Source organism: Glycine soja, chromosome 14, assembly GCF_004193775.1.
Source record: "Glycine soja cultivar W05 chromosome 14, ASM419377v2, whole genome shotgun sequence".
Taxonomy (NCBI): Eukaryota; Viridiplantae; Streptophyta; class Magnoliopsida; order Fabales; family Fabaceae; genus Glycine; species Glycine soja.
This window is the reverse complement of record NC_041015.1, coordinates 30,331,382-30,403,470: the sequence shown is the minus strand read 5'-3', so window position 1 is coordinate 30,403,470 and position 72,089 is coordinate 30,331,382. Positions and strand designations below refer to the sequence as shown.

Sequence of the window (72,089 nt, the reverse complement as noted above, 5' to 3'; positions counted from 1 at the left end):
TGAATCTTTTCTGCATGCTTTGGATGTTCTCATTAGTGTTCATCCTAAATAATTCATATTCGTGTGTAAGGGTGTTGACTCTAGATCTTTTCACATCAGTGGTGCCTTCATGTGTAAGTTGGAGAGTATCCCACATCTCCTTTGCATGTTGTACTTGTGCTTGCATCTATTATGGTGGGTACATAAGGTCCTATTTCTATTGCTTCCCAAATGTTTAAATCTATGGCTTCAATAAAGATTTGCATTTGAGTTTTCCAATAGTGGTAACCCTCACCATTAAAGATAGGTGACCAATGAATGGAGTTTCTCTCGGGAAACAGAGAATTTGAGGAGGCCATGAATCTTGAAGTTGTGAAACTTTTCTCAAGATACCTGCTCTGATACCACTTGTTGGATCAAGTGGCCTCGGAATAATTAAGAAGGGGGATTGAATTAATTATTAATATGCCTTGACTAATTAAAATTTATCCTTTTTAATGTTACTAGATTCAATTAGGATTTACTACTAAGTTATAAGAAAGTAAAGAACAAAAAACAATAACTTAGACAAAAGTAAAGCGGAAATAAAAAATACACAGTGGAAATTAAAAAGTGTAGGGAAGAAGAAGACAGACACAAGCAGCCACCGGTTCTTGAGATTTCCAATAACCTTGTAAAATCCTTTACAAGCAAAGATCCACAAGGGATGTACCCTCCCTTGTTCTCTTTGAACAACCAAGTGGATGTACGCTCCACTTGAACTGATCCACAAGAGATGTACCCTCTCTTGTTCTCAGTATCACAACCCAAGTAGATGTACGCTCTACATGTACCACAAAGGATGTACGCTCCAATGTGTTAAGACAAAGAATTCTTAGGCGGTTAGTCCCTTGAATCTTTGTAAGGGGAAACAAAAGATATCTCAGGCGGTTAGTCCTTTGAAATCTTTTGTAAGAAATAGAAGATATCTCAGGTGGTTAGTCCTTTGAAATCTTTTTTCAAGAGGGAGAAGGGAAGAAACAAGAAGAATTCTCAGGCGGTTAGTCCTTTGAATCTTTTGACAATAGAGAAGGAATGAAGAAAAAAATAGCACAAGTTTTCGGTCAATGAACCACTACTAAAAAAAGAGTTCTCTACATCGCCCTATTAACAGCGGTTATAGCTAAAACCGATGTTAACGAAAGCGCGGTGACATTTTTGTAATTAAATGGAGTTACTTAACACCGGTTTTAGCAAAACCGATGTTAACTAATTCATGTTAACATCGTTTATTTAAAAAACCGATGTTAACATGATGTTAAGATGAATATGGTAACATCGGTTTGGGCAAAACCGATGTTAACTTCATAGAGTTAACATCGGTTTTGAGGAAGCCGGTGTTAAGGAGTTGATTTTAACATCGGTTTGTTAAAAAACCGATGTAATGTATTTGATGTTAACATCGGTTTTTACAAAATCGATGTTAACTATATTCAGTTAACATCGGTTATCCATAAAAAAATTGATGTTGTTATGTTTATAAGTTAAAAAAAATTGAGATTTCAAAAGCCGCGCGTGCTCGAAAACCTTGCCCTCCCTCTTCTCCTTGTCATCCTCCTGCCTGAAATCGCTCTTCTCTTTCTCCTCCCGCCTGAAATCTGCCAGAAACCGCTCCCTCGACACCCACATTGTCGTCGGTCGAACCCACAGAACCCCCTACACTGCCGAAAAACCCACATTGTCCTCGCTGGAACCCACTACACTGCCGGAAAACCCATATTGTCGTCGCTCGAACCCCATAGAACCCATATTGTCCTGGCTCGAAGAAAACCCTACATACACTGTTGCTACTAGGGTGCTAAAACACTCGTCGGTGCTCAAAGGTCAAAATCTTTCTCTGCGAGGTACGTCGGTCAAATTCGTGTATGCTATGTTTCCTTGTGAGTGGTTTGACCCGAATTGAGAGTGGCATCGGATAATAAAGAAAAGGTTTTTTTTTGTGATTCTGCAGGCTCTGCTCACGTGCGTGTGTTGCTGGGTTCTCTTGATCAAGGTAACACTAACTTCTATACTTCATTTGACCTATTTTATTTTTTCTGGGTAGTAATAAGTAATGTTGCATGATTTTTAGTAACGTGTTATTCTGTTTGTACTATAACAGAGAATCAACCATGATTTCTGTAGATGGATCCACAGGGGTCTTGAAATTGCCTGCAATTGCTTTAACATTTTACTATCCAACAGAGGGGGCTTGACTGTTGTTGTTTTAACATATTTTTTGTTTCTTGAGCAAGTAATGCTTAAGTATAGATAAAGCTCCCTCTAGTTTGCCTTTAAAATGCACACGGGTGTATCTTGTATACTTACCCTTCAATTTTAGTTGTGGGTTTAGATCACTGGTTTGCGATGTACTCTTAAATTAATGGAGCGTGGATATACATACCCTTAGGAGCTTTTTAGGGTGAATATAGTTGTTTCTTTGCGTGTAATTACTGTTTTCAATTGTGGGTTTTGCAAATTCTTGACTAGGCCACATTTGATTCCACTTTATTTTCATTGCTGCATGGGAATTTTGTGTAACTAAATGCATGTTTTTACCCAATTGGATTTAAGGAACTGGGTTGCTTGCTTCTTTTCTATTTTATTCGCTTAATTGTTGAATGCTTCCAAACTGTTTATAAACTATTCACTTACCTCGTATTGGCAGTTTCTAAAAGTTCTCATATGTAAGTGTGCTTTCAAATAAACTATGCTTGTAACTATTTTACAATAACATATCCTGAAGTGAACTGCTTATGTGTTTGCGAATTGTTTTTTTAGCTTATCTTCATAATCTACACTTGAGCTTACAAAAACAAATGCAAACATCTCATCATTCATAAGATGATCTAGAATCTAGATACAGTTTTGGACTTAGAAATTTCAATTCTTTAAAGTTTAGAAAATTATATAACGCACATTGATTTTGCTGACTTAAAAGTTGAAACCTGACTAGCTGTAAACATGATGATTTCTAATTATCCTCTCATTATACTGAGTACTAATCTAAGACTATCACAACAGTCCTCTTGAAACCTAGACAATCTTCTGAATTGTAGAAACCTGTAACAATTATTCTCCTAAGTTTTTGCTGCTGTCATGATAAATATACAAGATGATAGTGCTTTGTTGATCACTGCCTATGAGAATCTCTTCTTGTTCAATGCCTTGAACCAACCCCGCCAAATCCTCCCGAAACATTTATTTCAAAAGTGCTTCTTATCCTACTTGTGGACTTGTGGTGCATAAAAAAACACTTGCTCTTGAGGGTATTTTCAGACTCCATAAGATCTTGGATGCCTTGTCCTCATTAACATTATTATCAGCTTCCTGCAACACTTTATAGGCAGATTTTGTAGAATAAAGACCATTAGGGTCAGCCTTCCAAAATAGAAAATCCCTGCTGGATTGAAGGATGTGGGCAATCTCAATCTCAGCCAAGAAAGCTGCTACCATGTCAATTTCATGGTAAAAAAATTCCTCCTCCATATTAGCTTCCACTCCCATCTATCCTCTACGAAATCCCCCATGGAATTGGTTGTAAAGTTCTGCTGATTACTTATTTGGTACAGAGTAGGATATTTGGCTTGGAGAGTTAAATTATCCCCCAGCCACTTATCCTTCCAAAATCTGATTTTGGTACCACAGCCCACCCTCCACTTGAGGCTGCTGCTGAAAGACAACCTTTAGGTCTTGCCACCTATGAGAGGAAAATTTGCTCTTTCCACCAGAGATCAACTCCTTCCAGCCACCATATTTGGAGATTAAGATTCTTGCCCAAAGTTGGTTCTAATTATTAGCCAGCTCCCACCCCCATTTGTCAAGTAAAGCCTCATTAAATTTAGACAAATCTTTAATCCCAAGGCCCCCTTTATTTTTAGAAAGGCAAACTGTGTCCCACTTCACCCAAGGAATCTTGTTGGCCTCATGATGACCTCCCCAAAGGAAATTTCTCTGAATGGATACAATCTTTTGCACCACTTTTTTAGGGATCTTAAAAAAAGATAGTAAAAAGATAGGTAAAGCTTATAAAACTGAATTAATGAGAGTGATTCTGCCCCCCCCCCCCCATAGATAGACTTCTTTGCTTCCATTTTGCAAGTTTGGCTTCAAACTTCCTTATAATAGGCTGCCAAACACTCCAGCTCTTAGAAGACACCCCTACCTTGCAAGTATTTTGTTAAATAATGTGATTGAAGTAAATTTTTATTAGATTTAATTAAATAAATGTTTAGTATTTTGTTCTTTCCTGTTAGTCTGTTGATAGCTAACTGGAATAAAAGAAAAGCTAAGGTCGGACCAGTTGATAGTTAACTGGAATAAAAGAAAAGCTAAATTGCAAGGAATAATTCTCATATCTTTTTATTTCATCATTACCCCTTTTATAGCCATTTCATACAAGATATTTTGCTAAGATGTTATAACAGAATTTTGAAATTGCATAACCACACAGGTATCAAGTAAAACGTGGAAAAAGCTTTAAGTGCGAAGTAGAAGGAATTCTAGAATCTGCTATCAGGCTTGCAGCTCCCCTGGCCCTTATACGAAGTCACTGAGGTACTTGGGCCTGTGTGTGTTGCGTTTTGGTCTGTTATTGCCTCTGCTATTTGTAGTCATGATTTCCTCTTGGTTGGAATTATTGTCTGATGCTGTTATCTGTGTGATATCTGGTACTGCTGTTAGTGTGTTGCTATCATCTGCATGGTTTTTTTATCGGCAAAAATATATAAATATTTCATTATGTAAATAGTGATGAAGTACCAGAGGTACTTTGTATATAGATAGGATCCCATAGATATGGTTCCTTAGAAAAAACTAATATAGTTTAATTAGGAACCATATTATGGCTAATACATCTGCTAAAGCCCCAATAAAAATCTACCCTCTAGTGATACAAAAAGCCTTGTTCGTGTAGCATTCGAGCTGCTATGATGCATGAAGTGGTCTTCCGGTTCTTTTGGGAAAGCACCCACTAATTTGACCCATGAGACTGTCTCCCACCACAAGGGAAGTACCTTGCTGCAGTTGAAGAAAAGGTGCATTGCATCTTCATCCAAATTGTTACAGAACGGGCACAATGGATCAGCTATCTCCACTTGTCTTCCTCTTAAATTCATCTTCGGTGGTAAATGGTCTTTGATGAGCCTCCATGTAAATACCTTTGCCTTAGGTGGTATTTTAAGTTTCCACAGAAGCGAGAAACTCCCATCCTCTGATTCCCCCCTTATTTCCCCCAGTAGAAACTTATATGCAAATCTGGTCGAATAGATTCCACTCGAGTCTTGCTTCCAAACCCATGAGTCTGCTCCTTGTTGCTGTACTGCTAGCCCTACTGTTTCCTCTAGGAATTCAGCAGCCATTGTAGCATCATTATCAAATAAGTTTCTCCTCCATTTAAAGTTCCATTCCCACCCTTCCTCCTTATGACTTCCCAAGAGGCTGATAGGTTTTTGTTGTTGGTTAGAGATTTGATACAGCGTAGGGAATTTTTCCTTTAAAGATCTGTTCTCTCCAAGCCATTTGTCCTCCCAAAATCTGATCATGTCTCCACTCCGCACCTTCCACTTTCAAAGAGCTGCATGGTTAATATTAGTTAGAACAGTTTCATCTGCTTTTAGGCTTTGATTTTTTTTTGCTCAGCCAAAATAATATATTATATTATAGATGAGTACCAGAGGTACTAGATAATACAAATTTAGACCCATATTACAAGTAGCTCGGGACAAACAATGATACAGTAGCTAAAATAGCTCAAACTACTCAAATAAGACCTAGAGCAGAATCTATTCCTAAGTTGTTGTCCTAAGAAAAACATCTTTGAGATTTGAGGACCATTGATTGAAATGTAAAGAGAAATTTTTTTCCAAACATCTGAGCCATGACCATAAAATAAACACTGCATCTTCCATTAATTTCTGGCCGTCAAAAACAGCATTGGAGAAAATAATGTTGTTCCTATGCTTCCAAATCGAGTAAGTGAGAGCAAACCACCACCACTGCCATCTTTTTCCCTGCAACCCTGCAGAAGCTCCACAAATATGCTGAATAAAGTGCTGATCCGGATTATAAGGGAAAACGCCCATCATATTTACCCAAGACTGTGACTCCCACCATAGGGGACTAATTTTACTGCAGTGGAAGAATAAGTGACCTGCAGTCTCTTCCACTAATATGCAGAAAGGACACAAGTACTCTTGTAACTCATCCCGCTTCTTTTTCAAATTAACTTTAGTTGGCAATTTGTCTTGAATCAGCCTCCACGCGAAGATAGCCACTTTCCATGGGACCCTAAGCTTCCAAAGTTCCTTGAACTTTCCATCCTGTCCATCTCCCACTGTGACATGATGAATTGCCTTATATGCACTCTTAGTCGAATAACAGCCACTAGGCTCTACCGCCCACTTCCATTGATCATTTAATTTCGGCCTGATTGTGAACCCTTCCAGCTGTTGGAGGAAAGCTACCACCATACCTATCTCATTATCAAACAAAAGTCTCCTCCACTTGAAATTCCGCTCCCACCCACCTTCTTTCACAGCACCTGCTTTTAGGCTTTGATATTGTAACAGTATGGTTGTGATCCACTCATTTTCTCTTCCTATACCTTTTTGTACTGGCTTATCATAAATTAAAATACACTTTCAAATTTCTCTGAAGTCTGAACTATAGTTTTCGTATGGTATCAAGAATCTGGACCAAATGATCTTGAGAAAATGAATCTGGGTTGCATCTGCGAGAGTGAATCCACAATCATTTTCACAATTGAACAACTTTACACTGAGATAAAAAGAACTAAACTTGGAAATCTCTCACTCAAAATTTCTCCTTCGGATCAAAGCCATCATTGATTCCCTGTTTGCTGTTGATCTTATCTCAACTAAAGTAATTAGATGTCATTGTTGAGGGCCTACCAGATGAATATGATGCCATAGTAACCTTTATCGGTAGCAAGTTCAAACCATTTCCACATGGAGGAGATTGAAGCACTGTTACTGGCTCGAGGTTTATAAGGCACAGGCAGCAGACGACTCAGGACACTATCTTTATTAATGTTACTTAACATTAAGGTTACCAAAATCTAGAGAGGCTATCAAACTTGTGAAATTTCCATAAACTCGACTTGTAAACTCAACTTACAAATGCGGTATATAAAAGTATTTAAAAAAACTATGATAATACTCATAGGTAAAATCCTATAACCAAAATAGGTTTTTTGGCAAACCAGATTTTAACTTGGTTTAGAACCCAAACTAATTTTTAAAATGGTTTCCAATCCAAAACCACTTTCAATACTAGTTTTAAAATTGATTTTAGGTTAAAAACCACTTGTAAATCCAAAACCAGTTCTAACATTGGTTTAACCCATTTTCTTAAAATATGTTTTTAAATCCATTTCTCAAATCCAAAAAGAAATATGAAACAATACCAGTTCTAGTTTTCTTTCTACGTTTTTGCTATACCTGTTATTTTATTAAATTTAATCATGCAGTTGGACCCTTGTTGACAAGTTCAAAATAAACTGCAAGTGACAATATTAGAAATACTATTAATAATTATAGCAATCATTGTTACTGCACAGTATTTTGGTCTACTTTGATGATATTATTTTTACAGGGAACTCTCCTATTTTAATTCAACAATTGATTACTCGATTGAAATCAGTCTTGGCCCTAAAACAGTTTGACCATCTTGATTACTTTTTAGGCATTGAAGTAAAGCATGTTTCTGATGGTTCTCTACTTGTCACTTAGAGCCAATATATTTACAATCTTCTTGTTAAATCCAATACGACTAATTCTAATGGCATCTCATCTCCCATGATTGGAGACAAAAAAAACTCCCAAGACAGGGTGCATAATATGTTTCTGATCCTACTCTGTATTGTTCAGCTATCAGCACCTTAGAATATTCAACCATCTTTCTGATTGTTTTGTTGTTTGTCTCCCCCCTTTTCCAATTCTATTTTGCCTCCCTCAGTTACTCACATTCTTTGCCTTGCCTTGCTTACTTGTCCTATCCAGGCATTGGGGCTAAATAATAATAAAGATCAATCGAGGAGGAAAACTAAAACTGCAGAGAAAGGCTTATCCAAATGGTGAAGGGAAGTCGAAGTAATTTCTTTTCTTCTACATCAAAATTATCCACTTCTTTTCCTGAATGGATAATTTGCAATCATGTAAAAGGTACAATACATAGTGTAGGGGTTTCACAAATCCCTATGGGTAATTACAGAAATAAGACAAGAAAAAAATAGCAGAAAAATTAAGAAATCCCAATCTAATAAAAACAACAAATGATATACAAATATTTTTTAAGAAGTGTTACCATCACCCTCTTTGATCCACTTGCTTCTAGATTTCTGTCTCACTATTGATTCATGAAGAAAAGACTGCTCCCATAGGTCAGACTGTATTTTCTTGAGCTGTTGGACTTGCTGATCAGAGGGGTGAGCTGTGAGAGAATTCTCCAGGTCATTCAGCTTTTTCTGAGTTTGCTTCACCTTGTTGCCCAGGTCTCCACAATTATCTCTGCTCCAGGTTTTTAGCCTATGTTTGAGGTTATGAAGTTTGCATTTTAATGCATAACCCCCCCCCCCCAACCCATAGGCTGATTTGCAGACCAGCAGTCCCTTACCACCTTAGTGTAATCCTTGTTAGACAGCCAAGCATCAAAGACCCTAAAAGGCTTAGGGCCCCAATCAGTGTGTTTAGAGTTCATGAGGATGGGGCAATGATCTGAATAGCTATCAGACCACTTAGATAGCCAATCATCATAGACTAGCACTCTATCTAGCTTGCTCTTGCAAGAGCCATTAGGCCTAACCCAAGTAAAAGGCTTCCCCACACATGGAATATCATCTACCTCCATTTCAGCAAGCCAATCATTAAATTCAGCTATAAGATTGGCTTCTGAATTGGAATGGGTACTTCCCAATCTTTCAACTGGGTGTCTAATGCAGTTAAAGTCTCCTACAAGGCACCAAGACTGAACCTGGGACTGGTTCTTCCTTGAGTACAGCATCTGGCACAGCTGTCTTTTGCTTTCTTTCTCACAAGGAGCATAAATATTGGCTAGTTAAGGCAATCCACCACCCACACCTTGTACTATGATTCACAACTGCCCCAAAAGTGCCTGGAATAAAAATGCATTTGAAGGCAATCCACCACACACACCCCCATCAATAAAAATGCCTGGAATAGCATTGAATGCTCTCCTAAAATTTATTATTTTGTGGAAATAACCAGTGTTGCAGTCCCCTTCCTTCAACCATTTGGCCCTAGATTTTTGTCTCAATAGAGATTCAAATGCATTTGAAGCATTCCATAATTCCTGCTGTAGGGAATTTCTGTCCTTGAGCTCTTGATCAGACAGAATTCGATGAGAGGGTAGATCCTCCACCTCATTTACTTTCTGCTGAATGCTGAAGATCTTCTTGACATCAATATTCCCATCTACCTTACTCCACTGTTTTATAGCAGCTTTTAAGTTTTTCAGCTTATCTAGACAACATAGAAACATACTCATAGACTGAAAGCAAAGCAATTGCAATAAAATACAAGAAGAACCAAACATAAGCTCAATGCTGTAGCTGAATTTCTATTTGGTTTCAACACCTCTATACTGCATTCAATTTTGCTATCACACACACACACACACACACACACACATACACACACACACACACACACACACACACACACACACAAACCCACAGACCCACACACACACACACGCGCGCGCACATACACACACAGCCACACAGACCCACACCCACACACACACACACACACACACACATACACACACACACCCACAGACCCCCCCCCCCCCCACACACACACACAGCCACACACACACAGCTCCAACTTTGGACTTTTGTTTCATCAGACTCGACGGGGCTCTCACCCTCGTCCTTGAAAAAAGAAGAAACCTGAAGGAACCTTGACACAAGAGTTTGTGCAGTGTCAAACCTGAAGGAACCACAGACACACCCACACAGACATATACTCAATGACAATAATAAAGCATAAGCACCCTTCAAACCCAGCATTTTAAATTAGATACATAAAGAACTGCTGATGTCTATATTTGCCTGTAATTGAATTTTACCTTTTGTATGTTCTTGTATGTGATTAGTGTAATTTGCTATATAAACAACTGTTGTTCATGCTGAGTGAACCTTAGATTCCCGTTTGAGACTAAATGCAATGACTCTTGCGGACAGTTTGCATTAGTCATTGTATTTAGTCTTGAATTGTCCATTTGGACAGTTTGGGGACACAGGTATTTTTATGTTAGATTCATTCGTGAAGGTTATTATTATTTTCATTAATTTGATTAAATTTCGGTTCAATGCATTTCAAATTGTTCTCTGAGTGCATACTTGATTATCGGGAAATTCATTTCACCGATGTCATGTCGTGTACTTGGAGACCAATGCGAAATGTTGCCGAAATTTAGTCAACTTTTAGTAAATAATGGTAACCCTGACGTTTGAAGCTAACATAAAAGACAGTTTTCCTAAATGGGATAGGGCCACACCTATAAATAAAAAAGTGAGATTTTCATGCATGGAATTGCTTAGATGGATTGAAGTTGGATGAATGAAATTCGTATGAGCCCAGAATATGAGGATGGCGTCGAACAGTTCTTGCAATTTGCTTCAGAAAGAGGTCGACCGAATGAAGAAGGAAAATATTATTGTCCTTGCATCAACTGTTTGAATGGAAGACGACAAGTACTGGATGACCTACGGGACCATCTATTGTGTGATGGGATTAAGAAGAATTACACGACATGGATATGGCATGGTGAAGTCACAGACATGCAGAGTGGGTCCCGATCTGAACCGTTTGATGTAGAAATGGGAGATCGGTTGGAGGACATGATTCGTGACCTTGGACAAGAGTCTTTCTAGCAAGCACACGCCCTTGTGTATGAAGGATTGTAGAGTGATTCAAAGAAGCCTTTGTATGTAGGGTGCAAGAATTCCTTAACCCTGTTGTCTGTTGTGTTAAGTCTGGTTAATGTGAAGGCCAGGTATGGGTGGAGTGACAAAAGTTTCACCTCACTGCTTGAGGTAGTGCACAATCTGCTTCCAGAGGACAGCACGTTGCCTAAAAGTTACTATAAGGCAAAAAAGATATTGTGTTCGATGGGTATGGAGTATCAGAAGATTCATGCTTGCCCCAATGATTGCATACTGTACAGGCATGAATTCCAAGAAATGTCGAAATGCCCTATCTGTGGGACTTCACGGTACAAAGTGAAGGATGAAGAGGAAAGCAGTTCTGATGAAAACTCCAACAAGGGCCCCCCAGTGAAGGTTTTGTAGTATCTTCCAATCATTCCTAGGTTTAAGCGTCTTTTTTCTAATGAGGATGACGCAAAAGACCTTGCATGGCATGCAAATGGAAGGATTTCTGATGGAATGGTCCGTCATCCGGCTGATTGCTCGCAGTGGAAGAAGATTGATGGTTTGTATCCGGATTTTGGGAAAGACCCAAGAAATCTTCGACTTGGACTAGCCAGTGATGAAATAAATCCATATGGCACCTTAAGCACTCAACACAGTTCATGGCCAGTTTTGCTAGTAATTTACAATTTGCCTCCTTGGTTGTGCATGAAGCGAAAATACATGATGTTGTCTATGATGATATTGGGCCCAAGACAGCCAGGAAATGACATTGGTGTTTATCTAAGTCCTTTGGTTGAAGATTTGAGAAAGTTGTATGACGAGGGGGTTGTAGTGTTGATGCGTTTCGCAAGGAGACGTTTGAAATACGTGCAATGCTTTTTTGTACCATTAATGACTTTCCAGCATATGGGAATCTCAGTGGTTACAGTGTTAAGGGTCATCATGCATGCCCCATCTGTGAAGAAAACACAAGTTACATACAACTTAAACATGGGAGAAAAACAGTCTACAGTAGGCATCGCCGCTTTCTAACACCCAATCATCCTTACAGACGACTGAAAAAAGCTTTTAATGGAAGTCAAGAGCATGATATTGCGTCGATACCGTTGACTAGTGAGCAGGTATATCAGCGGGTTCAACACCTGAATACTGTATTTGGGAAGACCCAAAAGAAGGATAAAAGTCAGAGTTGCATATGGAAGAAGAGATCCATTTTCTTTGATCTTCCGTACTGGTGTGATCTTGACATTAGACATTGTATTGATGTTATGCATGTGGAGAAAAATGTTTGTGACAGTGTGGTTGGGATGCTCCTTAACATTTAAGGCTAGACGAAGGATGGCTTGAATACCCGTCAAGATCTAACTGATATGGGTATACGATCACAGTTGCATCCAAGGTCTGATGGGAAGAAAATTTACTTGCCCCCAACCTGCCATACTTTGTCCAAGAAGGAGAAGATAAGTTTTTGTCAGTGTCTTCGTCGGGTGAAGGTTCCACAAGGATACTCTTCAAATATTAAGAGCCTTGTGCAGTTGAAGGAGCTTAAGCTTGTAGGGTTAAAGTCTCACGATTGTCACGTGCTGATGCAACAATTGTTAGTCGTGGCTATACGAGACATCTTGCCAAACAAAGTCAGGTTAGCAATAACTCGCCTGTGCTTTTTCTTCCATGCTTTATGTAGCAAAGTCATTGATCCAGTCAAGTTTGATGAGTTGGAAAATGAGGCCGCAATTATACTGTGCCAGTTGGAGATATATTTTCCCCCTGCTTTCTTTGACATCATGATTCACTTGATTGTGCATCTGGTCAGAGAAATCAAATGCTTTGGTCCTGTTTATCTGCGACGGATGTACTTGGTTGAGCGATACATGAAGATCTTAAAAGGGTATACAAAGAATCTATATCATCCAGAAGCATCTATTGTAGAGAGGTACAATGCAAAAGAAGTCATTGAATTTTGTTCAGAATACTTAGAGAAGGCTAAACCTGTTGGGCTTCCTGAGTCTCGGCATGATGACAGAGTAGGTGGTAAGGGTTCAAGAGGACTGCATGTGATCACTCTAAGTGTAAAAGATTTGTTACAAGCTCACTTGTATGTCTTGAACAACAGTAATGAAGTTTTGCCATACATAGTTAAACATGAAGCTTTAGTCAAATAGAATAATCTGAAAATGTCAAAGAATTGGGTGTTGAAAAAGCATAACAAGACTTTCTGTGATTGGTTTACAGATACAATCTTTGCAGATGAGAATGCTTCAGAAACATTAAGAAAGCTAGCAGATGGGCCTAAAAGAAATGTTATAACCTGGCAAGGATACGACATAAACAGGTATTCATTTTACACAAAAGCACAAGATGACAAAAGTACAATGCAGAACAGCAGGGTCACCCTAAGGGATGAATCTCAACACTTTGCAAGTGTCAATGACGTCAATCCCTGTGTAGCTTCCATCCCTTACTTTGGGTTCATTGATGAAATTTGGGAGCTTAACTATGTGAAATTTACGGTATGTGTTTTCAAATGTAAATGGGTTGACAACAACACCGATGTGTGCACCGATGATATAGGATTTACATTGGTAGACCTAAAGAAACTTGGTTACCACAATGACCCTTTCATCATGGCAGAACAAGCTAGACAAGTATTTTACGTGCAAGACCCTTGTGATGAAAGGTGGTGCGTGGTTCTGCAGGGCAAGACCCTTGATGTTTGTCGCCAGTTTCATCATCCACCACCCTTTTCTTCTTTGTCTTCTCACAACTTTACCCGAATTTCCTAACTTCAACACAGTTGAATCTCCTGTCTTATTCTCCAATGACACACTTTGATGGCCTGTATCTCTTTTCTTCGTATGTTCTAGTGCTTCAGCTTCAGAATGCATAAAGCAATCTGAATTTTCCAGTGATCACCAAAGGCTTCTGTATCAGCATTGACATTCTCCACCCTCTTTGGTTTATGCTTTTGTGCTGCATTCCGTGCTTCCTCCATATAAATCTCAGATTTATTAGAGGTTGCACTAGCACGATCAGCACCAATCTGTGCTTCTTCCTCGTCTACCAGCTCAATATCTTTCCTTTTAACTTTTGTTTTGTAAATTACAGTGTAGTTTACAAAAGCAAAGGTGAAACAAAAGATATTGAGCTGGTAGAGGAGGAACAGGTACGGATTGGTGTTGATCCTTCTAGTGAGACCTCCAATAAATCTGAGAATTATAAGGAGGAAGCACGGAATGCAACATAGAAGCATAAGCCAAAGAAAGTAGAGAGTGTTAATGCTGATGCAGAAGCCTTTGGTGATCACTGGAAAATTCTGATTGCTTTATGCATTCTGAAGCTGAACCACTAGAACATAAGAAGAAAAGAGATACAGCCATCAAAGTGTGTCATTGGAGAATAAGACAAGAGATTCAATTGTGTTGAAGTTAGGAAATTCGGGTAAAGTTGTGAGAAGACAAAGAAGAAAAGGGTGGTGGATGATGAAACTGGCGACAAACATCAACTGTATGAAGTCCTAAGGATACCATCTAAAAGAAAATACCGATGCCTTAATCATAGAAAAATGTAGTTGTCACTTACTTGCTTTGGTGACCTCTGTCTCTGCAGAAAATTACATTACACGATGTTAATCAATTCTCCTTCATCATGATCATTTCGATTAATCAATTCTCTTTCAACTAACCATTACAATTAACTTTGTTTCATGAACAGGTAGTTGTGTCTCCGGCAAAACCACCTCCGAAGCCCGATCCGGAGGTCGATGATCCGCTTTATCTGATGACATTGACCATCCCAGAGCTTTTCTTGAGGCCTTATCAGGTTAGATGGGATGCCACCATGTTCGGGGTCTTTAATCCAGATTTCCCCCTCTACATAAAGCACGAAGACCTCTCCGAAATCATACACGGTGGTCAATGTCTCAGCATATCAGTGTTACAATTGTGGATTCTGTAAGTCATTATATATTACTTTTAATTACATAAGTTATTGCTTTCAATTCATAAATATTTAACTTTGACTTAACATAAACAGGCATCTCACTGAAACATGTATGCGAGTGGGGAATTCTGATATTTATGGATTCCTCAAGCCACAGTCCATTCAGAGGTCTGGGCAATTGCAGTTTGAGTCTGAAAGTTACATAAAGAGTTGGATACAGAGTTCACAACGCGATGTCTATCTTGGAGCCTACCTAAATGGGTAAGTCACTAAATAACTAAATTTAATTAATGTTTACTAATGTAGTAACCAATTTTAGGTTCCACTGCAGCGGACATTGGCAGATGGTGGTCATCCTGCCCAAGGAACACCTAGTTGTCTGGTTTTGTTCATTGCATAACAGGCCAGACAACTACCTTAAGGGGATTATTAATAGGTTAGTGTTCTTTTCAATACATTTGCATTGTAATACCTCAACGTACAACACCAGTTTTTAATTGTTACTCATCTGGAACAGTGCTTTAAAAGGTCTTGATGATGCTACACAGCCTAAATCAAAGGCTTTTGCTAGGTGGATTGTCGTCAAGGTACGTCATTTACATCAAACTTCCACTTATATATATTTCTTTATGTGTCTGTACATTAGTTGTTTAATTAATATCCAAATTTCATTATGTATTTAGTGTAATAGACAAAAAGGAAGTACTGAGTGCGGCTACTATGTGATGCACTGGATGTCCACCATCATTTTAGGAACTTTTAGGAATAATTGGGAAGCGGTAAGTTTATTTCAAACAAAATCGATTTATTTAGAATTTCTATTACATTATTAATTTATTATGATTTATTTCATCATTCAGTATTTTAACGATCCTAGACCATTGGAGCCAGAGAGATTAAAGGTATTGTGGATCCAGTGGGCACAGTTTTATCTTCGAGTTAGAGATCAGGCCTAGGATTTAGGGACAATGGTTTTTTCCTTAGTTTACTTTGGTTTAACATTTTTTACATTTTCTATGTAATATGAACATTAAATTCATTTGATGATTGTTCTTTATGATAAATCAATTATTTGATGTTTATTATCATTAAAACTGCTTGAAAGCAGAATAAAATGTTTATTTGCTGTGAATTGGGCCTGAAATTGCATTTGACAGGTACAATTTTGGGTTTACTGTAAAAACAGAAAGTAAATATAAAAAAAATAGTTGAAAACAACATCGGTTATTACCAAAAACTGATGTTAATATCATAAACAACATCGATTATTTACAAAAACCGATGTCGACATGAACCTTAACATCGGTTGTAATAGAAAACCGATGTTAACGTTTGTATATTAACATCGGTGTTAGTGCTTAGCTTTACTAAGCTTTAAAAGATTGGCTAAGATTTTGTTAAAACATAAGCACTTAGACAATGAAGGAAAGCTGGAGTTGCTGCACATGATGTCCAACGTTATGTCAAAGAATAAGATCGGGCTGCACAATGCACAAGGCAAGATAAAGTGTCAAATGAAGAATTGAAGCTGCAGGATTCACGATGTCGGATACAATGTCCAGGACATCCTGCCTGAAAATACTGGAATTGCTAAAAGCATTGAAGCTGCAGGATCCACGATGTCGGATACAATGTCCAGGACATCCTGCCCGAAAATACTGGAGTTGCTAAAAACATTGAAGTTGCAGGATCCACGATGTCGGATACGATGTCCAGGACATCTTGCCCGAAAATACTGGACATATAAATCTGTTATATCTTTAACAGATTATTGTGCAGTTAGCAAGAGATTAGATGATCTATCTTTAGGAACGAATTAAAAGATAATTAAAGTTCGAATTACAAACTAGAAGAGTTCGTTCAGGGATTAAAGATTAAAGATAAAAACTAAAAGATCAAACGTTATCTTTTAGTTCTTTAAGTGCAGATTTTCAGGAAGAATGATAGATCTCATCCAGCACAAGCTGTTGCAGCCCAGACACACACACTGCTATAAAAACATGGAGGCTGCACGAGTTTTGTACCAAGTCCGGGATTGAAGAGTTATTTTGTGAGTTTTGGGACTTGAGTCTTTTGTGAGCCACCTTGATGTTATCCTAACATCGAGTGTTGGACCTGAGTGTGTAGAGTTGATCTCTAGTTTGTGTAGAGTTGATCTCTGTAGTTTGTGTAGAGTTGATCTCTGTAGTTTGTGTAGAGTTGATCTCTATTGTTCAGAGAGCAATCTCTGGTGTGTCTTTGATTTGTTTGTAAACACGGGAGTGTGATTGAGAGGGAGTGAGCGGGGTTTCTCATATCTAAGAGTGGCTCTTAGGTAGAGATTGCACGGGTAGTGGTTAGGTGAGAAGGTTGTAAACAGTGGCTGTTAGATCTTCGAACTAACACTATTTTAGTGGATTTCCTCCCTGGCTTGGTAGCCCCCAGATGTAGGTGAGGTTGCACCGAACTGGGTTAACAATTCTCTTGTGTTATTTACTTGCTTAAACTGTTCATACTGTCAAAAACAATCTGCATGTTCTGAAGCATGATGTCGTGACATCCTGTACGACATCTGTCCCCAGTATCAGAATTTCAATTGGTATCAGAGCAGGCACTCGAAATCACTGAGTGAGATCTAGGGAGATAAATTCTGATGAACATGGAGAAAGAAGGAGGACCAGTGAACAGACCACCAATCCTGGATGGAACCAACTATGAATACTGGAAAGCAAGGATGGTGGCCTTCCTCAAATCACTGGATAGCAGAACCTGGAAAGCTGTTATCAAAGGCTGGGAACATCCCAAGATGCTGGACACAGAAGGCAAGCCCACTGATGGATTGAAGCCAGAAGAAGACTGGACAAAAGAAGAAGACGAATTGGCACTTGGAAACTCCAAAGCCTTGAATGCTCTATTCAATGGAGTTGACAAGAATATCTTCAGACTAATCAACACATGCACAGTGGCCAAGGATGCATGGGAGATCCTGAAAACCACTCATGAAGGAACCTCCAAAGTGAAGATGTCCAGATTGCAACTATTGGCTACAAAATTCGAAAATCTGAAGATGAAGGAGGAAGAGTGTATTCATGACTTCCACATGAACATTCTTGAAATTGCCAATGCTTGCACTGCCTTGGGAGAAAGGATGACAGACGAAAAGCTGGTGAGAAAGATCCTCAGATCCTTGCCTAAGAGATTTGACATGAAAGTCACTGCAATAGAGGAGGCCCAAGACATTTGCAACATGAGAGTAGATGAACTCATTGGTTCCCTTCAAACCTTTGAGCTAGGACTCTCGGATAGGGCTGAAAAGAAGAGCAAGAACTTGGCGTTCGTGTCCAATGATGAAGGAGAAGAAGATGAGTATGACCTGGATACTGATGAAGGACTGACTAATGCAGTTGTGCTCCTTGGAAAGCAGTTCAACAAAGTGCTGAACAGAATGGACAGGAGGCAGAAACCACATGTCCAGAACATCCCTTTCGACATCAGGAAAGGTAGTAAAGACCAGAAAAGATCAGATGAAAAGCCCAGTTACAGCAAAGGAATTCAATGCCATGGGTGTAAAGGCTATGGACACATCATAGCTGAATGTCCCACTCATCTCAAGAAGCAGAGGAAAGGACTTTCTGTATGTCGGTCTGGTGATACAGAGAGTGAACAAGAAAGTGATTCTGACAGAGATGTGAATGCACTCACTGGGAGATTTGAATCTGCTGAAGATTCAAGTGATACAGATAGTGAAATCACTTTTGATGAGCTTGCTATATCCTATAGAGAACTATGCATCAAAAGTGAGAAGATTCTTCAGCAAGAAGCACAACTAAAGAAGGTCATTGCAAATCTGGAGGCTGAGAAGGAGGCACATGAAGAGGAGATCTCTGAGCTTAAAGGAGAAGTCGGTTTTCTGAACTCTAAACTGGAAAACATGACCAAATCAATAAAGATGCTGAATAAAGGCTCAGATATGCTTGATGAGGTGCTACAGCTTGGGAAGAATGTTGGAAACCAGAGAGGACTTGGGTTTAAATCTGCTGGCAGAATAACCATGACAGGATTTGTTCCTGCCAAAAACAGCACTGGAGCCACGATGTCACAACATCGGTCTCGACATCATGGAACGCAGCAGAAAAAGAGCAAAAGAAAGAAGTGGAGGTGTCACTACTGTGGCAAGTATGGTCACATAAAGCCCTTTTGCTATCATCTACATGGCCATCCACATCATGGAACTCAAAGCAGCAACAGCGGAAGGAAGATGATGTGGGTTCCAAAACACAAGACTGTTAGTCTTGTTGTTCATACTTCACTTAGAGCATCAGCTAAGGAAGATTGGTACCTAGATAGCGGTTGTTCCAGACACATGACAGGAGTCAAAGAATTCCTGGTGAACATTGAACCTTGCTCCACTAGCTATGTGACATTTGGAGATGGTTCTAAAGGAAAGATCACTGGAATGGGAAAGCTAGTCCATGATGGACTTCCTAGTCTGGACAAAGTACTGCTGGTGAAGGGACTGACTGCAAACTTGATCAGCATCAGTCAGCTGTGTGATGAAGGATTCAATGTAAACTTCACAAAGTCAGAATGCTTGGTGACAAATGAGAAGAGTGAAGTTCTAATGAAGGGCAGCAGATCAAAGGACAACTGTTACCTATGGACACCTCAAGAAACCAGTTACTCATCCACATGTCTATTCTCCAAAGAAGATGAAGTCAGAATATGGCATCAAAGATTTGGACATCTGCACTTAAGAGGCATGAAGAAAATCATTGACAAAGGTGCTATTAGAGGCATTCCCAATCTGAAAATAGAAGAAGGCAGAATCTGTGGTGAATGTCAGATTGGAAAGCAAGTCAAGATGTCCCACCAGAAGCTTCAACATCAGACCACTTCCAGGGTGCTGGAACTACTTCACATGGACTTGATGGGGCCTATGCAAGTTGAAAGCCTTGGAGGAAAGAGGTATGCCTATGTTGTTGTGGATGATTTCTCCAGATTTACCTGGGTCAACTTTATCAGAGAGAAATCAGACACCTTTGAAGTATTCAAGGAGTTGAGTCTAAGACTTCAAAGAGAAAAAGACTGTGTCATCAAGAGAATCAGGAGTGACCATGGCAGAGAGTTTGAAAACAGCAGGTTCACTGAATTCTGCACATCTGAAGGCATCACTCATGAGTTCTCTGCAGCCATTACACCACAACAAAATGGCATAGTTGAAAGGAAAAACAGGACTTTGCAAGAAGCTGCTAGGGTCATGCTTCATGCCAAAGAACTTCCCTATAATCTCTGGGCTGAAGCCATGAACACAGCATGCTACATCCACAACAGAGTCACACTTAGAAGAGGGACTCCAACCACACTGTATGAAATCTGGAAAGGGAGGAAGCCAACTGTCAAGCACTTCCACATCTTTGGAAGTCCATGTTACATTTTGGCTGATAGAGAGCAAAGGAGAAAGATGGATCCCAAGAGTGATGCAGGAATATTCCTGGGATACTCTACAAATAGCAGAGCATATAGAGTATTCAATTCCAGAACCAGAACTGTGATGGAATCCATCAATGTGGTTGTTGATGATCTAACTCCAGCAAGAAAGAAGGATGTCGAAGAAGATGTCAGAACATCGGGAGACAATGTAGCAGATACAGCTAAAAGTGCAGAAAATGCAGAAAACTCTGATTCTGCTACAGATGAACCAAACATCAACCAACCTGACAAGAAACCCTCCATTAGAATCCAGAAGATGCACCCCAAGGAGCTGATTATAGGAGATCCAAACCGAGGGGTCACTACAAGATCAAGGGAGATTGAGATTGTCTCAAATTCATGCTTTGTCTCCAAAATTGAGCCCAAGAATGTGAAAGAGGCACTGACTGATGAGTTCTGGATCAATGCTATGCAAGAAGAATTGGAGCAATTCAAAAGGAATGAAGTCTGGGAGCTAGTTCCGAGACCCGAGGGAACTAATGTGATTGGCACCAAGTGGATCTTCAAGAACAAAACCAATGAAGAAGGTGTTATAACCAGAAACAAGGCCAGACTTGTTGCTCAAGGCTACACTCAGATTGAAGGTGTAGACTTTGATGAAACTTTCGCTCCTGTTGCTAGACTTGAATCCATCAGATTGTTACTTGGCGTAGCTTGCATCCTAAAATTCAAGCTGTACCAGATGGATGTGAAAAGCGCGTTTCTGAATGGATACCTTAATGAAGAAGCCTATGTGGAGCAGCCAAAGGGATTTGTAGATCCAACTCATCCAGATCATGTATACAGGCTCAAGAAGGCTCTCTATGGATTGAAGCAAGCTCCAAGAGCTTGGTATGAAAGGCTAACAGAGTTCCTTACTCAGCAAGGGTATAGGAAGGGAGGAATTGACAAGACTCTCTTTGTCAAACAAGATGCTGAAAACTTGATGATAGCACAGATATATGTTGATGACATTGTGTTTGGAGGGATGTCGAATGAGATGCTTCGACATTTTGTCCAACAGATGCAATCTGAATTTGAGATGAGTCTTGTTGGAGAGCTGACTTATTTTCTGGGACTCCAAGTGAAGCAGATGGAAGACTCCATATTCCTCTCACAAAGCAAGTATGCAAAGAACATTGTCAAGAAGTTTGGGATGGAAAATGCCAGCCATAAAAGAACACCTGCACCTACTCACTTGAAGCTGTCAAAAGATGAAGCTGGCACCAGTGTTGATCAAAGCCTGTACAGGAGCATGATTGGGAGCTTACTATATTTAACAGCTAGCAGACCTGACATCACCTATGCAGTAGGTGTTTGTGCAAGATATCAAGCCAATCCCAAGATAAGTCACTTGAATCAAGTAAAGAGAATTCTGAAATATGTAAATGGCACCAGTGACTATGGGATTATGTACTGTCATTGTTCAGATTCAATGTTGGTTGGGTATTGTGATGCTGATTGGGCTGGAAGTGCAGATGACAGAAAAAGCACTTCTGGTGGATGCTTCTATCTGGGCAACAATCTTATTTCATGGTTCAGCAAGAAGCAGAACTGTGTGTCCCTATCTACTGCAGAAGCAGAGTATATTGCAGCAGGAAGCAGCTGTTCACAACTAGTTTGGATGAAGCAGATGCTCAAGGAGTACAATGTCGAACAAGATGTCATGACATTGTACTGTGATAACTTGAGTGCTATTAATATTTCTAAAAATCCTGGTCAACACAGCAGAACCAAGCACATTGACATTAGACATCACTATATTAGAGAGCTTGTTGATGATAAAGTTATCACACTGGAGCATGTTGACACTGAGGAACAAATAGCAGATATTTTCACAAAGGCATTGGATGCAAATCAGTTTGAAAAACTGAGGGGCAAGCTGGGCATTTGTCTGCTAGAGGATTTATAGCAATTACTGTTATCTGAACGTGCTCAAACGTTAATAGCGCGTTCTCTACTGGGCCAAGACAAATTCGACCGTTGCTTCACACGTCCCTCTACATTCTTCATTCAAATTTATATTTTCGTGGCATTCTTGTTTTCATCAGCATTCCCCAACACCTCTCGGAATTTCACGAAACCATTTCAAAAGCTCTGCTTCTCCATGGCTACCTCACCAAAAGATACTTCAGCTCCTGGTTCACCTTCTGTACCATCATCTCCATCATCCACCAAAGCACCATCACACCAGGAACGACCTGAATTCACTATCCAACCCATACAAATGATTCCTGGTTCAGCCCCTGTTCCTGAAAAACTGGTTCCCAAAAGACAACAGGGAGTGAAGATTTCTGAAAACCCTAGCCTTGCAACAAGTCCTAGGGAAGTAGACACGGAAATGGATAAGAAGATCCGCAGTATTGTGAGTAACATTCTGAAAAATGCCTCTGTTCCTGATGCTGATGAAGATGTTCCAACATCTTCCACCCCAAATGCTTCTGTGCCTGATGTTGAGAAAGATGTTCCAACATCTTCCGCCCCAAATGCTGAAATCCTCTCTTCCTCCAGCAAAGAGAGATCAACAGAGGAAGATGATCAAGCCGCAGAGGAGACTCCTGCACCACGGGCACCAGAACCTGCTCCAGGTGACCTCATTGACCTAGAAGAGGTAGAATCTGATGAAGAACCCATTGCCAACAAATTGGCACCTGGCATTGCAGAACGATTACAAAGCCGAAAAGGAAAAACCCCCATTAAGAGGTCAGGACGAATCAAGACTATGGCACAGAAGAAGAGCACTCCGATCACTCCTACCACATCCAGACGGAGCAAAGTTGCAATCCCTTCCAAGAAGAGGAAAGAAATTTCCTCATCTGACTCTGATGATGATGTCGAACTAGATGTTCCCGACATCAAGAGGACCAAGACATCAGGGAAGAAGGTGCCTGGTAATGTCCCTGATGCACCATTGGACAACATCTCATTCCACTCCATTGGCAATGCAGAAAGGTGGAAATTCGTGTATCAACGCAGGCTTGCTGTAGAAAGAGAACTGGGAAGAGATGCCTTGGCTTGCAAGGAGATCATGGACCTCATCAAGACTGCTGGACTACTGAAGACAGTCACCAAGTTGGGAGATTGCTATGAAAGTCTAGTCAGGGAATTCATTGTCAACATTCCCTCTGACATAACAAACAGAAAGAGTGATGAGTATCAAAAGGTATTTGTCAGAGGAAAGTGTGTTAGATTCTCCCCTGCTGTAATCAACAAATACCTGGGCAGACCAACAGATGGAGTGGTGGATATTACTGTCTCTGAGCATCAAATTGCCAAGGAAATCACTGCCAAACAAGTCCAGCATTGGCCAAAGAAAGGGAAGCTGTTTGCAGGGAAGCTAAGTGTGAAATATGCAATCCTGCACAGGATTGGAGCTGCAAACTGGGTACCCACCAATCATACTTCCACTGTTGCCACAGGTTTGGGTAAATTTCTGTATGCTGTTGGAACCAAGTCCAAATTTAATTTTGGAAACTATATTTTTGATCAAACTGTTAAGCATTCAGAATCCTTTGCTGTCAAATTACCCATTGCCTTCCCAACTGTATTGTGTGGCATTATGTTGAGTCAACATCCCAATATTTTAAACTACACTGACTCTGTGATGAAGAGAGAATCTCCTCTATCCCTGCATTACAAATTGTTCGAGGGGACACATGTCCCAGACATTGTCTCGACATCAGGGAAAGCTGCTGCTTCAGGTGCTGTGTCAAAGGATGCCTTGATTGCTGAACTCAAGGACACATGCAAGGTGCTGGAAGCAACCATCAAAGCCAACACAGAGAAGAAAATGGAGCTGGAACGGATGATCAGAAGACTCTCAGAAAGTGGCATTGATGATGGTGAAGCAGCTGAGGAAGAAGAAGAAGCAGCTGAGGAAGAAGAAGAAGCAGCTGAGGCAGAGGAAGATGCAGCAGAGGATACAGATTCAGATGATGATGATGATTCTGAAGCCACCCCATGATCATCAGACCTTTATGTTTTTGCTTTTACTTTTATTAGCTAAAGGGGCATGTCCCTTTGAACAATGGTTACTATTGGTCTGTAATATTTGCACCTTAAGTTCATGCATTCTACTTTTGTCAAATTCTGTCTAAAAAGGGGGAGTAATAGTATTATATGCATGATTTTGTGTATGCAGTAGTAGTATTATGCATGACTTATGATTTAGAGAAGTAGGATACGATGTATGCATGATTCATGATTTTGAGGGGGAGTTGTATGTACATGATTTTGAGGGGGAGACTGCTGCTGCTGATGATGACTGATGTAAGCTACTAGTAGCTGATAGAAGATGCTGCAGTAAGAGCATGGAGACAAGGGAAAGCTGATGTCACATGAGATGTCTTGACATCCTGGAAAAGACTAGTAGCTGATAGAAGATGCTGCAGTAAGAGCATGGAGACAGGGGGAGCAGAAGCAGAAAGCTGATGTCATGTGAGATGTCTTGACATCCTGGAAACGACTTGCAACTTGCAGAATTTTGCTGTCGCCATTACCAATTCCGCTGTGCTTGATTACTCTGATAATGAAAGTTGCTGATCCCACTTGCATAACTGCTCGTACCTGCTCAGGAAGTGTCTAAGTATGTTTTAGACAAAATTTGCCAAAGCGGGAGATTGTTAGTGCTTAGCTTTACTAAGCTTTAAAAGATTGGCTAAGATTTTGTTAAAACATAAGCACTTAGACAATGAAGGAAAGCTGGAGTTGCTGCACATGATGTCCAACGTTATGTCAAAGAATAAGATCGGGCTGCACAATGCATAAGGCAAGATAAAGTGTCAAATGAAGAATTGAAGCTGCAGGATTCACGATGTCGGATACAATGTCCAGGACATCCTGCCTGAAAATACTGGAATTGCTAAAAGCATTGAAGCTGCAGGATCCACGATGTCGGATACAATGTCCAGGACATCCTGCCCGAAAATACTGGAGTTGCTAAAAGCATTGAAGTTGCAGGATCCACGATGTCGGATACGATGTCCAGGACATCTTGCCCGAAAATACTGGACATATAAATCTGTTATATCTTTAACAGATTATTGTGCAGTTAGCAAGAGATTAGATGATCTATCTTTAGGAACGAATTAAAAGATAATTAAAGTTCGAATTACAAACTAGAAGAGTTCGTTCAGGGATTAAAGATTAAAGATAAAAACTAAAAGATCAAACGTTATCTTTTAGTTCTTTAAGTGCAGATTTTCAGGAAGAATGATAGATCTCATCCAGCACAAGCTGTTGCAGCCCAGACACACACACTGCTATAAAAACATGGAGGCTGCACGAGTTTTGTACCAAGTCCGGGATTGAAGAGTTATTTTGTGAGTTTTGGGACTTGAGTCTTTTGTGAGCCACCTTGATGTTATCCTAACATCGAGTGTTGGACCTGAGTGTGTAGAGTTGATCTCTAGTTTGTGTAGAGTTGATCTCTGTAGTTTGTGTAGAGTTGATCTCTGTAGTTTGTGTAGAGTTGATCTCTGTAGTTTGTGTAGAGTTGATCTCTATTGTTCAGAGAGCAATCTCTGGTGTGTCTTTGATTTGTTTGTAAACACGAGAGTGTGATTGAGAGGGAGTGAGCGGGGTTTCTCATATCTAAGAGTGGCTCTTAGGTAGAGATTGCACGGGTAGTGGTTAGGTGAGAAGGTTGTAAACAGTGGCTGTTAGATCTTCGAACTAACACTATTTTAGTGGATTTCCTCCCTGGCTTGGTAGCCCCCAGATGTAGGTGAGGTTGCACCGAACTGGGTTAACAATTCTCTTGTGTTATTTACTTGCTTAAACTGTTCATACTGTCAAAAACAATCTGCATGTTCTGAAGCATGATGTCGTGACATCCTGTACGACATTTGTCCCCAGTATCAGAATTTCAATCGGTTATTTGTGTATAAGTGATGTCAGCGTTTGTATTTTAACATCGGTCATCTGTAGATAATCGATGTCAACTCTTGTACATTAACATCAGTTAGTTATAAATAACCGATGCGAACATTTGAATATTAACATCGGTTATCTAAACATAACCGATGTTATACACAAAGAACTACACCCAATAAGTGAATGAATCATCAATGTTGACATCGGTTTTCTACCAAAACCGATGTTAATGGAATATATTAACATCGGTTATCGTAGGAAACCGATGTTAATATATTAAATTAACATCGGTTTTTCTAGAAAACCGATGTTAATATAACATATTAACATCGGTTTTATTGCAAAACCGATGTCAACGTTCATCATGCGTACACTTTTTTTGTTGTTGTTCATTGTGTTTAACATCGGGTATTTAGAGAACCGATGTTGTCATATATATGTTAACATCGGTTTTACAAAACCAATGTTAACATTGATACATTCAACATCGGCACTTTCAACATCGGTTTTAGAATCGATGTAGAATGTTCTAAATAACCGATGTTGAAAGTGTATTTTCTAATAGTGAACTTTTCTTGAAAGAGAAAGTATTGAACAAAAACTTTTAAAAAGATAAAGAGAAATGAATGAAAGAAATCTTTAGAAACAAGTCACTTTAAGAATTATGACTTTTGGAAATTTATTTTTCGAAATCAGCCACTGGTAATCGATTACCATCAAGGTGTAATCGATTACACATCAACAGATGTGACTCTTCATGTTTAAATTTGAAAATCAAAACGTTTAGAAACACTGGTAATTGATTACAAGTATTGTGTTATCGATTATACAAGTTTGAAATGATTTGAAAATGTTTTATCACAAGTTGTGACTCTTGAAATTTAAAATCTAACGTTTTAAAACATTGGTAATCGATTACATGATTGTGGTAATCGATTACAACTTTGTAAATCAGTTTGAAAAGAATGTTGGCTACTGGTAATCGATTACTGCCTTCTGGTAATCGATTACCAAAGAGTAAAACTCTTGGTAAAAGATTTTTCTTTGAAAAATTCCTGTACTATTCAATGTTTTTGAAAAAACATTTTAGTACTTATCTTGATTGAGACTTCTCTTGATTCTTGAATCTTGAGTCTTGATTCTTTACTTGAATCTTGAATCTTGATCTTGATTATTCTTAATTCTTGAAACTTGTTTGACTCTTGATTCTTTGACATCATCGAAATAATCTTGGAATGCATTTCTTCCACAATGTTGCTAGGAATAGATCATAGCATATTGATTGCAATCTTAAACTTGTTCTTAATGCTGGAATAATTATTGAATATGCGAGGAATCTGTATTTGATAATTGCTCATAGAATTTCCGTATGCGAGGAATTGATATAGTATGATTTAGCATGTGCATCAACAATGGTAGAGAATGATTCATATGTGTAAATTTTATTTGGATACTAAAGAGTCAATGATGAAATTCAATCTTATGTTTTATCTTGATTGAGTTTAAAATCTTTCTCATCACTTTTCTTAGAATTATAGGCTTGCAACTTTTACACTTTACTTTTATTGCAACAAACCAATGAATTTTTTTATCAAACATGATGTATAAAACTATTGAACTGTTTAGTATTATTCAAGGAACTGAGTAACTCAAGTCCTTGAGAAAACAATCTTAATAATAACAAATTGTTGGATCGAGTGGCCTCAGAATAATTAAGAAGGGGGGGTTGAATTAATTATTCCTAAAACTTTACCAATTAAAAATTACTCTTTTAAGGCTTTTTCTTTTGTTTTTAAGAGAATATGGAATAGAAGAGAAACTTAACAGAAAGTAAAAGCGAAAATTAAATGCACAACGGAAAGTAAAAGAGTAGGGAAGAAGGAAACAAACACACAAGAGTTTTTATACTGGTTCGGCAACAACCCGTGCCTACCTCCAGTCCCCAAGCGACCTGCGGTCCTTGAGATTTCTTTCAACCTTGTAAAAATCCTTTTACAAACAAAGATCCACAAGGGATGTACCCTCCCTTGTTCTCTTTGAAACCCTAGTGGATGTACCCTCCACTAGAACTGATCCACAAGAGATGTACCCTCTCTTGTTCTCAGTCAAACCCAAGTAGATGTACCCTCTACTTGTACCACAAAGGATGTACCCTCCAATGTGTTAAGACAAAGATCTCAGGCTGTTAAACCTTTGATACTTTGTGAATGGGGATACAAAAGAATTCTCAGGCGGTTAAACCTTTGAACGCTTTTGTATTAGGGAATGGGAAGAATCAAAAGAATTCTCAGACTGTGTCGTTTTGAATTCTTTGACAAGGGAGAAAGGAGACACAAAAGAATTCAAGCGGTTAGTCCTTTGTTCTTTTGGAAAAGGGAGAAGAGAGACACAAAAAGAATTCAGGCGGTTAGTCCTTGGCAAATTCTTTTTGGAAAAGGGAGAAGAGAATGAAAAAGATGAATAGCACAAGTTTTCAAGGTTTAGAAAACCAAAAAACTTCAGAAAAATTTTGGTACAAAGAAGAAGAAGAAGTTCAAAGAGATTCAAGGCTTGTAAAGGATTGTAATGAAATGATTGGAAAAGTATTCAAGATTGTTGTTAGAAAGATTGATTTTTAAAATGCAAAACAAAGTGTTGCTTTTATAGACTCTTCATGTCTGGTCAAGAAGGTCATTCAGAAGAGTTATAACTTTTAGAAAAGCTTAAAACCCATTTGAAAAAGTCAAAACCTTTTTGAAGAGTTACATCTTTTGATTTTTCAGAAACAGTCACTGGTAATCGATTACACTATTATGGTAATCGATTATACAAAGTTTTTGAGTGAAAGGATGTGACTCTTCACATTTAAATTTGAATTTCAACGTTCAAGGGCACTGGTAATCGATTACCAAAACATTGTAATCGATTACAGCCTTTTGAAAATATTTGGAACATTGTAAATTCAGTTTGAAAACTTTTTCAAACTCATTTTGCTACTAGTAATCGATTACAACAATATGGTAATCGATTACCAGAGAGTAAAAACTCTTTGGTAAAGGTTTTGTCAAAAACTTCATGTGTTATTCAAAGTTTTGAAAAAACTTTTTAATACTTATCTTGATTGAGTCTTTTCTTTATTCTTGAATCTTGAGTCTTGAATCTTGATCTTGATTCTTGAGATCTTGAGTCTTGATTCTTGATTCTTGATTGTAGGCTTTCTTCTTGAGTCTTGAATTCTTCTTGATTTTTGAACTCTTGACTTGTTCTTGATTCACTTGAGTTGTTCTTTGATCTTTCTAGCTTTTTGTTCATCACCTTTGTCATCATCTTTTGTTGTCATCATTGTTATCATCAAAACACCTTTGAATCATTGTTGATTCATCATGAAGCTTTGCTTCCACACAAATTTTGTAAACTATGACGACAATTGATACACTTGTCAATAGTATAACAACCATGATTTCCTGTATCCCAATATCTTCATAGAGTTAATAGACTCTTTTGTTGGGTTAACAGCGTACAAAATATGAAGATGCTTATAATTGGGTGCACTTTTGGTGGACTCAATCAAAAGGACCAACTTTTTCCTTGGTGAACTTCAGACTTTTTAGCTTTTGAGCCATAAGAAACTGCCGAGGAAAGAGCATTGTCCTCATGTTTGCATGATTGAAATTTGTGATGAATAATACTAGAGACAGGCTTTGGCCTAGTTAACCTATAATTAAACGGCTTCGATGATGAAACTTTAATTAATGGCAAAAATGTGTTTTTAAAGTTACCTAGCATCAATGCATCATTATTCATTAGTGTACGAACAATTATTTAATAACTTAAGAAATTTTGAAGGTCACGAAGTGCAGTTTTGGTTTTTTAAAACTTCTATAATTATTGTGCTAATATAACATATTGTTCAATGAACACAAAATTTACGTGTAAGATAATTCTTGAGATCCAATAGGCAGATATGATTATCTATCAAGGGTTGCACAAATTTCTAACTAACTTGGATTGCAAATCAATGAAAAATTGGTGAGAAACTCTTTTGCACATGCCACAGTTGCCAGTTGCTAGCTACGGCCCTACAGTAAGTGACACTGCTAATTATACACTTAGATATGCTAACAGAAGCATAAAGAATTAAATATTAGTATCCAACTCGTAAAGGGTAAGAGTGAATATTTTATTATTCTTCATATTCCACACACATGCGCACTCGGATTCTATTATTGTATTAGACAATGAGATCAACAACATGGGCTGCTTAACAACTTTGCATTATCAAAAACCTCATTGTCTGCCATTTACACATCCTTTCCCAAACAAACAAGTTGGCAAGCTCCCTACATTACTGAACATGTCTGGTACCAGAAACTCTCTAAAAAAGCTGCTATTTTGAAAGCCAAAGGGGAGGGCTCAGTGCACTTGTTCAGTGAGAGCAACACTTCATACAATCATGCTGAAAGGTTCTTGGAGGAAACAGTGCTTGCTTTTAACTCTTCTTGCTTTTGTTGTTCTATCAGAAGGATCAAGATTACCTAAGGAGTACTGGGAACAGATGATGCCAAAGAAGCTACCTTCTCCTTCCTCTTCTCCCTCCAAAGGCACGAATTCAGTGTCGCCTTCATCTTCCTTGACCACGAAAAATGATGGTCTTCCTATGTCAGATGGAAAGGTCTAATGTTGACTCAAACTAGAGTAGCTAGCAACCTCTTTCTCTAACTGTACATTTCAGTGCTGTCATTCTCATTACACGGAGCTGATGATTTGAAGAAAGCATCATTGTTTAGAAATTCTGTTACAAAGGTTCATCTCACGTGCTGCTTGTAAAGCAGAATCACACTCTTGTAGATTCATTGATCTTGGTCCGAAGGCAGTGCTGTCAATTGTAAAGATGTTAGAGTAACAATTCCTCATTGGACCAGATAAATTTATTAATAACAATTCTTGATGTAAAATCAATTGGGAGACATCAACGGCATATGCTATATTTCTTTCTTGTAACATGCTTGATCATCATCTGTTAGTTATATTTTCCTAATTAAATAATATTTTCTGTAAATTTTAATTGTTACCATAACATTGTCGCTTAACTTGGTAGATTGAAATTATATATTGATGTAATTCTGGTAGAAAAATGGATTCCACGAAAGGAACAAACGCACCTTTTCGTCCTCATATGAATCCATACTTTATCTCTTCTCATATTGACTTGAAACGATAAATGTCATTATGCTTGTGATATTTACATTAATAGAATTAGTTTTTTTTTCTCCAAGAAGTGATATTTACAAATTACATTTTGCTTTTTTATCATTCTTGACTATCAAACACATTAGTCTTGTTGCAAATCTTAACTCACTTTCAGAATAGAAAATGAAAGTGTTCTTGAATCTGCTTCATAGTTACGGAACCGAGTACAATCCCCAAGTATTCTTCCCTCATCTTGTTTTTCACTGACAGGTGTCCACGAAGAATTCTGTCTTGGGAAATTCATATAGAATAACATAGCAAAATAATGGGAAGAGAATGAATGATTATTGCTTTTGTTTTCCTAGATTTGACAAAGTGAAATGATGGTTTTCACACATGATTTGTATTTGCATGTACATCAGAGACATGAATGTAACTGTGTAGAACTCGATAATTTTTCTACAAAATCATGTTCTTTATGCCATGAATATTGGTAAGAATGCCGTGTATTAGAAGCCTAGACATACCGTCAGTCGATCCATCATGATTGAAGTTTGACTCCGTAGGCTTTTTTTTGTTTGCTTTGTGCTCTAAGAGATTATTAAGGCTACATTTTCCTAACCAATCCGCATAACATACTAGAATACAAAGATACACACACACACGTACATGCATACACTTGAGAAGAGCAAAGACGATTTCAGAAACATTACAAATGTTGTAGCAGAACTTTGATAAAAATACGAAATAGAGGGTATGCTGCCTTGCCATAATCATCTTCCATTATCCAATGCAATTAATACATGATCCCTGATGCTGTCATACCCAGTAGTATATTGGTGGCTGCTGCTATCACCATCTGCATAAATGCTAGATGATGCATCATGAAGCAAGAATTGGGTCTCCTCGATATTTTGGTCTCCACTGATCCATGGGTGCTTCTCCTTTTGCCGTATTGCATCCAACTCCATTGCGACTTCCTTCATGCTAGGCCTTTCCTCTCCATTGAGTCTCAAGCACTTTGCAGCAAGAATAGCAACCTCCACGATCTCCTTTTTATTTTCTTCATTCACAATGCCAACTTGAAAAACATCAAACAGGCGATCCTCTTTCAAGCAAGATAGAAAGTGGTTGGCAAGACTTCTTTTCTCTTCTGGCTTGCCAAAAGAATGAGGTTTCTCCCCTGTTAGCAGCTCTACAAGCACCACCCCAAAGCTGTAGACATCACTTTTCTCCGTTAGTTGGCTTGTAAGCATGTACTCCGGATCCAGGTAGCCAAAAGTTCCTTGCACCATTGTGGCTATTTCAGTTTGATCAAGTGGAACCAACCTTGAAGCTCCAAAATCGGACACTTTGGCAGTGTATGTGTTATCCAAGAGGATGTTAGCAGTCTTCACATCTCTGTGGATAACTGGTATTGAGGCTTCTGAGTGCAGATATGATAGTGCTCCAGCTGACTCTGCTGCTATCCTCAGACGGGTTTTCCAAGTTTCATTATTTACCTTTCTTTCAGTATGTAGAAAATCATAAAGGGTACCATTATTAACAAATTCATAAACAAGTAAAGGAACTTCTCTCTCTAAACAGCAACCCAAGAGTTTGACCACATTCCTGTGATTGATTTGGGATAAAACAATAATCTCGTTAATGAATTGTTCCTTTTGGCTCTCATCAACTATTTTTGACTTCTTGATAGCTACAGTTCTGTTGTTATCTGCTAGAAATCCTTTGAAAACTGTACCATAACCTCCACTTCCAATGATCAAGCTCTCGTCGAAGTTGTTGGTGGCCTTCTTTAGTTGTTCTTCTGTGAAAATTTGAGTAACCTGGGATGAATTTTCTCTTCTAGAGAGCTGCTGTAGCAAAATGGAACCGCCATTCTGCTGAAAGTATTTCTCTCTAAGTTTGATGAGTTTCTTTTTCTGGTATATCAAGTACAATAAAGTAGTCCCCATAAATAGAATAAAAATTCCTGCTCCTACTCCTGCATTCAGAATAGAATATGTCAAACACAACTCTTGAATTCTTCTCTGAACTAGTATCATTAGCATACATACTGAATGAACAGAGATAAATGAAAAAGATTTCTAGTTGAAAGCAAAAAAATAGAATAAACAAAAAAATTGGATGTGCTAGTAGTTTCTTACCCATGACAACCTTGGTAACTAAATCTTTTTGGTGGCACCCTACTCCTTTTGTTCCATTTCCGGATTGCCCCTTTGGACAGAAACATCGGTGGGATCCATTGGAGTTGAGACAATTTTTTTCACTTATGCATGTATGATTGCCTGTCTTACATTCGTCAATGTCTGCAAATCCCAAATAGAAACAAGGAACTTAGTAAAGTGAAATATTATTATGGAAGGTTACTAAATTTCTAGAGGCAATAAAAGGGGTGTAGCTGAGTCCAATGAGACAAGCAGCTAACTAGAACATTCTAATATATGATTTGACTTGGTTTTGTCAAAAAATAAATGTTTTATTTTCCTTTTTTTATTTTTTACTTTTTACCCCAATCTTTTGTCTACCTCTCACTATTTTTTGCTAAATGCATGGTAAGGAATATTAACGAATCAATCAGACTATAAAAATAAAAAACATGTAAAGCAGCACATGATTAGAAAAAGTCTGTCAAATTGTGAAGGATGGGAGATATATAGGTAAATTTTTGAGACAGGATACATATACAATAATTTATATAACATCATTGTTTGTTATTTCTATCAATCATTATGACATATAATAAATGATGTACATGTAAGAGATTGATACTAAGAAATACTGTTGTAGTACAATATATTCTATGAATTGTCATACAAATAATATTTATTAATTAATATTTCGCATAATAAATTAAATTACCTGTGCAGCCAAGATATGGGTTTCCTTCATAGCCATCCTTACATCTGCATCGGTAACCATAGTCAATGTCAGAGTCTGTGTCATCGCAATAGCTATTGCTCCTGCATGCGTAGTCGTCTCTACTCTCGGATGCTTTACACTTTTGGTGTCCTACGGTCCAATCAAGAACCAAGGGGAAGCTCGTCTGTGGAAACCCTCGCAAATGAGAGGTTGAAAAGTTGTACGAGTCTTGTTTTGCAACAAAGGAATAGCTGCAGTTTTCCCACTCTGGCATCGAATTGGAGAAGATAGATGCTCTTATCTCGATATCCCTCATTCGAGGAGGAATATCCATCCGGCAACACCCTATTCCGGAACACGTTCCATCGTCAATCTTCAACTCGTTGCCATAGCATCTTGTTAGACACCCAGTTGAATATGTGCTATTGTCGGAAAAACTGTTGAGTACGCCAAAACTGTCGCAGCCAACGGTCATGAACTTGTTTTCCTTCCTTGAAATGCTGAAGTTGAATGTTTGCATCCAGGGGAAGTTGTCATTTGTGTCATTGCAAAACTGTGAGACCCAAAACAATACGTCCATTTGCTGCGCTGGGAGGCTTATGCTTAAAATCTCGACATTACCCCATATTAATGTGGAGTTTTCGCAAGTGAGACTAAACTTGGGCTCAAAGAAACAGGGTCGTTGATCGGGTGTAGATGAGTAGCCTATACCGAATGGATATGGAATTTCAATATTTCCACAAGTGGAATTGCAGCCAGGGAGGTTTTGGTTTAGTATTGCAGAAAGGGTTTGATGAGGTGCAACAGCTACTACTACGAGGGCCAATGCAAACATTAACGTCTGGCTCAGTTGCAAGTGTTCCATTGCCTACAATCACAAATTAGAAAATATGCCTTTGGAAGGGACGATTGAGAAATTGCGTGCGCTGCCTTGTGGTCTCTGAGTTTCATTTATTTATAAACTTCAAATTTTGGTTTTTCTTTGTGTAGTTTGTTGAATAGTTTCTGCCAAAAAAAAGGTTGTTGAATAGTTATTAATTAATATGTCAAACTAATGAATAATTCTACGACCCGAAAATGCAGAGTGTTCAAAGAAAGAATACAATAAGAAATAGATGGTTGTACGTAAGAGCGTGAGAAAATTAGGCGGCATTGACAGGAGGAAGAAAGTCATGGGAGACGGAAAAAGAAATTAAAAAATGTATGACACGTGAAATTACTTGTGAAATCAAGTCATTTTATATTCTCAAATTTAGGCTGAACACACAAAATAGGGAGAGTAATAGGTAAACTTTTGGTAAGATATTGTAATATTAGTCTCCATATCCCAATTTGAAAAGAAATGCAAGTGACTTGGCACAATTAGTAGTTCACCACTTAAGTCTCTTAATAAATGTCTGAAATTCGATCACCAAGTTATACATGAGTCTCCAACTGAAAATATAACTTTATCCCAAACAAATACACACATCTGTAGCTCATATTATGTGGATAACAACTTCAATTTCATTCTTATATTTGTAAGATTATTATATACTTATATCCACTTAATTAAGTGTAACTCAAAAAATTAATTATTACAAATGAATTGAAAATTCACTCTTAATTTATCTAAATAGAAACTTAAATCATCTAAATATAAATCATATATACCCTTAAATCAGTTTTATTTAACGAATAAAAGAAAAATTAATATACTTATAATTAATAACTAATAAAAGTAAAACTAAATATGAGCGCTCACAAACATACACATTACGATTTTACATATGTAAATATACAATAAAAAAAATTTATTTGTTATATAAAATATTAAATTTATGAAATAATTAAAGAGTTTTTCTTTTTAAATAAGTGTTTAAAATTTTAAGTTCACCAAGTTAAAATGTTTTAAGTAAATGAGATTATAAATATATACATATTGTAATATTCAGCTAAATACTCAGTGAATATTAAAAACCATGATTAGTAGTGTAACATTCCAAAAATTTTAACATTAGTATTAAATAATAATACAGTGACATCTTTTAGGGAAATAGATTTTATAATTAATAGTTAAAGGATACCCGTAGTCATTAATAATAATAGTTACAGTTACCTTATATTAGGAGTAGACAAGAAGAATAAGATAGAGAGAGAAAAAGAAAAGGAAGAGAAGGAAGCTAGCGAGAAGGAGGAGAAGAAGAGAACGAAGGAGAAGGAGCAAAGATCTAAAAACTCAGGGCCTGAAGCTCATCTCTATGTGTTCTCGTAGGTGGGTGCTTTCCCCTTTGTCCATCCTTATTCCTTTGATTTGTTGCCTTCTCATTTTCTCTCTTTTGAACTTTAGGCTTGCAATGTTGGGATTTTAATGATTATGCAAGATTAAGAATGTTTTGGGTATATTAATCACTTAGAAAGTATAATGGACCATTATTGATGTAATTATTGTTAGTTTGGATGTTAGATATTAATTAGAAAAATAATAACAACAAGTTTTATGAGCCTTAAATTGTGGAAGATGAAAGTTGTAAGGTTTGCAAGTTACAAAGTCTTGAATAAGCAATTATGTGAGCATTTAGTATTCTTGAATAAGCAAATTATGTGAGTGGTCACTCTATTTTAGTATAAATAGGGGATCATACTCTTGTATTTTGTGTGCCAAATGAAATAAAATCTTCTTCTTCTTCCAACAAAGTGGCATCAGAGCTTGAGTTTTAGAGTGTTGAGAGAGAAACACTTTGTGAGTTGAGAGATGACAAGCAATGGCTTGAGTATGTTTCAATTCCCTCGTCTTACCAAAGAGAATTATGATAATTGGTGTCGTCGCATGAAAGCCTTGTTAGGTTCTCAAGATGCACGGGAGATTGTAGAGAAAGGTTATACCCAACCTCAAAATGAGGTTATTTTGTCACCAAATGAGAAGGAGACTTTGTTGAAGTCGAAGAAGAAGGATCAACAAGCACTTACTTTCATTCATCAAGGTTTGGATGAAGCTATGTTCGAGTTGGTGTCAAATGCAACCACATCCAAAGAAGCATGGGAGATTTTGAAAACCTCCCTTGAAGGTGTTGATAAGGTAAAAAAGGTGCGCCTACAAACTCTACGTAGAGAGTTTGAATCATTGCATATGAAGGAATCCGAATCTATCTCAAATTTTGGTAACAAGGTGTTGGCTATTGTGAACCAAATGAAGCGTTATGGAGAAAATATGGAAGATGTTCGTGTGGTGGAAAAGATCCTTCGCTCCTTAATCGCTAAATTTGATTATGTGGTTTGTGCTATTGAAGAGTCTAAGGATTTAGACTCAATGACCGTAGATCAATTGATGGGTTCTCTTCAAGCCTATGAAGAAAGGTTCAATAGAAGACATGATGAGCCATTGGAGCAAGTCCTCAAAGCCAAAGCTTCTTTGAAAGAAAATGGAGGAGAAAGTAGTCAAGAAGCACGTGGACATGGAAGAGGACGTGGTCGTGGACGTGGTCGTGGCCAAGGAAGAGGATGAAGAGGAGATCGTGATAGTTTTGACAATAATGAATGGAGGAGCCATCAATCCACTAGAAGTCGTGGAAGAGGAAGAGGAAGAGGTAGAAACAATTATGAAAAAGCATATGAAAGGAAGTATGATAAATCTAATGTTGAATGTTTTAATTGTCATAAATATGGCCATTACTCTTGGGAGTGTTGAACAAATGTTGAAGAGAAGGTCAATCTTGTTGATGATAAAGAAGATAAAGAAGTTGAAGAGTCAACACTACTACTATCACTTAATAATGGTGAGAAGGAAGACAAATGCTTATGGTATCTTGACAATGGAGCAAGCAATCACATGTGTGGATGCAAAGAGAAATTTGTGGAACTTGATGAGAAGGTGAAACGAAATGTTTCTTTTGGAGATTCTTCCAAGGTGCAAATCCAAGGAAAAGGTACCATTTTAATTTCTTTAAAAGATGGTGCTCATAAATTAATCACGGATGTTTACTATGTTCCTAAACTAAAAAGCAATATTTTGAGTTTGGGTCAACTTGTTGAAAAGGGGTATGAAATTCATATGAAAGATTGTTGTTTATGGCTTCGAGATCAAAATTCTAATTTGATTGCCAAGGCGTTTATGTCAAGAAATAGAATGTTCACTTTGAACATTAAAACCAATGAAGCAAAATGTTTGAAGGCTAGCATAAAAGATGAATCATGGTGCTGGCATATGAGATTTGGGCACTTGAATTTTGGAGCACTAAAATCCTTAGGATAGGAGAAGATGGTGAAAGGGATGCCTCACATCAACCATCCTAATCAATTGTGTGAAGCATGTCTCCTTGGAAAGCATGCAAGAAGGAGTTTTCCAAAAGAAGCTAATTCAAGAGCAAAGGAGCCTCTCCAACTTGTTTACACCGATGTGTGTGGCCCAATCAATCCTCCTTCATGTGCTAACAATAAATATTTCTTGCTTTTTATTGATGATTATAGTAGAAAGACTTGGGTTTATTTTCTAAAGCAAAAATCTGAGGCATTTGTAGCTTTTAAAAATTTTAAAGCTCTTGTGAAAAAGGAGAGTGGTTATGTAATCAAAGCTCTAAGATCCGATAGAGGTGGCAAATTCACATCAAAAGAATTTAATGAATTTAGTGAAAAATATGGGATTCGTCGCCCTCTAACGGTTCCTAGATCTCCACAACAAAATGGGTAGCGGAGAGAAAAAATAGAACTATTCTTAATATGACTAGATGTATGTTGAAGGCTAAAAATATGCCAAAGGAATTTTGGGCTGAAGCTGTTGCATGTGCCGTTTATTTGTCCAATCGCTCCCCAACAAAGAATGTCAAAGATCAAACACCACAAGAAGCATGGAGTGGAGTGAAGCCAAGAGTTGATCACTTGAGAGTATTTGGGAGCATTGCATATGCTCATGTACCCGACCAAGGAAGATCCAAGCTTGATGATCGGAGTGAGAAACATGTGTTCATTGGCTATGATGCAAGCTCAAAAGGCTACAAATTGTACAATCCAAACAATGGAAAGACAATTGTGAACCGAGATGTCGAGTTCTATGAAGAAGGCACATGGAATTGGGAGGAGAAAGAAGACACTTATGATTTTTTCCCGTATTTTGAAGAAATAGATGAAGAAGCCTTGACTCCAAATGATTCAACTCCAGCACTTTCACCAACCCCTTCAACCAATGAAGCCTCATCATCTTCCGAAAGGAGTTCAAGTGAAAGGCCAAGAAGAATGAGAAATATTCAAGAATTATATGATGAAACTGAAGTTATAAATGATTTGTTTTGTCTTTTTGTTGATAGTGAACCCTTAAACTTTGATGAAGCAATAAAAGACAAAAGGTGGAGACAAGCCATTGAGAAGAACAACACTTGGGAGTTATCAAGCCTTCCCAAAGGTCATGAAGCAATTGGAGTCAAATGGGTGTTCAAAATCAAGAAGAATGCAAAAGGAGAGGTTGAGAGACACAAAGCAAGACTTGTAGCTAAAGGCTACAAGCAACAATATGGAGTTGATTATGATGAAGTGTTTGCACCGGTTGCCCGCATGGAAATCATCCATCTTCTTATTTCCTTGGCAGCTCAAATGAAGTGGAGAATTTTTCAGCTTGATGTAAAATCGGCATTTCTAAATGGCTATCTTGAAGAAGATGTCTATGTTGAACAACCAATAGGTTTTGTCATCGAAGGTCAAGAAGGAAAATTCTTGAAATTGAACAAGGCGTTGTATGGTCTAAAGCAAGCACTAAGGGCATGGAATACTCGCATTGACAAGTACTTCCAAGACAATGGGTTTGTTCGTTGTCAAAATGAGTATGCTCTTTATGTTAAAACTTTTAATAATGATGATGTCTTATTTATTTGTCTTTATGTGGATGACCTTATCTTTACCGGCAATAACCCAAAATTTGTTTGAAGACTTCAAGGAGTCCATGTCTCGTGAATTTGATATGACAGATATGGGACTCATGTCATATTACTTGGGAATGGAAGTGAAGCAAACGGAGAATGGTATCTTTGTCTCACAAGAAAGCTACACAAAAGAAGTGTTGAAGAAATTTAATATGCTTGATTGCAATCCCGTGAACACACCTATGGAAGGTGGCTTGAAGTTATCAAAGTTTGATGAAGGAGAGAAGGTAGACTCCACGGTCTTCAAGAGTCTTGTGGGGAGTTTAAGGTATCTAACCAATACAAGGCCCAATATTCTATATTCGGTGGGAGTTGTGTGTCGCTTTACGGAGGCTCCTACCTCTCCTCATCTAAAAGCCGCAAAAAGAATTCTTCGTTACTTGAAAGGTACAATTGATTTTGAATTGTTTTATTCTCCCTCCAATAACTATAAGCTTGTGGGATTTTGTGATAGTGATTTTGCCGGAGATGTTGATGATAGAAAAAGTACTACCGGATTTGTATTTTTTATGGGTGATTGTGTTTTTACATGGAGTTCTAAGAAGCAAGGCATTGTGACACTTTCTACTTGTGAAGCCGAGTATGTAGTTACAACTTGTTGCACATGTCATGCCATTTGGCTAAGAAGATTGTTGGAGGAACTTCAGTTGTTGCAAAAGGAAAGCACAAAGATCTATGTTGATAATAGATCTGCACAAGAGCTTGCCAAGAATCCGGTGTTCCATGAACGAAGTAAGCATATAGATACAAGGTACCATTTCATTAGAGTGTGCATTACAAAGAAAGAAGTAGAATTGACTCATGTGAAAACTCAAGATCAAGTTGCGGATATTTTCACCAAGCCTCTCAAATTTGAAGATTTTCGAAGATTGCGAGCAAGACTTGGTGTGCAAAAGAATTTTCCAATTAAGGGAGGATGTTAGATATTAATTAGAAAACTAATAATAACAAGTTTTATGAGCCTTAAATTGTGGAAGATGAAAGTTGTAAGGTTGTAAGTTACAAAGTCTTGAATAAGCAATTATGTGAGCATTTAGTATTCTTGAATAAGCAAATTATGTGAGTGGTCACTCTATTTTAGTATAAATAGGGGATCATACTCTTGTATTTTGTGTGCCAAATGAAATAAAATCTTCTTCTTCTTCCAACATTGGATGCTCGGGTAGCCATTAATGTTAGTGGGAGCTTGGTTTTTGCAAAATCTACAAGGTGTAGAATCGCACCAGCTAGCATACCTCTAGAATACTTTTTGAACCATCTAGCTAAGCTAACAAATGATAGCATTGTATCTGCGTCTTATGGATCAGACAGTAGTAGATAAGTGCTAGTTCTATGAAGCACCAAAGTTTCTTGTCTCTTAAAAAATTTGTAAAAAACTTTGTTTTCGATTCTTTCTATCACTGGATAATAACTTTCTTCTTCGAAAAAGCTTACAAAAAAAAATTGTCACGGTTTGAACTCCTTCTTTTGATTTTTACCTTTACAGTTTGGTAGCAAAGCTCAACCTCTAAAGGGTTGAGCACCTGATATTGACAAGAGAAAAAGATCTTGATGGAAAGCCATAACAGCCGGTTAATTCTAGAAGGAGATTCCCTTACAAGGCCTCCAACCTTTCTAGGAGATGATTATCCATACTAGAAAGATGGAGATGTATATCAAATCCACACAATACTAGTTATGGAATATCATCACATTTGGAGACATCCCCATCACCGGACCTGAGGAAAAATGTTCCTTAACAAATAATAAGTACAACAAAATCTGCAAGGTAAAAATAGCCAAAGAAATTTGGGACTCACTCTTTGTCAACCAGAAGGGAACAAAATATGTCAAACTGAGAAAAGTTTTCACTCTGATGAGACATTATGAAAATCTCTCCATGAAGGAAGGAGAAACAATTAATGATATGTTTGGGAGACTCCAAGTTCTCCTAAATGGTCTTGAAGCTCAAGAACATGTGTTTACAAATGCATAGATCAATCTAAAGGTCCTAGATATCTTTCCCAAGGTGTGGGAACCAAAGACACTAGCCATTCAAGAAGTAAGGGACATGACAATCTTATCTTGGGATGAACTGTTGGGAGTTCTTTGAGATTTGAGATCACAAGGTTCATCTTCAAAACAAAGATCATTTGCCACAAAAAGATTTTGGTGCACTACAAGAAAAATGACCTATACCTACAGACAAAAATTGTCACTATAAATAAAAAATCCGTAGGTAAATGTATGATAGACTTTGTCCTACAGACGTTTCTTCCGTCAACTTTGAGGGGGTGTATAATGACAGCTGATTGTCTGTCACTATAGGTTTTACCTATTATGTATAGTGTGTAGGTAAAAGTCATTAACTTCTACTTACATCTCCTAACTGTAGGTAAAAGTCTTTAATATGTATCTATCATCTTCAATTGTAAGTAAATGTTTAGATCTTAGAGAGAGCTTAGAACATACATAATTGAATGTGGGCAGTGCAGCAACCCAACGATCCTTCTAGCTCCAACTCCAACTAGCTTTGCCAAGTAGTTCATAATTACCTAGGCCTTGGCTAGAGCAGGCCCTCCACTATTTTTCATAAGATATTCATATGATTTTAATTAGAACCAAGGTGAAACATGGTAATGTGACTACTACTCATGATTAACATTAACCTACCTGATGAGAGAAGGCATATGCCATGGTTCTTTCCCTCTTGACTGTTGCTTCTACTACTCATGAGGTTTGCCAATTGGATAGCACCATATTACTAAAGACACCAATAGCAATCACCTTTGCAAGCATCAAATGGAACTCAGCTCATCCACAAAAATTAGACACAAATTTAAATTCTTACTATAAAAATCACTGTCTATCTCTTTGTTGCTTGATATGTAAAATACTTAATTGTAATTTGTAAGTAATAACATACTGAAAGACAACAGTTATTGTGTGTACAAACTTACTTGTGCTCTGATTCATCTTGTATGAATGCATGAAGTGCCTCAACTGCTAGGGAGAATGACATAATTAAAATAAATAGTTGTCTACACAAGCAACAGAACAAGAAAATTCAAGATGTTAGTGCATATGATGTAATGTACCAAACAGGAGAAAATATTGAATTAAGTTTGCCATACTTAATTCAAAACAATGTCATACATAATTCTTTTACCCTCATACAAGCAGTCATTTAAAGACTCAACATTGTAAAATTCAAACCAGAATGTCATGTATTATCCCTTCTTTAACAAACTAAATTGCCTTGGTAAAATATATATATCTTTGGGCAACTCAATATAGTTAAACATGCCAATTCAGAATTTTTTTTTACCATTTATTATGCAATATCATTTAGCATTTTACAAGATTTTTATGAAAAATAGTTCTACATAAATATAAAAATTTTGTTTTGTGGATATTTACATTCGGGATAAAAATTACATGTCAAGTTGTCAAAAACCTCTCAAAAGGAATCAGACCTGATTTGTAATCAACTGTAACACTATAATCTCTACAACTTACTTTTACTTTGGTTCCAGCCAACATATATATCAGCCAATAGACTAGCATATATATCAGCCAATATATATATCTGCCAATAGACCAACATCAATAGAGCATAATAGGTTGGACTTAAGTGCCTAATATTTTAGTGAAGTTAAAATGTTTAGATTATCAAAAATGTAAAGTTGATAAGTTTTTATTTTAAAAAGTATTTGCTAATTATATAAACAAATTGAAACAGAACTTGAATATTTTAATAAGAAAGATTTCAAATTTGAGATGGAAAAGAATGTGACTAAAATAGGAGACATTGAAGATAGCAATTATAGATGCTTCACAACAGTAACAAAGGTGCCTAAAAAAATACCAATACCAGGAGAGAGAAAAAACAAACATAAAGAAAGAAATAGTAATTAGCTCTACTCAGCAAGCAAATATCATAAAAGAATGAAATAGTTGTTTTCCATCATCAGTGAAAAAACCGCACTTGCTCCGACAATTTTTTTGTTCTGTACATTGTATCCATGCACGATAATATAATTGATTAATAACAATGGATTTTCTTCCCAAAATTGGAATGACAAACATATATACATTGAATCGTGTTTCATTTGGCATTATATTATTTGACAATTTTCAAATAAAATGGCACTGCAACTTGTAGGCTCCTGCAGCCATATTTGCTAGAAAATTTGAGTGGAATAAAGATAACAATAACATTTTTTTTAGGGAAAGAGAACAAGAACATAAAATCATTTAATTGTAACTACATAATAAGCATAAGGTGAGAATAATTGGTAAACGGGTTAGTTCATGCTGTTTAAGATTTGTTACAAGTGATCCGTATTTTAATTGGTCCACATTGTAACGGATTAGGCTAGAATACGAAATAAATTATTTTTATTTTCTTAATTTATGCCTGCTAGTATTCTTTATATTGATTATTACAAATATTTACTTATTTATTAACTCATATAAACTATTTTAATTTCGTTCTATCATTTTTTTTATTTAATCTGTCATATCCTCCTCATTTTCACATCTTTTTGTAAATATAAATTTTTAATATATAATAAAAAATAAAAATGTGGACAGACATGTGCTTGTCTCTCCACTAGTTTAATAGGAAAAAAATCATTAGAGCAACAAAACTAATTAAATATAAAAATTAGACACCAATTTTAACAAACATAATAAGATTGCAATACAAGCTGATTGTAATTTCAGATGTTTGGTTTTGTTTTTCTTTCGTCCAACTAAAAAAAACACAAGCGGATTGTAGCCAGCCCGGCCCACTAGTCTCCTATCAAAGTTTCAGTTGTTTTAAAACGACGACGCATATTTTAGAATTCTACCTTTCGTATTGATTCAAACTGTATACTATATTTTAGACAAATGCTTATTACTTTGACGTTTAGCTCTCATTGAAGGTTTTACTTTTAAATCTTAATTTACAATTCAAACATTTATTAGTTAACATAGAAAATATGAGATTCGAATACATGCATGTTAATTACTTGAAAATCCTAACATTCAAATAATCCCAAATTTCCAAAGAAGGATACAGGTTTGACAACATCTCTAAATAATTATTTTAAAAGTGTCTAGTCGTAAAACATAGTTTAGTTTGACACTAGTTTTAATTTAGCTTAAATTTAGTTCGGCAAAAAATTAAACCAATTTAAATTGAAAAAAATATGTATAATTAAATGAATGATTTCTTTAAGTATATTTTCCCCAATATCAATGAATGTTTCGCTCTTTATTATTAGAAGATATTTATTAGTTCAACAAATAATGTGAGCAACACCCCAAGATTCACTCATTTCATTCTTCTCTATTTTCGCCACCAATAATTCCAATTGCAAAAAGGCAACTTGGCATGCACAGACTCACACAAACATACATATTTGAAAACAGCAAGGTGACAGTTTTGTAAATTAAAAGTGAAAATTGAAAAGGAAAAAAAAGTAAACAAAATGAACTCAATAGCCTTTGGTTTGAAATATCTAAAGAAAAAAAAGAAACAAAATAACATCTGATTACCAATATTTGTTGGATTAAGTAAGGAGTCTAACCGGTATAGTTTTGAGTTTCTGTACACATTGGTGAAGTTGACCTTAAGAGATGCTTCTATGCCTGCTGATGTAACTTCCAACATGCAGGTTGCAGGATTATAACCTTCTTTGATCTTAGGAACTCCTTGAATAGCCTACATCAATCATGCACTATAGTGAATATGCTAAGTTCCCAATGCTACAGAAGCATCATATGTTATATGTGTTAATCTTGTTTACACTAAATTCGCCTCATAGTACAGAATCAGATCAGAACAGTGGTGGCCTAATGGACCAGCATATATTTGCTCCCCTGCCAACTTCAAAAGTAACATCCATTAATGTAGTCTTACCGGCACCACTTACACCCATCAGAGCTGTTAGTACTCTTGGCCTAAAGACACCACTAACACCCTTCAAAAGTTCTCGACGTTCCTCAAAAACTCCTTGCTTTTTCATTTCCTACAATCAAATAAACACTCAAATATATTTTAAATATAATCAATACCATACAAATAGAAAGATTACATTTTTTAAAAAAATGTGTAAAGTACCTGTGGCATGTCTAAAGAATATTTGATCTCATCAAATGTGAGAGATAGAGGTTGAAAAGGAAGAACCATACCCTTCCTTCCACTTCTGTTAGCTTTATCATCACTAACTCTTCCAGAAAAAGATTTGGATGATAAGTTTGCTTCTTCTACAATCTTTGTTTCAAAATCTCAAGGACTCACCAAAAGAGATTTTTCCATTTGGTAACTGAATCAACTCTTCAGCTGTTGAAGCATTTCTCTCAATCAATTTCTCAATTAATGAAGGATATTATAAGATAAAAATAATTAATGCATCAGACTTTTAGAAAAGAATCTTATAAAAAAAAGGACAAACAATTGAGTAAAAATAATCTTATACATAAGAAAGGAGGTAGTATATTAAGATCTCAACTAGAAATAAAGTTAATATAATCCTTATAAAACTAAGCCAACCTAGAAGCCAGTTTTTTTGAGATTGATTAATCCATAAACTCATTCTAAGAGCATAATCCATTTTTGTCTTTGTGAACATAAAATAAATCAAGAGTATCATGCAAGCGATAGATATTTTAACCATAAAAAGTTGCTACCCAAGAAGCTTGGCCAATTAGAAATCAATGTCAATATTATTGACAAAGTAAAACATCAACAATACAATTATTATAACTCCGCAAATGTTGATCTACAAATAATGTCTCACCAGTCACCATGTTTTACCATTTGTCATTCTGTTTATAATCTCACATGGTACACTAGTCATGATGCAGGGATTATTTCTCCTGAACACGATCCTGCATCTCTACTTTTACAGTTTAGTTACCAACTCGTTTATCTCTTTAAATCAAAATAAATTGCACTAAGTCAAAACACTATAAAAAAATTGCAACATGAAATACAGAAATACCCGATAAACTCATGCATATTGAAGAACATGCTAAATAAGTTCTAGGATTAGCAAGTTAATGAAGATTCAAAATTTTATGTAATATATTGAAAAACAACTCTTATTGTACAAAAGGAATCCCGCATTTTGGACCGCATTGAATGGTCGGAAAAAATATAACCACAGAAATACATTTTCCCAGGAAATCCAATTTTCCTGCATTCTGCTGCAAATTATCTGCAGTCGGCAACAAAATAGATGAACACTATTGGGCTAAACTTCTAAGCTTGCAGGGATATTAGCTTAAAATGCTTACAATTAGTAGACCAAGGAATTATGATTTAGGCTTTTTTGGGGTATCCGAGCTTGATGGTTCAGCTTTCCTCTTAATTCCCAGAAAATGCTCTACCTGAATCAATTAAAAAAAAATATTTTAACAGAAAAATGCAAAGCTATTCCACAAAAGCACTTTTTCTAAAGCTTAAACACGTCCTAAATTACCTTTCGATCACCAAGTTAAACATTATTAACATTAAACATTTAACATAGTTACTTACTTCTTAGCATGCCAAAATCACTTTTTGCCATAATCAATTTAAATTTTTTTTAAATAGGTTCTGAATGCTGCCATAAATCAACTCTCTTACATCATCTTTGGTCAATTTCCTTCTCTCAAATTCAAACTCAAGTTTTGAAATGGGTTGAGTGGATGGTTCACAGTCATGTTCGCCAAGCCAGTGAAGTAAGGATCAGATAATGCCTGATATCACAAACATGACAGAAATAATGAAATATACTCTTAGGTAATTATCAATGAAATTATATATAGGTGATAGGAGATCAACCTCTTCAGCTGATGGAAGGTCTTTAGGATCATTAGGTAACTTTCCTTCTCCAACATAAGTATAACATGCAAGAGTTTCAAAATACTCCAACTGTATGCTTTGAACATTGTCGTTGTTTCCACATATGAAAACTCCTCAAAAACACTAATAAATTGAATTCTTTTTTCAACGAATAAAGAAACGCAATGACATCGATTCAGAATAATGACTTACACAAAAACTTCGGTAAAAGCACGTGAGAAGACACAAATTGAAATTCGTGTAATTTGAAAATCGAAAGGAGGCGCTCTTGCTCGTCGATTTCCTCGAAATGTCGACGCCAGTGATCCTAATCCCAATCCTCGTCAGCGACGGCGTTCCCAAGGGACTTCCAGTAGGAATCGACTCGGTTGGCGACCTCGAAGAACTGGTGCAGCACGGAGTCCTAGCCGCTGCGTTTGGCACTGGCACTGCGGTCGTCGGAGGAGGAAGAGGCGAGGCAGCGATAGGGGGGTTACGATGGGAACGAGAGGAGAAAGGGCGTCCGTTGTGCAGGGAACGGAACGACAAGCTTCTGCGTCGGGAAGGTGAGCGTTGGTGCAGAAATGGAAGAAGAAGCCATGAGAGAGAGAATGAAAGAATGGATATGCGTGTTGTTGAAGAAGAAAGAGATTGGGAATATACTGTGTGTGTTGAAAATGTGAAGTGAAGGCGATGGAACATGAGGCTGGGAACTTGGCTGTGAAAATTTGAGGGATGGATCTTCTTAGTGCCTCAATAGATTTTTTATTTTTTCTAGACACGAGGGGATAAGGATGAAATGAAAATTTTTATTCTTACCTTATCTTTCCTTCTCTTTATGAATCAATGTCATGTAACTTCCTTTTATTTTTATTGATCGGTTTGGGTTGCCATTCAAAAAGGTGAAATAGGTGGCACTAAACAAATTATTTTTTATCAATGTCATGTAACTTTCCTTTTATTTTTAGTCTTAAATGGATTATGTCAAAGAACATACATAAATAATTTGAAGTGTAGTTCTATTAGTCTTTCTTTAGTATATTAATAATTATTTTAATATGATAAAATAATTATTTTAATATGAGAAAAATAGTGAAAATATTGTATATTATTGAGTTTCTGATTAACTTTCTTAAAATAATTATTTTAATATGTATTTGTTTTATTGTATTTTACTTACACTATTGTTTGTAGGTAGAAACTTTTTAAATTTTATCTACACCAATGGACTGTAGGTACAAGTTTTATAGGATTTTACCAACACCAAGTAACCGTAGGTATAAGTTTTTTTAAATTTTACCAATACTAAGCATTTGTAAGTAGAAGTTATTTTGAGTTTTACCTACACTAAATAATAGTAAGTACAAATTTTTTAATTTTACCTATGACAAATAAGTGTAGGTATAAGTATTTTTTGACTTTTACCTACACTAATTTATGTGTGTAGGCAAAAACCTCCATAGGTATATGTCATTTTTCTTATAGTGGTGCCTTCAAATATGGGGAAACAAGCACCAAAGAGAAGAAAAGAAGAGTTGCACTACAACCCTAAAGGTTATAGTGGTTGAGTGCACATCAGACAATAGCTCCACAAAAGATGAGGTAGATCTTATGTCAAGGAAATTCAAGTAGATACTGAGAAAGAAAGGAAAGTATAAACATTTCTCAAGAAAGAAAGACACCAAATTCAAAAATAAGTACAAGGAGAAAAGTACCAAGATCATCTTCTTTGAGTGCAAAAAGCCAGGACACATGAAAGCTAAATGTCCTAGGCTCAACAAAAAGAAGTAATTTGGTGAAAAGAAAAAGAAAAGTCTATGCTACATGAGATGATTTAGACAATGGACGCAACAACAACTCAAACAAGTAACAATCCAACATCTATCTCATGATAAAAGTAGACAATAAAGAAGAGATGTCATATGATGCAGTTCTTCAAAACTGTCAATGATTTCTTTACAGAGTGAAAAGTACAAAGAAAAATTTAAACATATTGTTTGCGAAAACAATATGTTAAATAAATCAGGAAAAAGTAGAGGAAAAGGTCAAGATTCTAGAAGAAACTCTAAAGCAAAGCCAAATCATCTGGGTGGTGTTAGGGTCATAGTAAGCCACGGTGCAAGGGGTGAGAAAGATGAGAGATAGATCTGAATTGGGTTGGGTTTTGGAAATGTAATACATAAAAGGGAATGGTGAAGAAAGTTGTAAATATGAGGAAATGTGAAAGGGTGGATGGGGATTGGAATGAAGTTCGAGACGTGAGTGGGTGGATTGCGATTTCTACATCGATTCAAAATTTCTAATGTAAAAACTACTCTTTACATTGGTTAATTTTGTAATTAACTAATGTAAAATGTTATATTTATTTATGAAAAAATCACCGCATCCATACTTTGAAGGATATTCATACTAACTTAGTACAATTGTAAAACCTTTCAATTGAGTTTTTGCTGTTAAATTTAAATTTTAGGAATTAAAGTAATTCTAGATGGTTTATGAAAGCTGGATTTTTTTTTTAAGCAATGAAAGCTAAGATAAGGATTATTGTGAAAATATGAAAGCATGCAATAGTTGTTGCAGGGAACGAAATGTTTAGAAATAATTAAACCATGCCATAAAGTGTGTAAAAAAACCGTGCTATAAATATAAATTCATAAATAAGTCTAATATATGGTTCATTGTCTTAAAAGAAACAGCTAATGATTTTTTAAAACAAATATAAATAATTATACATATTTTTTTATTTTGTAAAGTTTAGGTAGCAGTTAGATCTCAGATCAAGATTAGAAATCAAATTATTCATCAATAAGATTCTCAAATGAATACTACTAATCAAACTCATATCCTTTTAACATATAAGTTTGTTCTTTATCAACAAAAATAACTTTTGTTGGTAAAATTATCCATACTTTAAAAGATAATCCAATAGATAACGTTTACTGATTCGCTTAATTAAATTTTTGTGTAATTAATAAAAAAATCGAAAAAGTATATATATTGACTAGTTGACAACTTTGTTTTATCATTGAATTAAAAAAGGGTCTTAAAATATTGTCAAGTCGTCGCCAACAAGGAGCCAGATTCTCTCCGCGTTTGTTTTCTCCGTTTGTTTATATCAATCTGGCTCAAGACCGATTCACCTGGTAAATATTACATATGTGAAATGGACCAAATACTCATGCTAGGACTAAACAGTACAGTCCATAATGTCATTAGATTAATAGAAATATATATTGGTATTGGTATTTTTTTAATAGGCAAATGGTTTTATTAAAAAAATACTTAAACTTAGCACGTGCCAAAAAGTTAGCCACGATAATAAGGAGATAAAAATTATCAAAACCCGTATACAGCCACCAGAGACTGCTTCCACCTTTACAATACATATATAAGATATGCTTCATCCAAATCCAAAGTCCTAACAAGTATGATTTTATTAAACACATAGCAAAACTTAGAACGTGCAAAAAGTTAGCCACAAAACTCGCATGGTGCCAGCAGACTGCTTCCACTTATGTAATCCTCTCTAGGAAAAGATCAGTCACCGGAGCCATGAGCAAGAGACTCTAGGAGAATTGGGCTAGAGCTATTAAAGAAAGTCCTAAGATTCTCATGAACATCAGGATAGATTTTTGAGTTCATGGACCAAGGTTGGGTCCACTTATCTTTGCACATATTAGATTAAGATTTCATTATTTTTAGGTTTTGTGTTTAGGGCTCCATAATGTAGGTAGGGTACCCTAGAAATGTAGGATTTTTCAACCCTTGTATTTTAAGGCATCTAGACTAGTTTTTGTATTAGGGGTAGTTTTCTAATTTCACATGCATTAAGTGAATATTTGATGTATGTGTTGGGAAATAAATTTAATTGAATTGGGAGAAGTCCAATCCAATTAAATTTTAGAGGGGGGGTGAGTATTTGTTTGCTACACCTCATTGTCACATCATATAGTCACACTTTTTGCATGTCTTTCATGTTTTGCATGCCTCATGACACATAAGTACAATCAGTGAAGAATTTCTGACTTGATCTTGGATTAGTGGGCTGAACCATAGCTAAAATTCACTAATCATAATAGTGAAATTTTGGCTCCAAAATTTGACTCCACAAATTCATGTGAAATTTGAATAGAAATTCAAATTTCCCTCCAATTTTGTGTGACACTTTGATCATTTTTGAAACTTTGATCATTTGAGAATTACACTTCAAAGTTTAGACCTCATTTGAAGCATAAAATTTCGTGTTCCTTCTCTCCTTCTCCTTCCACTCATCTTCTCCTATGTTTAAGCTTTTATCCATGGCTTCCTAAGGTGGTGAACTTGTTCTTGACTCATCTTCTCCTTGAAGTGGCGTCTCCAATCATCTTCCTTCATTCTCCATTCCGCTGCCATTCATCTTCAAGAAGCAAATGACTTCATTGGTGAAGAAAATTCAAGGCCTACAAGCTCCACATGGAGCTACATCATCCACCCTTACAATACATATGGAATATGCCTCATCCTAATAAGTGTGTATACATAATACATCGTCTAAGGCATAACTTACCAATTTAAATAGGTTCTTTTCTTGGGTTTGATTTGTTCCCCTCAGGTGTTATTTTTCTCTCTTTTTGTCAATAAATTCTTTGGTATGCTTGTGGCGACATAGGATCACGGGTAGGAGTGCAAAAATAATTGTGTTGCCTTTTCCTACTATGATGTCACAAGCATTCTTCTCTTTGTTAAACAAAAAAGGCCTAAATTATAGTGACTTCAAATAATAGGTAACCTTTCACACTAAACATGTACAACATTGGGCTGTCGGTTCAAAGCTATGACATTAGTATTCAAAAAAAAAAATCCATAACATTAGTATAAGGGTCTTAATTCTTGCACCCCACAAACTTTTTGTGCCACCACCATTAAGTTTTTCGGAAAGAATAATTTTAAATTTCAGATTTTTCTTTAGAGTATATTGATAAACCAATAGACAATATGCATCAGAACAAAGGTAGTAACTAGTTAGGGGTATTTTAGTATAAAATTGTTTTAGGATAAATATCAACTTTGCACATCGTGGACATTTTATGGCATGCGACTACGCATATTGGTTCACCTAAGGATAATTTGTTGGCGACAAGCTCAACAATGATGCAAGTCGAAGATACCTTAGCGAGAACCAACTTGTGATAGGTTTATGGTGAGTTTATGACTACCTTCAAAATAGGGCCCAATGCAAACACTTGTAATAAGCCACGTGGCTATCAAAGTCACAATTGCAACACTATAAATAGGCATCTTTTAATACATACCAGGCATATTCAGAATTCACACTTAACCGTACTGAATCTCTAAAATCTCTCTATCTCTCTCTCTTAATCCTTTTTTCTCTTTCGCCATATCTTGCACTCCATGAGACAAATCATATCTCATGTCCTACACTGTAACAGCAACACCGTCTATGGGAATCATCGAATCTCTAGGATGAAATGGTTTGCATTGCTCATGGATTTTTTTTATGGTGAGCACACGAAGCCAAAAAAACTTCAGCAGCAACAACACATTATTCACCTGTAACAAAAGCATACTTGATTGATATCATAGAAATGCTTAAGCAGAAAAAAATTATGCTTGAGGAACACCAAAAGCATATCATGGATCTATGAACGAAGAAAGATGATGTTCAAAATGAGAATTTGAACATAGTAGAAGGGGAAGGAAACTCTTTAACAAGAAAAAAGCGAACAAAAAATGAATTGGAGAAATAGAAATCAAGTTTTCCATTGAAGTCAATAAAGAAAGAATCTCCAATCACTATTGCCACTGAAATGGATGAAGAAGTTGATTCTAATGAAGTCATTCCTTTCAACATGTCATTTTCCAAGCGTTTGGTGGAACTTTAAGTCCCAAAATAGCTAACAACCTTCAGAGATGGAATTGTATGACAACTCTTCTAATTCGAACGATCATTTGTCAATGTTATCCTACAAAGGAGCTTATGCTTCGATAGTGTGTCATGCATTCCCACTGTCATTGAAATCTCTCTTATCGAAATCTATCAATTTGTGGTTGGATTTGAGGAGAAAATTTAGGTTTGCCTTCGCAACCAGCAAGGAGGGGCTAAAGACAGAGGTCAATCTAAGGTTGATCCGACAAGAACCTAAAGAATCACATAGAGGATATATTCTGCGATTCAACAAAGAATCAAGAGATGTCGACAATCTACAACTAGGAGTCGTGTAGACAGTCTATAGAGAGGGTTGTTGGCTAGAGACAGTGTGAAGGAAGGATCTTTTTTCTTCATATCCATCTTGAAAATGCCGCCTAACACTTTGGAAGAATTTTTTAAAAAGGCAGAGAAGTACATTAACTATGAAAATGTATTGGAAGCCAGAAAAATGAAAATGGTAGAAAATCAAAACATACAAAAGAACACTACATAAATAAAAAGTGACAAACTGCCTTACTCAGATGAAAGGATGACTTATAAAGTTAGGCTAAAGTATGATGAATATACTCTCTTATATCTATCTCAAGGAAGAATATTAAATGAAATCATGATGTGGAGTTGGCGGATGTCAGTCTGGATGTCCCTAAACTATTAAGAATGGGAAATGGTGGAAAAGATCAGTCAAAATATTGTCTTTACCATCGCGCAACAGGACACAACACTGACAACTGCATCCAATAATAAAATGCCATTGAAATCCTTATACATTGAGGAAAGCTAGGCATATATGTGCAAGGTTGGACAGATAACTACAAACCTTAGTATGATAGACCAACTTGCAATAAACAATAGGAAAGGTCAAGAAGTCTTGACTGATACCAAAGAAAGGGATGTTCTAGGAGTGTTCTCCGAGGTACCAACATAGAACTCCAAAAAGAGAGGTAGAAATCATGTACAAATCGTATGCCATGATGGATCTAAGCTGAAACATAAGTCAAGTTCTCTTGAGAGACAAAAAAACTCCCCTTCATGAGAGCACAAGGTGATCTATGTCATAGCAAGAGGATCCACTAGCAGAGGTCCCTTAAACATTGCTCAGAAGAGACACGCGAGAGAGGTCTTAACAAACACCCTTGGTAGAAGGAATTATGAGTCGGCCAAAAGAAGACCTCCTCCATTGACATTTAATGACAAGGACATGGATATGTCAATTTTCCCGAACCATGATTATCCCTTATTGGTAAAAGCTTTCATAAACAATAAACAAGTACATTGGTTGTTGGTCGACATTGGTAGCACTGCAGATATCATGTTTTATGATTTCTTTAAGAACCTCAGAATCCTACAATCAGAGTTGCTTCCTTACAAAGAAGACCTCATAGGTTTCTCTAGTCATCATATAACACCATTGGGAAAAGTAAAGTTTCACATAACCTTTGGGAAGGCACGAGACCAGAACCATCATCATCAAGTTCATTGTGGTAATGCTACAATCATCCTACAACACCATACTGGCCAGACCAACCTTGAATGCCCTGAGAGTTGTGATTTCGATAGTTCACTTGGCCATGAAGTTCCTCATCAATGAGATGCAAGTCATAACATTGAAAGGAGACCAAAAGAAAGCCTGCTTAGTGTTATAAGTGTTAGAGATAGAGGAACAACATGAAGACTTAGGCTTGAAAGCTTGAAGAAGTTTTGTCTTTTACATGCTCAACTCTCTTGAGTGGCATTTGTATTGATTGTTGTATTTTGCGTTGCATCTTTATCGTTATCATTTCATATGCGTATCTTGCATTATCATGTAAGAGTACGAAGAAAGGTTCTGAAGTTAGAAATTTTCTCGAGTGGTTAAAACTCTTTGTTTCAATCAATTACAGGTTTATTGTAATTGATTACACAAGTATTTGAAGCTTGTAGAAAAGTGTCTCATATCGGTTTAATCTATTACAACTTAATCATAATTGACTACACAATTCTTTTAGAGAAAATGATTGATTTTTCAGGAGTCTATGCTTTAATCAATTACGAGGTGATATAATCAAGTACTTTTCTTTTAAAAGTGTTTCAGAGGTGATCAAGAATACTTTAATTGATTACATTGTTCTTGAAAGTTTTCCAATTTTTGGGAAGAACACTTTAATCGATTGAAATGATAATATAATCCATTACTTCTTTGAAATAGTCGATTACATTATATATTTAGTCAATTACAGGCGGTTATAACTATTTTTTCTATAAATAGCCACCTTTTGTTCTCACTTCTAACAACTTATAATTAGCTAGAATTATGAGCTGATATTAGTAAAAGAAAGAAGAGAAGAAAAAAGTGCTTAGAAATAGTGTGACTCACAACTTCTAATCTTTGATTATGAAGATTATCTTGAGAAAAATGAGTTGTGAGTTTCTCTTAAGTTCAAGAAGACACTCGTTCATTCAAGCAAGGTTCTTGTGTAGGTTTTTCTAGTTTGGGCTAAGGGTGGGTTTCTCTTAGGCTCTTATTCACAAAGGACCCTAGGGTTGGGTACCTTAGTCTCTTTTTCTAGGGTCGGAACTAAGATTTCTTGTGATTGCTTGTAAGAATTCTATATGCATAGTGAAAATCTAATTCGAGTTTGGATTAGATAACTGGACTAGCTTCTCTAGAGATAGAGAGTGAACCAATATAAAAAGAAAATATTTGGACAAAGAAACAATGGAAATATTATCTTCTTTCTCATTCTGGTCTTGATCAATTTACTGAAGATTAAAAGAAAATATTTTTTTTTGAAGAAAGAACTTTAACAAAGGATTTCGTGTAAAGGGTGATTGATTAAATATTGGTTTATCCAAAGTTTGTGATACGATCCGCACAAAATAAGTTTCTTTTAACTCTGGTTTTAGAAGTCTATTTTGATTTAGAAACCAATTCACCCCCCCCCCCCTCTTGGTTTGTGAGTGCCATCATCGTTTTCAATAAGGACATAAAGAAACAAACAAGTTGGAAAAAATGGATTATGAGCGGCCAAAACCCAATTTGTGGTAATGCTTGCTAAGTTGGATTGTAGAGAGGACATAAAGAGAGGGTCATGGACACCCAGGACGGAGCTATGAGGAATCTATCAGAACATCCAAATCAAAAAAATGAGGAGCAGACGACGTTTATAGGAACAAATTTGGACAAAGAAACAATGGATGCCTTGACTTTGTTTCTCGAAGAAAATGTCAACGTATTTGCATGGAAGTCGGCCAACATGCTAGGCATCGACCCAAACATCTTTTGCCACAATTTTGCGATAAACCCATATGTAAAACCCGTATGTCAAAGGAGGAGAAAAATGGCTCCCAAGCCCTTGGAAGAGATAAAAAAAAAAAACAAGTGAAGGAGTTACAGGAAGCAGGATTCATTAGAGACATTAGATATATAACTTGGTTGGCCAATATCATCCTTGTCAAGAAATAAAATAGAAAATGGAGAATATGTGTTGTTTAATGACTATAATGACCTAAATAACCGTTTCCCAAAAGACTCGTACCCATTCCTGAACATAGAAAAGTTGGTAGGCGGATCTTCCAGATACCAACATTTGAGCTTCATGGATGCTTATTCAGGGAACAATCAAATACCACTATACCCCTGATGGTTAAGAGAAAATTGCTTTCATGACGGAGAAAGCAAATTACTATTACAAGGTCATGTCTTTCTGACTAAAGAACATCAGAGCTACAAACCAACGGAAGATGAACATGTTATGTCCTAAACCCTTGGTGTTCTAATTATGAAAAACCTTCTAAACACAAATCATAAGCCTTATGAGTTTCTGCCTACTAAAGAGTTTGCTTAAGTGTATTATAAAAAAAAAAAGCGTTTTGTAAAAGAACAACAATTGAAGTAAACTCATGGTTTTCATGAGTCAATCTTAGAAAGGATGATAAGATTGAAAGCTCAAAAGAAGATTCAAAGTGTCATTGGTTGTGTACTGCATTAAAGAAGTCAACATGCTCACTAGATTAAGAGAAAAAATTCAAGTCATGAAAAGTAATAAGCAACTATGTTGTAGACATGAAGATCTACACAATGAATATGGCATGAAGAACATTGTTGCAACACACTCAAAATGGAATATCCTCAACATGATGACTTTATTTTGGACATTGTATCTGAAGTTCTAGAAATACAATTGAGCTGTTCTTGGTGGATATGGAAAGCTTGAAGAAAGCTCTTCAACTTTCATGAATAATTCATGGTCTAATACAACTTGGATTAGGACAAAATTGAGCCTGAAGTTGTAAATGTTGGTTTGCATGGACAACTTGATATATGCGCAGTAATTTGAAGATTTCTTAAGCAATGGAAGTTCATTTGAGATTATCTCAATGGCTATGGAAATCTAAAAGAAACATATACCTCTTTCATGAACAAGTTGTGGGCTAATAAGGCTTCTATTTTGGATGAAACTGATCATGGAGATAAATATGTTATTTTTTTGTTACAATATAACACAACTGCAACAATTTCAATATAGTTTATGTTGTAGTAGTCCAAATGACATGATATCAGTGTCTAAATGTCAAGGATAGAATTTTATACAATGATGAGGACATCAAAAGCTAGTTTAGCTATTCAAAGGGTCAAAGAAATAAAATTTTGGACATGATAACAATAGAAAGTATAACACATTGCAGAAAGCTCACACCAAAATGTTTGGAATACAAGTTTTCCATGCCATCTCATCAAAGTATTCCTATAAGAAAAAATTCAATGGTTTTCCATCTACATCAGATAACTATCTCAAAGCACAACAACAGATGCAAGAAAGCTATGCAAGCAAACATATTTGCAAATGAAAGATATACAAAAAGCGAAACATAACAAGTGTTTTGATGAGTTTAGAATAAGCTCATAATGGATGTATGAACTATGCTTTCAAGTGAGAAGCTTCAAAAGATTTGAAAGAAGTCCATCTGTTTATGAATTCAATGCTTCCCTCTAAAGATCTCAAACTTAACATGTAGCAAAGACATTAAGAAGGCCTTACTCAAAAGGTCTATCAAAGGCTACATTGAGATGACAACATTAGAATGAAGTTGTTTCAAAATCAACATCAGAATGGTGTACTTAAGGACTATAAGAATAAGAACATTAGGATGATACTCTAATGATGTACCAGAATCAAGACAAGATAGATTTTGAGATGACTACATCAGAATAATGTATTGAACTCAAGATCATGGAATATCTATCCATCAGAATGAAAATGCATCAGAGTCTACCTCAAAATGATGAAGAACATAACTTTGACAACTAAACTTTAGAATGAAGTTTAGAATGACTCAGAATACACCTCAAAGACAGCATCAGGTCTTCCATATGTTGTCACACATATAGAGGGCACATTACAAGACTAAGATTGAATGCATCTCACTTTTCATATGTTGTCACACATACCAAGTGTACATCAAAATGTGAATGTTAACTGCATTAGAAAACACAAAAGTGGAAAGTTGAAAATGTCCTTGAGAAGATCTAGTGTGCAACATCAGAATGAAGACTGGAGAGACTTTATGAAGTTTGAACCAAGGATAGAACACTAATATAATAACAACAACAATTTTCACGTGTTACCTATGTTGAAGTATGCTACTTCAGAATGATTTGTGTTGTGGTAAAGTATCTGAATTTATGGAGTTGAGTTATCTACATTGTCATATCATGTTATCTTCATCAAAAGGAACCTACATAAGAATAGGTCTTTCCTCAACAACATCAAAATGCATTTCAGAGAGGCTATCAGAAAGCTGCTCAGAAACTAATCATTAGAATGGCAAAATCAGAATGGACTTATTAGAAAGGAGTCGATGGCTGTAAAGTTAAAAGTGTTATAGATAGGGGGAGCAACATGAACAACATGAAGACTAAAGCTTGAATCTTAGAGAAAATTTTGAAGATGTTGTCTTTTACATGCCCAACTCTCTTGAGTTGTATTTGTATTGGTTGTTATATTGGATGTAGCATCTTAGTCCATATCATATCTTATTTCATCATGCATCATCATGAGTAAGTGAAAAGAAAAATTTCTAAGTTAGAAAAATTTCTTCATAAGGCAAAACTCTCTGTTTTAATCGACTACAGTCTTATCGTAATCGATTACACAAGTTGTCTAAAGCTTGTAGAGTTATGTCTTGTATCTGCTTAATCAAATACAACCTTCTTGTAATCGATTACACAGTTTTTTTTAGACAATGATTGATTTATTCAAGAGTCTCTAATTTAATCGGTTACCATGTGATATGATTGATTACTTCTCTTTCTATAAGTAGTTCAAAAGTGAAAAAGAACACTTTAATCGATTACTTTGAGGATTTAATCAATTGCATTGTTCTTGAGTTGTTTCCAAGTGTTTGAACTACACTTTAATCGATTAAAAAGATAATCTAATTGATTAGTTTATTGAAGTAATTGATTACTTTATAGATTTAATCGATTACAAGAGGTTATATTGTTTTCTCTATAACTAACCAACTTGTGTTCTCTTTAATACACAATGAAAAATATAGTGAAATGAGCTAAGATCACGTGATGTTATTAGTTAAAGAATGTTATTAGTTAAAGAAAGAAGAGAAGAAAAGTGCTTAGAAGAAGTAACTCCCACCTTTAGATCTTTTGATTGTGAAGATCTTTTATGATAAGTGAGTTGTGTCACTTTCTTGAGTACAAGAAGAACAACTCTTCAGTCAAGCAAGTTTTGCAGAAAGGATTGATCAGGTTGTGTCTATCTTTACTCTTGGTTTTTGTGTATGGTTTTACACATCTTCTTGTTTGTGCATGAATCGCTTAGGACATGCTAGAATAGGTGTTTCTAGTTTGGACTAAGAGTAGGGTTCTCTTAGGCTCTTATTCACAAAGGACCTCAGTGTTGGGTGCCTAAGTCTCCTTTTCCGGGGTGTGAATTATAGATTGGTTGTGATTGCTTGTAAGGATTCTTTATGCATAGTGAAAATCTAATTCTCATTGTTGATTAGATAATTGGATTATCTTCTCTAGTGATAGAGAGTGAACCAGTATAAAAAGGTTGTACATCTCTTCTTTTGATCTAATATTTATCTTCCATTCAAGTATTAATCAGTTTTTAAAAAGGTTCAAGATATATCTTTGTTAAAGAAAGAACTCCAATAAAGGATCTTGTGCAAGGATGGATTGATTAAATATTGATTGAGTTCGATTTATGAAAATTTTTGTGATACGATTCGTACAATTTTTTTTTAACTCTAGTTTTAAAGGTTCAGTTTGTTTTGAAAACCAATTCACCCCCCCCCCCCTCTTAGTTTGTTAAGTACCATCATCTTTTTCAAAAAAGTAGTCTATCTACTTCAAAAAGAAGTCATCCCAATGTCATAACAGTTAGATAATAGGTAGTTTGACATGTAGGGCTTATAAAAGGACAAAAGACAACTACAAAACAAGAGAAAGAAGGTAAGAGACATGTTACATTGTGCAAAAACAAGATTCATATCCTCTCCATACTTTAGATGCGTTAAAAGATTAGAATGGTTGCAATAGGGGTGCATATAACTTAGATCTTCAAAGAAGATTCACCCCAATAAATGTTGTAAAGTTGTAAGAAACCCCTCAAACACATTCTCCTTATTTGTAATCTATATGTATATCAAATTAACCATGAGGGTTAAGTTTTGATGTGAAAGAAGTCATAAGAAGAATCCATGGAAGGTGGGTAGCTTAGAGAAAGTCTCTAAGATGGTAGCCCGAAGAGGCTAGAGTGAAATAATACTTGGGTAGCTTGAAGAAGTGAAAGAAATACTTGTATTGTCTCTCCCATGACTAAGTGGATGTCATGGTTGAGTGGGTTTTTCTTCCTAAGAGTGAGGATAATCATTATGTTGGTTAATCCAGCATGTTGTTGGTTGTGTTAGTGAAAATCTTATCGGTTTGGGAAAGGACTAGACGTAGCCCAAGGTTGGGGAGAACCAATATAAAAATCCTTGCATTAAATCTCTTATCCCCTTCCTCTTTAAGTTGTGTTATTTGTTGTCTTAAATACTGCATCTGCATCAGAATATTTTAAGCATCAGAAGAGCATATTTTAGAAAGAATACATAAGAAGGTTTTCATAACAATCTTAATTGTTTTTTCCTTTTACAATAAAAGTATAATGTGCAATTTTTTTCCTTTTACAATGTTACAAAATTTTCCCCTTAATTTACATATCATCGCAACTTTTCCCCCACACTCAAAAATTGTGACAATTAAATAGATATTTAACTTGAAAGATTTTGGTGTTCCATAGTGGTGAATGATTTCGAACGGGAAGAGAGAAGCCAATTTCTCTGCATAAAACTTAGCCAGAAGGCCAACAAAGTGTACTAATTTGGTAAAGCGGTCCATTATGACCCAAATCACTGTGTGTCCCCTAGAATTTGGAAAATTGGTGATGGAATCCATAGAGATATCCTTCCATGGTTGGTTAGGATTGGAAAAAAGTTAAAGAAGGCCATGTGTCTTGGAGGGAATGCATTTCATCTGCTGGCATATAACACAACTCCGAACAAATGTTTTGACAATCGTAGACATGCTTAGTCAATGGAACGAAGCAGTCAGGCGAGCTAGAGTCGGTTTAGGACCTGAGTGACCCCTTAAGGTTTAGGAGTGATACTCTTGCAATAGTGTTTGTCACTGCTCTTGGTGGTCAGGTATGAAAATTTTCCCCTTAATCATAAGAAGTCCATTTAAGAGTTGAAATTTTTGTTGTGACCGATTTATTGTTGAACGTTTTTGGATTGCAAGTTTTCCCTTTAGAGTTGAAGCATAAAATTGGCATAATTGTTGCAACACTTGTGCCACTATAGAATAAATGGTTGGCAATAACACAACAACGAAATTGGAAGGGTCTTACAGCTTGGCATATGGAAAGGGCATCCACTACTATATTCTCATGGCCCGATCTGAAGAAGATCTTGTAATTGAATCCCAGAAGCTTGGTGGCCCCCTTCAATTCTCTGGAGTTTGATATATTTTAGACACTAAGTGCTTGAGACTCTGTTGGTCTTTATACATTCAAAATTTGCTTCTTAGTAAGTAATGGCGCCACTTTTTCACTGAATCTGAGATAGCCAACATCTTTCTTGCATAGGTTAATGCTACCCTCATTTTGTTGCATAGCTACTGTCATACCCTAATTTCTTCTGGGGACTATGGTTTGTTGATCTTTTGATCCTTGCTAGTCGACTTATGGTGTTGAACGCCAGTTACAATGCAAAGCAAGGAACCATTCGGTGTTTCGATCAGGAAGACAAAAAATACCAAGAAAGAAGGTCAAAAGGGTCTTTTCCTTGTTTTCTCTAGGCCCCAGCTCGCCCAGGCCAGCATTTGGCTCGCCTGGGCCACCAAATAACTTTAAGGCTAAGGGACTAGCTCGCTTAGGTGAGCTCACTGCTTCAGGGTTAAGTTTCAGCTCACTTGGGCGAGCTGCAAGCGCCCCAAGGTGGCCTTTTGCCTATAAATAGGCATCCTAGGGGTGTTTTAAAGGTTCCAAGGTTCAGAAGGGGAGGGAATTAAGAGAATTGAGAAAGAAGAAGAAGAAAGAAGAGGAAACGAAGCCAAGACGCTACTGAATCGCGATCGTGATCATTCCCTATGTCGTTTTCTTGTTCTGTGTTCTTCGTGCGACCGTCGGTTAGTTTTATTTTTGAGGATTGAATGTGATCTATGTACCCATAGGGGTCCCCCTTGTTATAATTTACACATCCATCTTCTCCATCTATCATCGATGATCTCATTTTTCTTTGTAAAGTTCAATCTTAACCGATCACTAGTGTTGTAAAGTTGTCTTTAAAGAGATTGAAAATTAATAAACAAAACCAAGTTAAAACCAACTCATAACTAACTTCTTTTTATCAAATATCACTTGAGATCGTTTCAAGGTCCAACGCCATAACAATTCTCTCTGCTTTTCAACTTTAAAAGATCATTTCAAGATCCAACGCCTTAACGATTCTCTCTGCTTTTCAAAATTTAAAACATCGTTTCAAGGTCCAACGCCTTAGACGACTTTTTGTTCGCAATTAAAATGAATCTTTCAAAAACATAAAAATCAATTTAACACACAAACATTCAAACTTAAAGAATTACGTAGGTCTGAATTCCTCATCGCACCTGAGGATACGTAGGAGCAAGGACAACACCCTTGTCGATCCCAAAAAACTAAAAAATATAAAAAGGGAAAAGTAAATAATTCTGAAGTCACGTTGCGCACACTCGATTAAAGGTTGTCGTCCCTTGTAGCGGGCGCGTGGGGTGCTAATACCTTTCCCATGTGTAAACAACTCTCGATACCTTATTTTCAAAATTCGCAGACCTATTTTTGGTTTTTCTAACGTTTTCCTCGAATAAACGTTGGTGCCAACTCCGCTCGTTTTCTTCCTTGGAAACGAACGCTTTGGTTTATCTATTTTGCTTTCGCCATCCTGTCGTGAGGTAGGTTGCGATAGCTACTTACAAAAATATGCTACTAGGTGCCCTCCCTACGACAAAAATGCCCTGATTGTAGTTGTAGAAGCATCTGTGTCCAGGTTGAATGGTTCCTCAAAATTATGAAGTTGCAAGACCAGAGTAGTGGATATGGTTGTTAATAATTTGGTAATTGTTGTAGTAGCCATAGGAGTCCATGTAAAGGAATTTGTTTCAATAAATCCATGAGTGGTGAATCGAGGTGCGCGTAGTGTCAGAGTACGGTGAGTGAGGGAGGTTGAGACCAATCTACCATCGCTTATATTTTTTCGGGGTCAGGTTGGACTCCTTTTACGGGCACAATGTGGCCCCAATAAGCTACACTAGGAACAACAAACACACATTTGATGAGTTTAGCATAATATTTATATTCCTATAACAATGCAAAAACCAAAGCCAAGTGGTTCAAATGGTCAGCAATGGATAAACTATAAATTAATATATCATAAAAAATAGTAAAAAAAGAAACACCTCAAATAGGGTTGCAAAAGTTGGTTGTTCATTGTCGCCTAAAGAGTTGTTGGTGTATTGGTGAGCCCAAATGGCATCACCAAGAACTCATAATGGCCTTCAAAAGTGAGGAAAGCTGTTTTATGAGTGTGTTTTGGAGAAACCCAAATTTGATGATATTTGAAACATAAATTGGAAAAGATTTTAGCACCATGAATTTCATCCAAGAGTTCATCCACTATGGAAATGGGAAATCTATCCCGAATAATAATTGCATTTAGGACCCTATAGTCAACACAAAATTGCCAAGTACCATCATTTTTTAGCACCAATAAAATAGAGGAGGAAAAATGACTATGACTGGGAATGATTAAGCCATCTTTAAGCATTTCAAAGATAAGTTTGGACATGGTATCTTTTTGGACATGAATGTGTATGTAAGATTTAACGCTTATGGGTGTAGAATTTGGAATGAGAGGAAAATGGTGGTCATGGACATGGGGTGGGGTAAAGCCTCGGGGTTGGTCAAAAATAGAAGCAAATTGGGTTAAGAGGGGTTGGATGGTGGCAAGCAAAGAAGCAAAAGGGTTAGTGTTTGGGCATATGGGCTATAGTATGGATTTATTAGATGGTGGGGTGTAGGTAAAGGTAAGGAGATGAAGAGAGACTATTGTATCGTGTTGTATGAAATGGTTAAATTGTTGGAGAGAAATTAGGCTAGGCTTAATAGTTGTATCTCCCTTGAGAGTCGCCTTGGTTTTGGCATGATTAAAGGACATGCAGGGTTGTTGTGCTTCACACATAATAGGCAAGTGAACCTAATCTAATTGTTGAAAGAAATAGTAAGTATAAGAGTTATCATATCCATAGAGATTATGTGCAACATAAAAGGAACCAACAAACAATTTTTACACATATTTGGTGCAACGAGTTATCAATTCATTGGCTTGAATGTGTTAAGTTTTAGTTTTTAGTCGCTATAACAAGTCGTCAATTCATTATGGTGAAACTAAACTATTTTTTACTTTTGAACACAAATTTTTGAGCGAAAATGAAATCAAAGAGAGAAAATGTTGCTAAGATAAAATCCACAAAATTCTCTTAGTTCAATCCAACCAAGATCTAAACTACAATGACTAATATCCTTAGTGATTAATCCTTGAGTTCCAAGCTAAATCCCTAATTCCTCTTGTGATTTAGACCTAGAAACTAATAGCTTGATCAGTGAATCTCTAAATGGAAGTGTTTGGTCCATTCTTGCATCAAATCCTTGCACAATTTAAATTTAGATCTAGGATTTGAACTTGTTTCCATACAATCCAAATTCCTAAAAGCTAGGTTAATCATTCTTAGCATGCATCTTAGCATAGAATTGAAAGAGGATCATATTAACTATGTGAATTGTTAACTCATTGGCAAGTGTACCAAATTTGTCACAAGTAGTAAAGTACTCGGAAGTTCGAGTGTCAAATCCACAGGGACTTTGTTTGTACTTAGATTGATGCAAACTCAAATTACAAGAAATAAATAAGGAAATTAAAATAAAAGATGAAGAAAGATAAAAGATAAGATAAAGATTTAAAAGAAAAGACACGAGATTTAAAAAAAAATAAAAGATAGAGAAGATAAAATATTTAAGTTAAAAGATGATTAATATAAAGATATAGAAGATAAAAAAAGATAATATAAGAAAAGTAAAAGATAAGAAAAATAAAAGATGAAGATGATGATAAAGAAAGATAAATTTAGAATGTGATAATGTTAGGACTTAGCCTGCCTTATTTGCCTAAGATGTATTATTTTAGATTTTTCTCTATCAATTTCGTGAATTTTTTTCCTACCCACATCTATTAGAATACTTGCCCCTGATGTCTCACGATGACAAGCCTATCTTACCTATCTATCTCCCAAACGTCTTTGCAAAGACTCAATAGATAAGAGGCATGAAGTTCTAATTCTAGATGTTTGCTTTGATGCGTGGGCATAATGCAATCACTGTATGTCTAGCAATGATTTTATTAAGATACCCCTTCTTTTTAGTTCTATTAGAAATTATCCTCTATCGAGCGACTAATCCCTAAAACTGATGCATGTAAGACCTTCCTTGTATTTTTATTAAGGATTACCCTCTGTCGAGCACCTAACCCCTAAAGATGATGCAGGGATGAATGATACATGAAATTAAAATAAGAAAGGATAATAGTAAATAAAACACCCATTTACATTGATAAATATGAAGTGTACAATACATCTTTTGGCTTTTTAGGCCTGTCAGGCCCTAACTAATGGTTTAGCCTCTCATAGCCATAAGGGGTCTTACACTTGAAAAGGGGTTTAGAAACTGATGGAAGAGAAGGGATGGAAAAAGAAAGATTTTCCCTACTAGAGACACTCAGACTTAGGATGTATTAATTAAAGAGCTTTGAGTCTCCAGGGTGGTGTCTTTTCTCCTTGGCTTACTTCCTTTTTATAGTTGTTGGAGTGGACTTGGGTATGATGCCAAAAATCTTCCTTATTCATATTTTTGATATTTTCTGGATCTTTTTCGCTTTTAATCTCTCCTTTTCATATCTGCAAGTCATAAATAAGAAAAATATCAATTCCTAACATTTAAGCCAAAAATAACTACTAAATCAATATTTTTAAAGATATATTCAATATATTTTTATTATAAAAAATAGTTCATATTTAGCAGTTATCAAGAATTGATCAAAAAATAGAGATTACATATTTGATTTTTACTTCAATCACTTGACAACTATGAAATTTAACTCGTTTGGATCATGAAGGATCCAAATAGAACCTCAAGAGAGTAATAATGCAAGAAAAAAGAGAGAAAGAGATTTCCAGATTTTATTTCTGAAATTCACAAATAAATCAAAATTTCTTACAAAGGATGTTACAAGCTTTTTATATAGAGTTGAGATTACATTATTTTTTGTGCCACAAAGGATTTTCACTGTAGCAAAATTAAAATTATACACTATATACTTTTGCACTGGATTTTCATGCTTCTGAGCCTTGTTTGTTGGGGCAAATGGATCACTCGCTGATACGAATCAACTTATGGTCGTCTTGAAGTCAAGAAAACAAAACAAAAAGGAACTTGACCCTAACCGCAACTTGCCCATAGAACCAAAGTTATCAAAGAAGCGTGTCTCTAATCACGACCTGCCGATAGAACAAACACTATAAAATTCTTAACCAAAGAACAAAAGGGAGCTCTCTCTGTGGAGAAAACACTCAAATTCTTATTATTCAATTTATTCTTGTTGTTTTCCATTACATGGTTTCCTATTTATAGGGAAGTAGAAAAACAAGTAACATAAATAAATCCTAGTTTTATCTAAACTAAAGATAAGAAAATATCCTAATAAAGAAAACAAATATTAATAAGATATAATTTTCATCCTAATAAAGGAAATAAATCTAAAGATAAGATAAAATCCTAATAAAGGAAACAAATCCAAATACAAGATAAAAACATATCCTAACCATATTAATTCTAAATAATAAATCATAAATGTTGGTTGATATCTTCAACATCTTCAAATATCTCCTGGTATCTTCAACATCTTCAAATATTTTCTGATATTTTTAAATATCTTCGGATATCCTCAAATATCTTATAATATCTTCAAGGATAACTAATGCTAAAAATCATGAAAATATCTACAAATATGATGTTTGTTGGATCTTTATTACTCCTTGTAGTGAGTTTCTTTTAACTCCAAGGTCTTCAGATTTGTAGATTTCTTGTGGCGAATTGTAGCTTCACTAAGGCGAATCTTTGTCAATCATAGTTGATCAAAAGTCTTGGTTGTTGTTATGAAATTATGTCTACAACTCTTCATTCTTTGATAATTAAAATATGATCTTGTAACATCTAAATTTACACAAAAACATCAAACAATATCATTTTATTTTCTAAAACCAGTTTATACAATTTTTTAACAAAAACAACAACTATGTGGAGAAAATCTAAATAAAAGCTAAGATAATTGCTCACAACATAAGGCGTGATAAACAATTACGAAAATACCCCAAACATAAACAATTGTTTGTTCGCAACCAAGACAAAATTCAACAAACAATGAAAAAAATTATTTACACAAGCACAATAATGGTCAAAATCATCAAGCACATACATCATCATAATGAAATTTAAAATCATGCATGACCAAGGGAATTACATGTGCAAAAGTGTTTGTAAGGATTCATCAAAATCATGGAAGCAAGTCTTTTGAAATTGAGAAGTGCAACATCTTAGGACTGAGAATTCACTACTTTGCATGGACCCTTACAAGTCAAGTGTTTCACTTAAGGAATGATTTGTCAGGGTTATCACTTCCGCTCATTCACACATTGAAATGTCCAAACTCAACTTTGTTTTTCATCCCATTTTTCATCAAAAACATCACATAAAAGACATGTATCAATAAGGTCTTTTAGGCTTGTAACTTGGCTAGGCTTGCAACAAATTTTTGTTTTTCTAGCCAATCAAAATCATCCAAGGATCAAGGAGAAAAATAAATATACAAGTTTTGACATAAGCAAACACCTATTCTTTCCAATTTCTTTTCCCAACTAAGTTTCTCTTTTTGAGTGTGAATTTGACACTTTTTTGTTTATAAATTTTGCTTTTTATTTTGTTTTCTTGGAGACTTTGTCTCTATTTGCTTATTTTTTATTTTTGAGAAACTTGATCCCTGGATTTTTTTTTTCTACTCTTGCCCATTTTGATTTTATGACAACATTTTCATATGGTAAAACCACCCCAAACTTATGTCAAACTTTATCTTGAAAGATTGTTCTCATATTACTAAAATGAGAGAAGCAATGGTTTTTCTCATTGAGCTTTTATTGAAAGGTTTCAAAATAAAATATTTTTGTATTTTTTGTTCGAAAATGGTTCAAGGGTTAAAATTAATCAAATTATTTTTATTGTTGGCTTTTTGGCAAAGAGGCTAAAAAAATCATTAAAAAAGAAAAAAAAAACAAGTACCTTGATCACTTTCAATGGGTGTTCAAAAACCCGATTATATAAAACTAATCCATAACTAACCATATCCAAATCACTTTAAATCCATTTTAATGGGTTGGTTATATATCTAAATCCATTTTTTTGGATTTTAAATCCAATCCAATTATTTGGATATGGATTGGGTTTTTATTAGATTTTTAGATTTTAAAGCGTTCCTCTTAAAACAACCTTGATCAAGGTCAGTCAAAAGCAAAATTTTGGTTGACATTAGTCGTGGTTATTTTCGGCCAACAACAATCGATGGTGTTTTTACATATGTTGGTCAGAGTTTTTCGACCGACATCGATTGATAATGTTTCTTAGCCGACATCGACCAAGGCTATTTTTTGGAAGATGTTAGCTAGGGCTTTTTGCAGCCGACGTTGCTCGAGGCTATTTTTTGCCGATGTCATCCAGATTTTTTTCAACCAACATTGGTTGATGATGTTTTTGGTTGACGCCGTCCCGAATTTTTCAACCCATGTGTTGCAGATGATGTTTTTGGGCCAACATTGGTCAAGGTTATTTATTTCTCAATCGACATCGACTAGGAAGTTTGGTGGTTGACGTCAACCGAGACTATTTTTTGACTGACACTGTTAGGGTTTGTTTCAGTCGACATCGACCAAGGCAATTTTTGGCTCAATGCTATTTTGAAACTGAAGTCATTCGATGCATTTTTTTTTTTGCTGACATCGGTTAGGTTTTTTTGGTTGACATTGGTGGGGTCTATTCTTTTGTTGGTGTCGACTAGGATTTTTTAGGTTGACATCAACTTGGATTTTTTTATGAGGTTGATCGGTGATTTTTTTTTTTTTGCCAACATCAGCTAGACCTATTTGTGGATGGCGTCAACCAAAAATCAGCAGCTGTGAGAATTGAAATAGGACTACATTAACTATGAGAATTAATCAAAAAATAGATATTACATGTGAAATTTAACACATTTAGATCATGAAGGATCCAAATAAAACCTCAATAGAATAACAATGGAGGAAGAGAAAGAGGGAAAAAAGAAAAAAAAAATAGTTCAAGATTCTATTTTTGAACCAAAATTTCTTACAAAGGATGATACAATCTCTTTATATGTAGTTGAGATCACATTAATCTTTGTGCCATAGAGGATTTTCATTGCAGCGAAGCATAATTCGTTGGAGCGAAATTACAAATTATACACTACGGCCTTTTGCACTATATCTTTGTGCTTCTGAGCCTTGTTCATTAGGGTAAATGGGTGACTCGTAGCAAATTTCTCTTAACTCCAAAGTCTTCAGCTTTGTAGATTCATTGTGATGAATTGCACATCTCGCTATGGTGAGATCATTGTGGAGAAAGCACATCTCGCTATGGTGAGATCATGTCTAGAACTCTTTATTCTTTAATGATCAAAATATACTCTAGTAACATCCAAATTTACGATCATTTCTTTTTAATTTCTAAAACAACTTTATACAATTTATTAACAAAAACAACAATTATATAAAAAAATTTAAAGAAAAATTAAGATAATTACTGAACAAAATAAGATGTCAAAAGCAATTATCAAAGATATTGAAAAATCTGAGTTGATGGGACCCAAGGTACTTAGCCATTGCACGCCCAACACCAAATCATGCCTGAGCAGATCAAATGTTCCCGGTTACTAACCATGACTAAAATTGGGGAATATGGGTCATAGCCAGCTTCAAGTGTGAGGTAAAACAAGTCTGTATGATATTGTAGGAACTGCCAGAGTCCACTAATACCATAATAGGGTGACCAACAGTAGATCCTTGAAATTTAAGTGTTTGCGGGGAAGGGCTACCAGCTAAGGCCTGGGAAGATAAAAGTAAATGGACTAGTGAATCCGCTTGAGTTGGTTGTGAAGGCTCAGTTTGAGTAAGCATGAGAGCCAATTCTGTATGTTGGGCCTCTGAAATGGGGACATCATCCTCTACAATCAACACTAAAGTTTTGGGAGTTTAAACATTTATGGCCTGGAATGTATTTCCAATCATAATAATAAAACAACCCAAGAGCACACCTTTCATTGATGTGGGACTGGGAAACTCGTTTGATGGCGAGGGGTTAGGTAGGGGAGGTGTTTGTGATGGTGGATGCGGATTGAGGCTAAGTGGTTGGGGATTTGAAAAATGGTTTAGGTTTGGAATCCTTTAGCTTGGCCTCTATGAGTTTGTCCAAACCTATGGCTTGATGGATAAGCTAGGTCTGTGAATGTTAATTTCGCGTCTGATGTCAGGGCTTAGCCCAAAAAGGAAGCAATTAAGGAGATGTCGCCATTCGAACCATA

General features: G+C 36.2%; 2 protein-coding genes across 5 annotated transcripts; one reads left to right on the top strand and one right to left on the bottom strand.

The window, feature by feature from the left end:
• Positions 1-31,396: 31,396 nt before the first annotated feature.
• LOC114383236 (putative wall-associated receptor kinase-like 16) lies at positions 31,397-48,199 on the bottom strand. 4 transcript variants are annotated; one of them, XM_028342862.1, is made up of 14 exons: positions 48,107-48,199; positions 47,894-47,990; positions 47,696-47,808; positions 47,365-47,457; positions 46,367-46,408; positions 46,187-46,339; positions 45,873-46,094; positions 45,654-45,787; positions 43,035-43,115; positions 42,748-42,861; positions 42,547-42,657; positions 34,208-35,212; positions 33,493-33,654; positions 31,397-33,329 (listed from the first exon to the last, which is right to left on the bottom strand). In XM_028342862.1, the coding sequence occupies exons 12-14, from the start codon at positions 35,070-35,072 to the stop codon at positions 32,119-32,121; spliced, it is 2,238 nt and encodes a 745-aa protein (XP_028198663.1). In that variant the 5' UTR covers positions 35,073-35,212; positions 42,547-42,657; positions 42,748-42,861; positions 43,035-43,115; positions 45,654-45,787; positions 45,873-46,094; positions 46,187-46,339; positions 46,367-46,408; positions 47,365-47,457; positions 47,696-47,808; positions 47,894-47,990; positions 48,107-48,199; the 3' UTR covers positions 31,397-32,118. The 4 variants fall into 4 exon arrangements, with proteins under 4 accessions (XP_028198663.1, XP_028198661.1, XP_028198662.1 ...); XM_028342860.1 differs by having other exon boundaries at positions 45,986-46,094; XM_028342861.1 differs by having other exon boundaries at positions 45,986-46,094; positions 46,258-46,339.
• Positions 36,942-37,691, top strand: LOC114383996. The gene has a single exon (XM_028343680.1). It carries the CDS (start codon positions 36,942-36,944, stop codon positions 37,689-37,691), a length of 750 nt encoding a protein of 249 aa, XP_028199481.1.
• Positions 48,200-72,089: the final 23,890 nt, after the last annotated feature.

Excerpts from the sequence above, each read along its gene's own strand:
- LOC114383236 (XM_028342862.1), bottom strand. The coding sequence starts at position 35,072 with ATGGAACACTTGCAACTGAGCCAGACGTTAATGTTTGCATTGGCCCTC. Across the intron at positions 33,655-34,207 it reads CCCATATCTTGGCTGCACAG|ACATTGACGAATGTAAGACA; the intron begins GTAATTTAATTT and ends TGGGATTTGCAG. Across the intron at positions 33,330-33,492 it reads AGTTACCAAGGTTGTCATGG|GAGTAGGAGCAGGAATTTTT; the intron begins GTAAGAAACTAC and ends TTCTGAATGCAG.
- LOC114383996 (XM_028343680.1), top strand. The coding sequence starts at position 36,942 with ATGACAAGCAATGGCTTGAGTATGTTTCAATTCCCTCGTCTTACCAAA.